Source organism: Moschus berezovskii, chromosome X (genome assembly GCF_049115385.1).
Source record: "Moschus berezovskii isolate FMDL1 chromosome X, NW_MosBer_1.0, whole genome shotgun sequence".
Classification (NCBI taxonomy): Eukaryota; Metazoa; Chordata; class Mammalia; order Artiodactyla; family Moschidae; genus Moschus; species Moschus berezovskii.
The window spans coordinates 51965669-52037757 of NC_142488.1; the positions used below are offsets into that span (position 1 = coordinate 51965669).

The 72089-nt window shown below is 42.5% G+C and overlaps 1 long non-coding RNA gene across 1 annotated transcript; it reads right to left on the bottom strand.

Annotated features, from left to right (window-relative positions):
* Nucleotides 1–14928: 14928 nt before the first annotated feature.
* LOC148773310 (uncharacterized) lies at nucleotides 14929–51800 on the bottom strand. The gene is made up of 5 exons (XR_016036896.1): nucleotides 51683–51800; nucleotides 51094–51200; nucleotides 35513–35576; nucleotides 19760–19831; nucleotides 14929–17746 (listed from the first exon to the last, which is right to left on the bottom strand). It is a non-coding gene; the product is annotated as an uncharacterized LOC148773310 (long non-coding RNA).
* Nucleotides 51801–72089: the final 20289 nt, after the last annotated feature.

A 72089-nucleotide genomic window follows, 5' to 3' on the forward strand; every position in this document is an offset into this window, starting at 1 on the left:
GTCTAGGATGGTCATAGCTTTTCTTCCAAGGAGCAAGCGTCTAATTTCATGACTGCAGTCACCATCTGCAGTGATTCTGGAGCCCCAAGAAATAAAGTCTCTCACTGTTTCCATTGTGAGGTAAAGAAGATTACAAGGAAGGACACTACATAATGATCAATGGATCAATCCAAGAGGAAGACATAACAATTGTAAATATCTATGCTCCCAACATAGGAGAACCTCAATAACATAAGACAAACACTGCTGCTGCTGCTGCTAAGTCACTTCAGTCGTGTCCGACTCTGTGTGACCCCATAGACGGAAGCCTACCAGGCTCCCCCTTCCCTGGGATTCTCCAGGCAAGAACACTGGAGTGGGTTGCCATTTCCTTCTCCAATGTGTGAAAGTGAAAAGTGAAAGTGAAGTCGCTCAGTCGTGTCCGACCCTTAGCGACCCCACAGACTGCAGCCCACCAGGCTCCTCCATCCGTGGGATTTTCTAGGCAAGAGTACTGGAGTGGCTTGCCATTGCCTTCTCCGAAGACAAACACTAACAGACATAAAAGGAGAAATTGTCAGTAACACAATACTAGTAGGCCTAGAGCAAACATTATTCTCAATGGTGAAAAACTGAAAGCATTCCCTCTAAGATCAGGAACAAGACAAGGGTGTCCACTTTCCCCACTATTATTCAACATAGTTCTGGAAGTTGTAGCTATAGCAACCAGAGAAGGACAAGAAATAAAAGGAATCCAGAATAGAAAAGAAGAAGTAAACCTCTCACTGTTTGCAGATGACATGATACTGTACATAGAAAACCCTAAAGATAGTATCAGAAAATTACTAGATCTAATCAGTGAATTTAGCAAAGTTGCAGGATACAAAATCAATACACAGAAATCACTTGCATTTCTATATACTAACAAAGAAAAATCAGAAAGAGAATTAAGGAATCAATCCCATTCACCATTGCAACAAAAAGAGTTAGTTATGTAGGAATAAACTTACCTAAGGAGAGCTTCCCTGGTGGCTCAGAGGTTAAAGCGTCTGCCTCCAATGTGGGAGACCCGGGTTCGATCCCTGGGTCGGGAAGATCCCCTGGAGAAGGAAACGGTAATCCACTCCAGTATTCTTGCCTGGAGAATCCCATGGATGGAGAAGCCTGGTAGGCTACAGTCCACGGGGTCGCAAAGAGTCGGACACGATTGAGCGACAGAATGGAACGGAACAGAACGGAAGGAGACAAAAGAACTGTACACCAAAAATTATAAGACACTAATGAAAGAAATCAAAGATGACATAAACAGATGAAGAGATATTCCATGTTCTGGGTAGGAAGAATCAATATTGTGAAAATGAATATACTACCAAACGCAATCTACAGATTCAATGCAACCCCTATCAAATTAACAATGCCATTTTTTTCATAGAACTAGAACTAAAAATTTCACAATTCATATGGAAACACAAAAGATCCAGAATAGCCAAAGCAGTCTTGAGAAAGAATGGAATTGGAAGAATCAAGCTTCCTGACTTCAGATTATATTACAAAGTTATGGTCATCAAGACAGTATTGTACTGACACAAAAACGTAAATATAGACCAATGGAACAAGACAGAAAGTCCTGAAATAAACCAATGCACATATGGGTACCTTATTTTTGACAAAGGAGGCAACAATATTCAATGGGGTCAAAGACAGCCTCTTCAATAAATGGTGCTGGGAAACCTGGACAGCCACATGTAAGAGAATGACATTAGAATGCTTCCTAACACCATACACAAAGATAAACTCAAAATGGATTAAAGACCTAAATGTAAGACAAGAAACTATAAAACTCTTAGAGGAAAACATAGGCAGAACACTCAATGACTTAAATCAAAGGATGTTCCTTTATGACCCACCTCCTAAAGTAAAGGAAATAAAAACAAAAGTAAGCAGGTGGGACCTGATTAAACTTAAAAGCTTTTGCAGAGCAAAGGAAAATAGAAGCAAGATGAAAAGACAACCCTCAGAATGGGAGAAAATAATAGCAAATGAAATAACTGACAAAGAATTAATCTCTAAAATATAAAAGCAGCTCGTACAACTCAATACCAGAAAAGTGAACAACCAGATAAAAAGTGGGCAAGAGACCTAAACAGACATTTCTCCAAAGAAGACATACAGATATCTAACAAACACATGAAAAGATGCTCAACATCGCTCATTATCAGAGACATGCAAATCAAAACTACAGTAAGATATCATGTCACGCTAGTCATAATGGACATTATCAAAAAGTCTACAAGCAATAAATGCTGGAGAGGGTGTGGAGAAAAGGGAACACTCTTGCACTGTTGGTGGGAATGTAAATTGATATAGCCACTATGGAAATGGTATGGAGATTCCTTACAAAAAACTAGGAATAAAACCACTATATGACCCAGAAATCCCACTCTTATGCATATACCCTGAGGAAACTAAAATTGAAAAAGACACATGTATCCCATTGTCATGGTAGCACTATTTACAAAAGCAACCTAGATGTCCATTGACAGATGAATGGATAAAGTAGTTGTGCTACATATACACAATGGAATATTACTCAGCCATAAAAAGAAACACATTTGAGTCAGTTCTAATGAGGTGGATGAACCTAGAACCTATTATACAGAGTGAAGTAAGTCAGAAAGAGAAATATAAATGTATTCTAATGTATATATACAGATTCTAGAAAAATGATACTGAAGAATTTATTTACAGGGCAGCAATGGAGAAACAGACATAGAGAATAGACTTATGGACATGGGGAGAAGGTGAGATGTATGAAAAGAGTAACATGGAAGCTTACATTACCATATGTAATATAGACAGCCAATGGGAATTTGCTCTATGGCTCAGGAAACTCAAACAGGCGCTCTGCATCAATCTAGAGGGGTGGGCTGGAGAGGGAGATGGGAGGGAGGTTCAAAAGAGAGGGGATACATGTATACCTATGGCTGATTCATGTTGAGGTTTGACAGAAAACAACAAAATTCTGTAAAGCAATTATCCTTCAATTAATAAACAAATAAAGACCTAGTTTGTCAGATCATATTATGTATGCTAAAAAAATCTCACCTTAAATAGGTTCCGTTCCGTTCCGTAGCTCAGTCGTGTCCGACTCTTCGCGACCCCGTGGACTGTAGCCTACCAGGCTTCTCCGTCTATGGGATTCTCCAGGCAAGAATACTGGAGTGGGTTACCATTTCCTTCTCCAGGGGATCTTCCCGACCCAGGGATCGAACCCCGGTCACCCGCATTGGAGGCAGATGCTTTAACCTCTTTAACCAGGGAAGCTTAAAATTAAATGGATGGAAATATTTGCACCTCCAAATCCCAAATCAAATGAAAGCTGGATAGGCTGAATTAATATCATAATAGTATACTTCAGAATGAGGATTTTAACCGAAGATAAAGAAAGACAGTACATAATGATAGAGAATTCATTTCACTGAGAAGACACAGCATTCATGAATATGTATGCGATTTCAAAATATAGGAGCCAAAAGCTGATAGAATGAAAAGGAGAAACACAAATCCACAGTTGTAGTTGAAGATGTTTAACTTTTCACTCCCAGCCATTAATACAGTAAATGAGCAACACAATGAAAAAATATATAGAAGACTTGAATAATGCTATTAACCAACTAGACCTAATTGATATTTATAAAATGTACTCAGTTGTGTCCAACTCTTTGAGACCCCATGGACTGTAGCCTGACAGGCTCCTCTGTCCATGGAATTTTTCAGGGAAGAATACTGGAGTGTGTTGCCATTTCTTACTCCAGGGGAACTTCCAGACTCAGAGATTGAACCGGTGTCTCTTGCCTCTCATGCACTGGCAGGAAGATTCTTTACAACTGCACCACCTGGAAGGCCATTTATTGAACAATAGCAACCAAATACATATTCTTCTAAAGTGAATATGGAAGTTCAACAAAATATTCCATTTAAAAATTTAATAAGTTCAAAGGAGAAGGCAATGGCAACCCACTCCAGTGTTCTTGCCGGGAGAATCCCATGGAGAGAGGAGCCTGGTAGCTGCCGTCTGTGGGGTTGCACAGAGTCGGACACGACTGAAGTGATTGAGCAGCAGCAGCAGCAGTATTGATAAACTGAATGTGGCACTGATACTTACGTTAACACTTTGATTTCTTCTACAATGAAACTGATGTACTGGCATTTCTTCTACTTTTTGATAATGCTTAAAAAACAGTTACACTTTACTATAGACTACTGAAGAAAATATATTGCAAAACTATCTGCATATAGTATGTATAACATTATTCATCTCCAATATGCAACTTAACTCCAAGTATTTTTCAATCCCTGTGAGTGATGACATATATAACACTATGATGATTTGGTATATCTAAAAAAAAAAAAGTCATACTAGGACCACCTTTATTTGCTGCCCTGATCAAATTACAATGTGTATTCAAACTAATACAGATATATTTTCTTAAAAAAATTTTAATAAGTTCAAAAGGACTGAGATCATACAAAATATATTTCCTGGCCAAAAATAACTAAAATAAAGATTAGCTATGGAAAGTTAGCTGGAAAATTACAAACTGTTTGTAAATTGAACAAAACTTCAAATTAATGCAAGGATCAAGGGAGAAACAGAATACAATATATAAAAATTTATGAGGTGATGCCAAAGCTTCACAGAGGAATATTTATAGCATTAAATGTTTGTATTAGAAAGGGGAAAAGGCCAGTGATCATTTGAAGATCAATAATCTTCTTTAAGGAACTAGAAAAATACAGTAAAATCTAATCCAAAACTAGTAAAAGAAAAGGATAACAAACATCTCAGCAGAAATCAATTAAATAGAAAACAGAAAATCAGTGTACCAAAAAATTCAGTGAAATCAATGGTTGATACCGTGAATAGATTAATATAATAATAAACCTATAGCCTGATTGATTAAAAAAAAAGAGAAAGAAGGAGGAGTGACACTAATTACCAATTTCAGTAATGCCATAGGGGATATCAATACAGAGCTTTCAGATATTAAATGCACAATGAAGGAAGATTTTTAAAATGTTATTCAAAATTTATTGCATGGTTAGGCATATCAGACTCTTTGTGACCCTTTGGACTGTAGCCGGCCAGGCTCCTCTCTCCATCGGATCTTCCAAGCAAGAATACAGGAATGGGTTGCCATTTCCACTTCCAGGGGGTCTCCTGATCCAGGGATTGAACCTGCATCTCTTATGTCTCCTGGATTGGCAGATGGATTCTTTACCACTTAGCCATGTGGTGTGCTTAGCCACTCAGTCGTGTCCGACTCTTGCAACCCCATAAGCTACAGTCTGCCAGGCTCCTCTGTTCATGGGATTCTCCAGGCAAGAATACTGCCCCAAAATTTGTTGAATGTAAATCTACTATTGTGTTCTCACTACACACATACACAATTTAACAAAAAACAAAAAAACGGGACACAAAAATTTTAGGAGGTGTTGGATATGTCTTTTCCATTGAGTCAACTTTTCGCATCAGGTGGCCAAAGTATTGGAGCTTCAGCTTCAGCATCAGTCCTTCCAATGAATGTTCAGGACTGATTTCCTTTAGCATTGACTGCTTTGATCTCCTTTCATGCCAAGTGACTCTCAAGAGTCTTCTCCAATGCCACAGTTCAAAAGCATCAGTTCTTCAGTGCTCAGCTTTCTTTAGAGTCCAACTCTCACATCCATACATGACTACTGGAAAAACAATAGCTCTGACTAGATGGACCTTTGTCAGCAAAGTAATGCCCCTACTTTTTAATATGCTGTTTAGGTTGGTCTTAGCTTTTCTTCCAAAGAGCAAGCATCTTTTAATTTCATGGCTGTAGTCACCATCTGCAGTGATTTTGGAGCCCTTCTTGGAAGGAAAGCCATGACAAACGTAGACAGCATATTAAATAGCAGAGAGATCACTTTGCTGACCAAGGTCCATCTACTCAAAGCTATGGTTTTTCCAGTAGTCATGTACGGATGTGAGAGTTGGACCTAAAGAAGGTTGAATGCCGACAAACTGACACTTTTGAACTGTGGTGCTGCAGATGACTCTTGAGATTCCTTTGGAATACAAGGAGATCAACGCACTCAACCCTAAATGAAATCAACCCAGAATATTTGTTGGAAGGACTGATGCTGAACCTGAAGCTGCAATTCTTTGGCCACATGATGTGAAGAACTGACTCATTGGGAAAGATCCATATGCTGTGAAAAATTAAAGGTAAAAGAAGGGTGCCAAGAGGTTGAGATGGTTAGATATCATTCGTGACTGAATGGACATGAATGTGAGCAAACTCTAGGAGAAAGTGAAGGACAGGGGAACCTGGTGTGCTGCAGTCCATGGGTTGTCAAGGAGTGGGACACAGATTATCAATTGAACAACAACCACCTAACAACTCACCTGATATCAACTCACAGTGATGTCTGTGCCCTGGTCTGTAAACTAAAAGAACAGCATAGAGGACTTCCCTGTAGTCCAGGGGTTGGGAGTCTGCCTTCCAATTCAGGGGACATGGGTTCTACCCCTACTCTTGGAAAATTCCAAACACCGTGGGGCAACTAAACCCGTGTGCCGCACCTACTGAGGCCCACATGCACTGGAGCCTGTGCTTTGCAATAAGAGAAGCCTCCAACTTGCTGCACAGCACAGACAAAACAAACTAAAAAAAGAAAGAACAGCATAGCTATGGCACTTACTCCCTCCACTCTAGCACTCTGGCTCTGCACTGAAACTGGCTGCGGTGGGGATGTGAGAGAGTTGCACTGGTCTGTAGCACTTGCTGGCTAATTTTTGTGGTGTAAATACTGTTACCGTTGCTAATGTTGAGCAGCTAACAATCTACAAGTCGGTTTGTAAAACCCCTGGAAATTTAGGGATGAGCAGGTAAACGATTCTTGTGTGATCTGACTCTAGCACACTGCTGAGTGCAGTGAAACTAAACGAAATTTTTGAGAATCCTGGCAGGCTTTCCCTCCTCAGTGATGAGCATTCATGGGTCTGAGGTTTATGACATCTTCTGAACCATAACCACACTGTTTGCATCTTGCATTTCCCAAGCTGAGGGATGGGGGGAAGAAGAGGAAGGGTTGGGCTTCAGGGCGTCATCCTCACGGAATGTATGGAAAATGAGGTGATATGATCAAGTCTCTGACATGAGTTCAAAACATGCCTATGCCTCTCATATCTCCTACCCCTCAAATGTACACCATGAAACCCAGGCAGCCAGAACCACAGCAACTTGTCTAAGGTCACCCATGCAGTAAGTGATGGAGTTGGGATTCTACTTCAGATATGCCTTTCCCCAAAGTCAGAGTCAGTTTTCACTCCAATGGAATGGAATGGAATCGAAAAGGTCAGTTTTCATTATAATCCCAAAGAAAGGCAATGCCAAAGGATGTTCAAACTACCACACAATTGCGCTCATCTCACATGCTAGCAACAGTGATCCTCAATGTTCTCCAAGCGAGGCTTCAACAGTACGTGAACTGAGAATTTCCAGATGTTCAAACTGGACTTAGAAAAGGCAGAGGAACCAGAGATCAAATTGCCAATACCCATTGGCTCATAGAAAAAGCAAGAGAATTAAAAAAAAATCTACTTTTGCTTCATTGACTACACTCAGGCCTTTGACAGTGTGGATGACAACAAAATGTGGAAAATTCTTAAAGAGATGGAATACCTGACCACCTTACCTGCCTCCTGAAAGATCTGTATGCAGGTCAGGAAGTAACAGTTAGAACCAGACATGGATCAACGGAGTGGCTCCAAATTGGGAAAGGAGTACGTCAAGGCTGTATGTTGTCACCCTGTTTATTTAACCTCTATGCAGAGTACATCATGAGAAATGCTGGGCTGGATGGAGCACAAGCTGGAATCAAGATTGCCGGGAGAAATATCAATAACCTCAGATATGCAGATGACACTACCCTTATGGCAGAAAGTGAAGGGAAACTAAAGAGCCTCTTGATGAAAGTGAAAGAGGAGAGTGAAAAACCTGATGTATCTACTACTGGGGGCAGGAATCCCTTAGAAGAAATGGCGTAGCCATCATGGTCAACAAAAGAGTCTGAAATGCAGTACTTGGATGCAATCTTAAAAACGACAGAATGATTTCTGTTCATTTCCAAGGCAAACCATTCAATTTTACAGTAATCCAGGCCTATGCCCCAACCAGTAACGCTGAAGAAGCTGAAGTTGAACGGTTCTATGAAGACCTACAAGACCTTTTAGAACTAACACCCAAAAAAGATGTCCTTTTCATTATAGGGGACTGGAATGCAAAAGTAGGAAGTCAAGAAACACCTGGAGTAAGGGGGAAATTTGGCCTTGGAGCACGGAATGAAGCAGGGCAAAGGCTAATAGAGTTTTGTCAAGAGAACGCACTGGTCATAGCAAACACCCTCTTCCAACAACACAAGAGAAGACTCTACACATGGACATCACCAGATGGTCAACACTGAAATCAGATTGATCATATTCTTTGCAGCCAAAGATGGAGAAGCTCTAAACAGTTAGCAAAAACAAGACCAGGAGCTGACTGTGGCTCAGATCATGAACTCCTTATTGCCAAATTCAGACTTAAATTGAAGAAAGTGGGGAAAACCACTAGACCATTCAGATATGACCTAAATCAAATCCCTTATGATTCTACAGTGGAAGTGAGGAATAGATTTAAGGGACTAGATCTGATAGATAGAGTGCCTGATGAACTCTGGACGGAGGTTCATGACATTGTACAGGAGACAGGGACCAAGACCATCCCCATGGAAAAGAAATGCAAACAAGCAAAATGGCTGTCTGAGGAGGCCTTACAAATAGCTGTGAAAAGAAGAGAAGCAAAAAGCAAAGGAGAAAAGGAAAGATATAAGCATCTGAATGCAGAGTTCCAAAGAATACCAAGGAGAGATAAGAAAGCCTTCCTCAGTGATCAATGCAAAGAAATAGAGGAAAACAACAGAATAGGAAAAACAAAAGATCTCTTCAAGAAAATTAGAGATAGCAAGGGAACATTTCATGCAAAGATGGGCTCGATAAAGGACAGATATGGTATGGACCTAACAGAAGCAGAAGATATTAAGAAGAGGTAGCAAGAATACACAGAAGAACTGTACAAAAAAGATCTTCACGACCAAGATAGTCACGATAATGTGATCACTGACCTAGAGCCAGAGATCTTGGAATGTGAAGTCAAGTGGGCCTTAGAAAGCATCACTACGAACAAAGCTAGTAGAGGTGCTGGAATTCCAGTTGAGTTATTACAAATATTAAAAGATGATGCTGTGAAAGTGCTGCACTCAATATGCCAGCAAATTTGGAAAACTCAGCAGTGGCCACAGGACTGGAAAAGGTCAGTCTTCATTCCAATCCCAAAGAAAGGCAATGCCAAAGAATGCTCAAACTACAACACAATTGCACTCATCTCACACGCTAGTAAAGTCATGCTCAAAATTCTCCAAGCCAGGCTTCAGCAATATGTGAACCGTGAACTCCCAGATGTTCAAGCAGGTTTTAGAAAAGGCAGAGGAACCAGAGATCAAATTGCCAACATCTGCTGGATCATGGAGAAGGCAAGAGAGTTCCAGAGGAGCATCTATTTCTGCTTCATTGACTATGCCAAAGCCTTTGACTGTGTGGATCACAATAAACTGTGGAAAATTCTGAAAGAGATGGGAATACCAGACCACCTGACCTGCCTCTTGAGAAACCTGTATGCAGGTCAGGAAGCAACAGTCAGAACTGTACATGGAACAACAGACTGGTTCCAAATAGGAAAAGGTGTACGTCAAGGTTGTATATTGTCACCTTGCTTATCTAACTTATATGCAGAATACATCATGAGGAATGCTGGGCTGGAAGAAGCACAAGTTGGAATCAAGATTGCTGGGAGAAATATCAATAACCTCAGATATGCAGATAACCCTACCCTTATAGCAGAAAGTGAAGAGGAACTCAAAAGCCTCTTGATGAAAGTGAAAGAGGAGAGTGAAAAGTTTGGCTTGAAGCTCAACATTCAGAAAACAAAGATCATGGCATCTGGTCCCATCACTTCATGGGAAATAGATGGAAAAACAGTGGAAACAGTGTCAGACTTTATTATTTTGGGCTCCAAAATCACTGCAGATGCTGACTGCAGCCATGAAATTAAAAGACGCTTACTCCTTGGAAGGAAAGTTATGACCAACCTTGATAATATATTAAAAAGCAGAGACATTACTTTGCCAACCAAGGTTCGCCTAGTCAAGGCTATGGTTTTTCCCGTGGTCATGTATGGATGTGAGATTTGGACTGTGAAGAAAGCTGATCGCCAAAGAATTGATGCTTTTGAACTGTGGTGTTGGAGAAGACTCTTGAGAGTCCCTTGTACCGCAAGGAGATCCAGCCAGTCCATTCTAAGGGAGATCGATCCTGGATGTTCACTGGAGGGACTGATGCTGAAGCTGAAACTGCAATACTTTGGCCACCTCATGCGACGAGATGACTCACTGGAAAAGACTCTGATGCTGGGAAAGGTTGGGGGCGGGAGGAGAAGGGGACGACCGAGAATGAGATGGCTGGATGGCATCACCGACTCTGTGGACATGAGTTTGAGTGAACTCCGGGAGTTGGTGATGGACAGGGAGGCCTGGCGTGCTGTGATTCATGGGGTTGCGGAGAGTCGGACACGACTGAGTGACTGAACTGAATTGAACTGAACTGAACAGTCAAGAAAATTAGATCATGGAATCCGGTCCCATCACTTCATGGCAAATGGAGGGGAAAAAATGGAAACGATGACAGATTTTATTTTCTTGGGCTCCAAAATCACTGCGGATGGTGACTGCAGTCATGAAATGAAAAGTACCTTCCTTGGAAGAAAAACAATGACAAACCTAGACAGTGTATTAAAATGCAGAGACATTACTTTTCTGACACAGGTCTGTATGGTCAAAGCTATGGTTTTTCCAGTAGTCATGTACAGATGTGAGAGTTGGAAAATAAAAAACGCTGAGCATCGAAGAATTGAAGCCTTTGAACTGTGGTGGTGGCTCTTGAGAGTCCCTTAGAGGGCAACGATATCAAATCAGTCAATCCTAAATGAAGTCAACCCTGAATATTTATTTGAAGGACTGATGCTGAAGCTGAAGCTCCAATACTTTGGCCACCTGATTCGAAGTGCCGGCTCATTGGAAAAGACCCTGATGCTGAGAAAGATTGAAGGTAGGAGGATAAGGAGCTGACAGAGGATTAAGTGTTTGGATAGCATCACCGAGTCAATGGACAAGAATTTGAACAAACTTCAGGAGATGGTGAAGGACAGGGAAGCCTGGTGTGCTGCAGTCCATGCATTTGAAAGAGTTGGACCTGACTAAGCAACTAAGCACAGCACAGCCTGTAGCCTGCCAGGCACCTCTGTCCATGGGGATTCTCCAGATAAGAATACTGGAGTGGGTTGCAATTTCCTTCTCCGGGGGATCTTCCCAACCCAGGGATCAAACCCAAGTCTCCTGCATTGCAGGGGGATTCTTTACCATCTGAGCCACCAGGGAATCCCATTTGATTGAATTTGTTGTTCAGTCGCTCAGTCATGTCTGACTCTTTTTGACCTCATCGACTGGAGCACGCCAGGACTCCCTGACCTTTACTATGTCCCGGAGCCTGCTCAAACTCATGTACATTGAATCAGTGATGCTATCCAACCATCTTGTCCTAATAAAGCTGCCTAATTCCATACATGGGGTTATATGCATTTAAAACTGCTAGTATGCCTTGAAATCTTCAGGTCACACTCACTAAAACACGGGGCCTATGTACGGAAAGCGTTAACATCACAAAGAGCATACCTCCCTATACTCCAATATTTGGAGTGAGGGTTGGAGTATTGTACATATGCTTTTTGTCTTAGTCCAGACCCATCAAGGAGCTGATGCTAAAACGGAATTCAAAATGCAAGAAATTTATTTAATAGGAGAAGTAACTGTGTGAGAAAGTGAGACTTCAGGGGACATTGGGAGAGGCACTGGATTCGGATTCTGGTGTGAACCCCAGTGAAAGAGAGACAAGGACTAAAGCCTGGGTGGAAGCATCTTAAAGGGTGCAGCACTTCTCAGTACAGTTTGCAAGGTCACTGGGGAGTCTTTCAGTCAACATTGGCCATCAACTTCTGCTTCTTGCCAACACTGCCTAACTAGTGATAATGTCCCACTTGGGACAACCAAAACCCACACTACATATATGAAACAATGGTTGGTGAATCAGGGGAATGGTTGTACATCAGGCAATGTGAAGGACAGTGATCCCTGAGAGAGAAGAAACAAAAGAGGTGCCAACAGTGACTGCCCCAGCTTACTGCCTAGAGTTTTCAGTCTGCTGCTGCACATGGAGGGGAACCTAGATGGAGCCAATGGAGACCTGACTTCAGAACAGAGCTGAGGTCTGAGGAGATGAAGGTAACTAGAGGTCAATGGGTTCCAGACAGGAGAAAGCTACAAAGCGAGAGAACCCCAGGGATCGTCAAAGTGTCATGTACTCAGCCCATGCATGTAAGGCCAGGGAAAGTACATCTGAAAGGAGTAGAGAGAACACTGCCTATGCTTCAACTCTGATGGTCATAGTGTCTTTCTGAGTCAACCAGAGTGGAAAATCTTAGGATTCATGGGATACTAGGTTAGGACTCAGAATGGTCTTTGCTCAGTAGTGGGAGTTTAGTTCACTTCAGTCACTCAGTCATGTCCAACTCTTTGCAAGCCCATGGACAGCAGCACACTAGGCCTCCCTGTTCATCACCCAACTCCTGGAGGCTGGTCAAACTCATGTTCATCAAGTCAGTGATGCCATCCAACCATCTCATCCTCCGTCGTCCCTTACTTCTCCTGCCTTCAATCTTTCCCAGCATCAGGGTCTTTTCCAATGAGTCAGTCCTTTGCATCAGGTTTTGGAGCTTCAGTTTCAGCATCAGTCCTTCCAATGAATATTCAGGACTGATTTTCTTTAGCATTGGCTGGTTTGATCTCAAAGGGACACTCAAGAGTCTTTTCCAACATCACAGTTCAAAAGCATCAATTCTTCAGCACTCAGTTTTTTTTATGATCCAACTCTCATATCCATACATGACTACTGGAAAAACCATAGCTTTGACTACACAGACCTTTGTCAGTAAAGTAGTATCTCTGCTTTTTAAAACACTGTCTAGTTGGTCATTGCTTTTCTTCCTGGGAGCAAACATCTTTTAATTTCATGGCTGCAGTCACCATCTGTAGTGAGTTTGGAGCCTAAGATAATAAAGTCTGTCACTATTTCCATGATTCCCCATCTATTTGCCATGAAGTGATGGGACAGGATGCCATGATCTTAGTTTTTTGAATGCCGAGCTTTAAGCCAGCTTTTTCACTCTCTTTTTTCACTTTCATCAAGTGGTACTAGAGGTTTCATCAAGTGATGAAACTACTTCACAAAGTGGGAGTAATGAGTCCAGTTGTGAGCACTGCTCCAGCTTTACCTAACAAATAATGTTGAACATAAAAATGAATAATTGAATCATCAAACAGACAAAGAAGCAAATAAGTAAGTGAATAAGTAAGTAATACTGGAGAAGAGGGATAATGCTTACTTTCACACAATTCTGGTATCAGCTGGAAGCCAGGCTAGGAATATGCATCAAGATTTAAATATAAACTCTATAGGATCTGTCGGACCTTAGGAGGGTCCCCACAACACCTGGATGTGAGGCCACTTACCAAGTCCAGAGAAAACCATGTGAAATGATGAGAGAAGAGAATACTGAGTGTTTGCTCAGGTATGAGACTACTTCCCCAAATGCCAGGTTGGAAAACTTTAGTATTCATGGGCTGTTGGGTAGAGTATTCAGAAGAGTCTTTTCTTGGTCATGGAGAATAAGGAGTCATCAACTGATCAGTGTTCCAGTCCTACCAAAGAAACCATAAAAAGATGACCCCAAAAGATCAAAGTGTTTCCAAGTAATCTAACTTCATTTTAGAAACGCACAAGTCCATTATTCAACATGGTAACACTCAAAATCAGACATCCAATCAAAACTTAGGTCGAATGCAAATAAGCAGAAAAATGATCACCTCATAATGAGTCGTTAAATGAATCAACTGAAACTCCCCCAGACCTGAAGCACTAAAACAGATGTTAACAATAGCAGACAAGGACATTGAAACAGTCATTGTAACTGTATTCCAGATGTTCAAAACTTAAGACATGTAAAACGTAAAGAAGACACAAATGATCTCTAGATGAAAAGTCCAATGTGAAAGATGAAGGATACACTGGGTGGGATGAATGGCAGCGTAGATATTGCAGAACAAAAGTACTGGATTTGAAGATAGCAGTATAACTGATCCCAAATTAAACATGGGGAGAAAAGAAATACTTTGCAGAAATAAAATAGCATCCATTAGCTGTGGGATCACTTCAAGCAGCCTGAGAAAGTTACAGTTGGGGGTCTCTGGAGGAGTGGACCAAGAGGTGGGGACAGATAAAACATTTGAAGAATTAATGCCCCAATTCTTCCAGATTTACTAAAAACTATAATCCCATAGATGCAAGAAGCCCATTAAAGTACAAATAACATGAAAAAACTACACTAAGGCAAATAATAATCAAACTGCTTAAAACCAGTGATAAAGAGAAAATATTAGAGCAACCAGAGAAACAAATCATTTTAATTACAGAAAGGAATTTTTTCCTCAGAGACAATCTAAAGTGATGACAGTGTACCAAGATCTTTAAAATAGTGAAAGAAAAAAAAATACCTCTAAACCTGGAATTCTATACTCAGTGAACATATTTTTCGTAAACTGAGCAGGACCATGTTGGACCTTCGTGGGGACAGTGAAACAGTGCGGAACCATATGGTCCTTGCCTAGCACCATGCCCACCCTCTCCCCGCCCTGTCCCCACTTCCACTATGTCCTCTATAAGTCTTCTGCTTGTGAAAAGCTTTAGTCAAAAATAAGTTTAATCAGAGAAGTGAGAGATGTGGAAATGAAGGAAAAGAGTCTAAGGAGAATAAATAATAATAATGGAGTCATTAAGCATAGCCAAGGCCATTTAATTCTTTCTCAAGAGCTATAGATAATATTCTTTTTTTTTTTTTGGAAGGATTTATGTTTATTAGTAACAAACTTATTAATACTTGGCCATTTCTCAATCTATTAAAGTGGTATTGGCGCCACCTGGTGGTATTTTCGAGCTCTGACTTCAACGTCAATGGAGACCACTGGGATTCCGAACACTAGTGAGTCCAAAGTGTAAAGGAGTAGTTACGGAGTCCAAAGTGTAAAGGAAGTAATTTCTTGTTTAGTCCTGTTAATTGGAGACTTGCCATATCTGTGATTTCATCACTTGTGAAAATTTATATGTGATTTGAAATTTTTGAAAAAGTCTGCTGATCTTTTGATGACAACCTGCTCAGAAAGTCTTCATGTTCTGAGTTCCAAAAAGCAAATCCGAGCAGTTGCTAATCAAGGGAGGAGCAGCCACGAAACCACCTGAGGCCAGCTTAAAGGGACCAGAGAGACTCATCAAGGTTAGGAGATGGACCACCTGAGACCCTCATTTTCCCAATCTGAAACATGTTATCATCTCTGCTGCTGCTGCTCTGCTTGGAGGATGACAGCGCTCTGGAAGTTTCACCAGTTTTTTGCTTCTTTACAGGTTTTTCTGGAGCAACTTGCTTTTTCCTCTTTAGCTTTTTGTCAACTTCACTGTCAGAATCGCTACCATAAGAGCTTGAAGAAACAAGTTCCTTTGACTTAGGCATTGCTCCGCTCCAGTAGCCGAACTGCCTCCCGCTCGCTCACTAGCGACTGCTGCTCGCTCACTAGCGACTGCTAGGCTTTTTAAGTTGGAAATGAAGACCAATGTTACATTGCAATATGCCAATTACAAATATTACTTCAAATAGCAAATACTACAATTTGTCCCAAACTTTAAAAACTATTCATGAACTCAACACTGAACTATTGATGGCTATGAGAATTGTTTCCTAGCCTTTTTGAAAATTTCAACCCATTTACGTTTAAGGTAATTATTGATAAGTATGATCCCGTATCCATTTTCTTTATTGCTTTGGGTTCAAGTTTATATACTCTTTCTGTGTTTCCCGTCTAGAGAAGATCCTTTAGCATTTGTTGGAGAGCTGGTTTGGTGAGGCTGAATTCCCTCAGCTTTTGCTTGTCTGTAAACCTTTTGATTTCTCCTTCATATTTGAATGAGATCCTTGCTGGGTATAGTAATCTGGGCTGTAGGGTATTTTCTTTCATCACTTTAAGTATGTCTTGCCACTCCCTTCTGGCCTGAAGAGTTTCTGTTGAAAGATCAGCTGTTATCCTTATGGGAATCCCCTTATATGTTATTTGCTGCTTTTCCCTTGCTGCTTTTAATATTTGTTCTTTGTGTTTGATCTTTGTTAATTTGATTAATATGTGTCTTGGAGTATTTCGCCTTGGGTTTATCCTGTTGGGGACTCTCTGGGTTTCTTGGACTTGGGTGATTATTTCTTTCCCTATTTTAGGGAAGTTTTCAACTATTATCTCCTCAAGTATTCTCTCATGGTCTTTCTTTTTGTCTTCTTCTTCTGGGACTCCTATGATTCGAATGTTGGAGCGTTTAATATTGTCCCAGAGGGCTCTAATATTGTCCTCATTTCTTTTAATTCGTTTTTCTTTTTTCCTCTCTGTTTCATTTATTTCTACAATTCTATCTTCTAGTTCGTTTATCCTGTCTTCTGCCTCTGTTATTCTATTGTTTGTTCCCTCCAGAGTGTTTCTGATCTCATCTATTGCATTATTCATTGTATATTGACTCTTTTTTATTTCTTCTAAGTCCTTATTAAATCTTTCTTCCATCTTCTCAATCCTTTTCTCCAGGTTATTCATCTGTTACTCCATTTTGCTTTCAAGATTTTGAATCATTTTCACCATCAAAATTTGAAATTCTTTATCAGGCAAATTCCCTATATCTTCTTCTTTTGTTTGTGTTGGTGGGCAATTATCTTGTTCCTTTACTTGCTGGGTATTTCTCTGCCTCTTCATCTTGCTTATATTGCTTTGCTTGGGGTGGCCTTTCCCTCTTCCGGCAGTTTGTGGAGTTCTCTTTATTATGTAGTTTCTTCGCTGTGTGTGGGGTTGGACGGGTGACTTGTCCAGGTTCCCTGGTTAGGGAAGCATGTGTTGGTATTCTGGTGGGTGGAGCTGGATTTCTTCTCTCTCCTTTAGAAGACAATGGGCTGCTTTTCTGGGAGCCTGATGTCCTCTGCCAGTATTCAGAAGTTGTTTTGTGGACATTACTCCGCGTTCAAATGCTCTTTTGATGAATTTGTGGGGGAGAGAGTGGTCTCGCCATCTTATCCCTCCGCCATCTTGTTCCTTCCTCCCCAGAAGACTGGATTCTTATATTCCATTTGGTCGTGGAGTATCTCTTCCCAACTGCTCCAGCAAGGTGCAGCCGCTGTACCTTACCTTGGACGAGGGGGTATCTCCTCAAGGCCGCCCCTCCTGCTTTGAATGTGGATCCGCTCCTCTCGGCCCTCCGGTGCCCAAGCAGCCACCGCCTCCTGGACGTGGTACAGCTCCTCTCGGCCACCGAACTAACCCTGGGCGCGGGGCAGCTCCTCTCAGCCACGATTCTGCACGTGGTCGGTTGCGCCGGAGCCGGGCGTCTCTCACGTCTGCGCCGCCGGAGCCGGGCGTCTCTCGCGTCTCTATAGATAATATTCTGAACCATATCCTGTGAGACGCCAAAACACCAGGTGGAAAAGTTAACTATGTGATGACAAAGTGTACCTAGGACTTGAGCTGCCACATTTCAGAGAACTGACTGCAAAGAAGTGGGAACAAGTGCACCCCAAAACTATAGATTAACTGTACCTAAAACAACCAAGATGATGCTAGTCAGACCACTGATGACCAATTTGAATATGACTGTTAGAGATGCTTATGCTGTTTCTGCATGTATTCCCCCCCGCCCCTCTCCTCCCGTCTATAAATGGTCTTACACCCTGCTTGTTGAGGTATTGGGGGGGGCAGTTGGCCTTTGGGCAGATGTCCGCCACACTTCCCCCCAGTTGCCAGCATGTGAAATAAAGCAAACTTTCCTTTCCACTAACCTGGCTTGATACTGAATTTTGAGTGGCGACCAACTGGACCCCTCCCCACCACGCATCAGTTCAGTTCAGTCGCTCAGTCGTGTCTGACTCTTTGCGACCCCATGAATCACAGCACGCTAGGCCTCCCTGTCCATCACCAACTCCTGGAGTTCACTCAAGCTCATGTCCATCGAGTCGGTGATGCCATCCAGCCATCTCACTCTCCGTCGTCCCCTTCTCCTCCTGCCCCCAATCCTTCCCAGCATCAGAGTCTTTTCCAGTGAGTCAACTCTTCGCCTGAGGTGGCCAAAGTATTGGAGTTTCAGCCACTATGCATACCTTTCAGTAATTGATTTTGGTGCCCAATATGGGGCTGGCTACTGCTGGCTCCTCTGCCTTCCTGGCACCTGGCTCTCCTGGGTCTTCCAGGGGAGAGCTGTGGCCATGACAGTGTATCATCCTGTTGTTCGTGGCTAGCTAGCCCCGAGTAGGGGATTTGGGGACGTTCCTAGAGGCTTCCAAAACCATTTGTTTTGAGGATGCTCCCCTGTTTCTCCCCTGCTCGGCACTGGCTGCCAACTTACCCTTTTTTCTTGGTGGAATGGAAACGTGCATTTGGGACAAGCTGACGAACTCCAAGACTGGGTAAGTCCACCAGTGAGCACACAGGCAACCTTCCCATTTGTGAGTGCTAGTGGTATTTGGGCATTCTCGCCAGTTGTTTCTGACATGTGTCTGATATTGAGGATCATTTATGAGCACTGACTGCTCTGAGGGCATTTTTGCTCATTGGTTCTGATGTCTGTCTGCCATCGAGAACTGTTTGTGAGCATGAAGTGCTTTGGGGCATTCTTGCCAATTGGTTCTGACACCTGACTACCACTGAGGACCATTTGTGTTGGGGAAGTGTTTGTTTGGGACTCCGTATGGGTCACCCTTGGAGAGGGTTTATGACAGATCTGCCACTTGGTGTGTGAGCGTGTATTTCATTTGTATGATTGGTGCTCTTGTTGCCTTATGCTTATGCAAAATGGGAATTCAGGTTCAACTCATTAAGAAAAATTTTAGCTGTGAATTTATGACTGAAAAAGAGAGATGATTTTTTTTTTTTGGATAGTGTACAGCTATGGTATTCTTCAGACTCCAGAGAAGATTGGTTAAGACGAAACTCTTGAAATTCAAAAAAACTGGTTCTTTTTGCATATGCAGTTAGGGAAAGCTAGCTTGATTAAAAGAAAAAAAAACTGTCATAATTTGCTTCCTATTTTCTGGCAGTTGTAACTCTTCTCTTCTGATAGCCATTGGTTAGAGCTTTCGAATGACATGGAGAAGTGATGGTGAGTGATTAAAATGCTTTTTGTCTTGCTCTTTCAAATATGATTAAATTGAAGTGAAGAACATCAGGTTAATGAAAGAGCTTTCTCTTCCTAACTTATTAAGAGTTTAAAAATGAAGAATGAATGTTAAATTATATAAAATATTTTTAAAACCACCAGTTGATTTCTTTATTTGAATTTTACTAATGTGAATTACCCTATTGTAAATTTCTTAAAATTAAAGAATTTTATTTCTGAAAAAAAAAAAAGAAAAAAAAACATCTTTTTTCAGACCCTGAGGAAAAAAAATGTCTAAAAGAAAACTTGAAGTTAACTTACCATGTCCTTGAAATACAAACACAGTCCACATTGCCTGGAACTCCAGCCTTGGGTTAACTGTAAAACTTCAAGCTAAGGGGAGAAAAAGGAGAGAAGCCTTTTAAAATTGAGTGTGTAATTTGGCTATTCTGATTATTATCCATAAACTGATATGCTTAACTGCAACTCCTAATTCCTAAAATGTAAAAAGATGAAACAATGAGATCTCTGTTTGTACATCTCAATATGTGTTTTTGTCTTTGTATAATATCTATGAGGTTCATTTGTAAAGGAACTCTATTTAATTGGCCTTAAAAAATAGAAGTACTTACAAATCAAACAAACCTAAATTTACCTACTCTTGTCTCCTTGTAAGACCAAGAGGGAAACTAATGATGTTTGGCTTTATTAAACATACATGTTGTACCACTGAAGAAAAATTATGCTATAAAAATATATGTTTTTTGAGGTTATGAAAAATATTCTTATGTTTGCCAATCAAAAAATGCTGGTGTGACATTTCAATCACTTGTTTCTTGGTTTTGTTAAAACTTTCAAGGATTAAAAATCGTGGTATGTAAAAATGATAAGCAAAACATTTTGGTATGTAGAGTAGTAGGATACATGTAGTCAACAAAGAGAAGTTATAAAGAATGGAGCTGTTTTTGTTAAGGAAAAATGATGATAATAATCTTGTCCTACAGTTGTTTGTTCTGGATGAAGAAATGCAGGACAAACTTGTTTGGGTCTAGAAAGTGACAAAAAGTTTGTGAAAAAGGAATTTTGAAAAAAAAAAGAATTGCATACATTGTGAGGATTAATATTAGTCTAAATGTAATTAGGTATATGAATTTTACTATCAGTAAACTGATGCAAGACTGAAGTTTGTTTTCTCTCTGTTAAGAAAAACAAATTCTCCTGGAATGTTGATCTGATTTAGTAACAGAGACTTCTAATGAAAAGCAATTGTTTTGCTTCTAATCATACTTTTGACCACAATGTTCAGGATGGAAAAATTGCCCAGTAAAGTTGTCACAGAGTATAACTGCTCATGATGTGTGACACTGCTGGCTTTGCACTTAAAACACATGAACAATGTTTGTGTGACAATTGGGTATGAGTGATAAAATGTATGGCCTATAAAGCATTTCCTTATTAATGTACTTCTGAGCCTGATCACGATATTTATTAGTTTTTCCTCAACGTGGACAACTAGGCAAATATATAAATAAAATGGAGGCCTAGCACTGAGGGACATGGATGGACCCAGAGGAGGAAAATGAGTCACTCTGGCAACATTGGGAAAATATATTGATTATCAGTGCTCTCCACAGAAAGAGTTATAACTTAAAAGGGGAAAATGATGAAATTAGTATTCACATATTGAGGTATGGGGAAGCCATTCTGGCATATACATGATTTAATTTAAACTTTAGGCCAACCAAAACAGCCTGTTTGTGGCCTATTAAACATACATTGTACATCTGCTTTAATCATTAATACAATAAATAGTACAAAGGTACATTTTTATTATTATCCTCATTGTAGTATGTCTAGTAAGTTTCAAATGTTTGTCCAGGTACCATGAAAATTTATTGCCTTTCTTGTTTTGTACCTGTCTTTCCTCAAGATTGAGGAATATTAAAGAAAAGGGAGGGATTGAAACTGAGCAGGACGATATGGTCCTTGCCCCCCACCATGTCCTGTGCATGCCTTTTGCCTGTGGAAAATTTTAGTCAAAGAATAATTTTAATCAGAGAAGTGAGGAATGTGGAAACAAAGGAAAACAATCAAAGGAGACTAAATAATAATAATGTAGTCATTAAGCATAGTCAAGGCCGTTTAGTTCTTTCTCAAGGGCTATAGATAATATTCTGAGCCATATCCTGTGAACTGTCTTATACATAACAAAACACCAGGTGGAAAAGTTAACTACAAGATGACCAGACTGTACCCAGGACATGAGCTGCCACAATTCTAAGAACTGACTACAAAGAAATGGTAACAAGTGTATCCCAGAACTAAAGACTAACTGTACCTGAAACAACCAAGTTGATGCTAGTCAGACCACTGATGAACAGTTGAAGATGACTGTTAGAGATGACCATGCTCTTCCTGTATGTAACCACCCCTCACCCCCCGCCGACTATAAATGGTCTCACCCCCTGCTTGTCAGGGGGAAGTGGGGAAGTCGGTCTTTGGACCATCTGCCACCCTCCCCGACAGTTGCTGGCATCTGAAATAAAGCCAACTTTCCTTTCCACCAACCTCACCTGTTTATTGGCTTTTGAGCAGTGAGCAGCTGGACCGCCCGCCCCCTTCCCATGCATACTTTTTGGTAAAAATAGACCTCCTGCTCTCATGTCCGCTGTCACTTGTGTGTAGAAAAGCCTTTGTCTCCTAAGCCTTTCCCCACTTCCAAAGAGCAATTTAATCAGAGAGGTGACAACACGCAGAAATAAAGGAAAACAAGTCAAAATAAAGTCAAAGAAGACAAAACAAACATAGTTTAGCCATAAAACAAAGTCAAGGGCCTTTAGTTAGTCTTCAAGGGCCATAGATAATATTCTGAACTGTATGCTTGAGCCATTTTGCATATACTAAAACCTCTAGCAGGTGGACGAAGTTAAATGCATTCTGATGACCAGCACATAGACCCCAGAGCAGTTGGAACCCAGATGGTTAATGACTGAGATTCCCAAAATATCATCCTGCTACCTTACCTTCAACCAACCAGAGAATTTAGCATGAACTGATCATGCACCCCATGACCCTCTTCTTCACCTTGCCTTTAAAAATCTTTCCTTGAAATCCTTCCAGAAGTTAAGGTCGTTTTAAAAACATTATTTATTTTTAATTGGAGGATAATTGCTTTGTAATATCGTGTTGGTTTCTGCCACATGCCAACGTGTGTCAGGCATAGGTATATGTATGTCCCTTCCCTCTAGAACCTCCCTCCCACCTCCCATCCCATCCCAGCCCTCCAGGTTGTCACAGAGCATTTGAGCTATGTCAAGTGTAGCATTAGATAGCCAATCTTCAGGTCTTTTAAGCAAGAGCTTCCTGTCCTCCTTGCTTGGCCCTGTGTTGAACACCTTACACTAAATGCTGTACTTTGTGTTCATTGTTCAGTCGCGTCTGACTCTTTGCAAGCCTATGGCCTGTAGTCTGCCAGGCTCCTCTGTCAATGGGATTTTCCCTGGCAAGAATACTGGAGTAGATGGACATGCCCTCCTCCAGGGGATCTTCCCAATCCAGGGATCAAATCCTGGTTACCCGCATATCCTGCACTGCAGATGAATTCTCTACCCCTGAGCCACCAGAGACCCCAAATGCTGTACTAACACCACAAATCAGTGTTCAGTTCAGTTCAGTTCAGTTCAGTCGCTCAGTCGTGTCCGACTCTCCGCGACCCCATGAATCACAGCACGCCAGGCCTCCCTGTCCATCACCAACTCCCGGAGTACATCCAAACTCATGTCCACAGAGTTGGTGATGCCATCCAGCCATCTCATTCTCCGTCGTCCCCTTCTCCTCCCGCCCCCAACCTTTCCCAGCATCAGAGTCTTTTCCAGTGAGTCAACTCGTCTCATGAGGTGGCCAAAGTATTGGAGTTTCAGCTTCAGCATCAGTCCCTCCAATGAACATCCAGGATTGATCTCCTTTAGAATGGACTGGTTGGATCTCCTTGCAGTATAAGGGACTCTCAAGAGTCTTCTCCAACACCACAGTTCAAAAGCATCGATTCTTCGGCGATCAGCTTTCTTCACAGTCCAACTCTCACATCCATACATGACCACGGGAAAAACCATTGCCTTGACTAGACGGACCTTGGTCGGCAAAGTAATGTCTCTGCTTTTTAATATACTATCAAGGTTCGTCATAACTTTCCTTCCAAGGAGCAAGCGTCTTTTAATTTCATGGCTGCAATCAGCATCTGCAGTGATTTTGGAGCCCAAAAAAACAAAGTCTGACACTGTTTCCACTGTTTTTCCATCTATTTCCCATGAAGTGATGGGACCAGATGCCATGATCTTTGTTTTCTGAATGTTGAGTTTCAAGCCAACCTTTTCACTCTCCTCTTTCACTTTCATCAAGAGGCTTTTGAGTTCCTCTTCACTTTCTGCCATAAGGGTAGTGTCATCTGCATATCTGAGGTTATTGATATTTCTCCCAGCAATCTTGATTCCAGCTTGTGCTTCTTCCAGCCCAGCATTCCTCATGATGTACTCTGCATATAAGTTAAATAAGCAAGGTGACAATACACAACCTTGACGTACACCTTTTCCTATTTGGAACCAGTCTGTTGTTCCATGTCCAGTTCTAACTGTTGCTTCCTGACCTGCATACAGGTTTCTCAAGAGGCAGGTCAGGTGGTCTGGGATTCCCATCTCTTTCAGAATGTTCCACAGTTTATTGTGATCCACACAGTCAAAGGCTTTGGCATAGTCAATGAAGCAGAAATAGATGTTTTTCTGAAACTCTCTTGCTTTCTCCATGATCCAGCGGATGTTGGCAATTTGATCTCTGGTGCCTCTGCCTTTTCTAAAACCTGCTTGAACATCTGGGAGTTCACGGTTTACATACTGCTGAAGCCTGGCTTGGAGAATTTTGAGCATGACTTTACTAGCGTGTGAGATGAGTGCAATTGTGCGGTAGTTTGAGCATTCTTTGGCATTGCCTTTCTTTGGGATTGGAATGAAGACTGACCTCTTCCAGTCCTGTGGCCACTGCTGAGTTTTCCAAATCTGCTGGCATATTGAGTGCAGCACTTTCACAGCATCATCTTTCAAGACTTGAAATAGCTCAACTGGAATTCCATCACCTCCACTAGCTTTGTTCGTAGTGATTCTTTCTAAGGCCCACTTGACTTCACATTCCAAGATGTCTGGCTCTAGGTCAGTGATCACATTATCGTGACTATCTTGGTCGTGAAGATCTTTTTTGTACAGTTCTTCTGTGTATTCCTGCCACCTCTTCTTAATATCTTCTGCTTCTGTTAGGTCCATACCATTTCTGTCCTTTATCGAGCCCATCTTTGCATGAAATGTTCCCTTAGAATCTCTAATTTTCTTGAAGAGATCTCTTGTTTTTCCTATTCTGTTGTTTTCCTCTATTTCTTTGCATTGATCACTGAGGAAGGCTTTCTTATCTCTCCTTGCTATTCTTTGGAACTCTGCATTCAGATGCTTATATCTTTCCTTTTCTCCTTTGCTTTTCGCCTCTCTTCTTTTTACAGCTATTTGTAAGGCCTCCTCAGACAGCCATTTCGCTCTTTTGCATTTCTTTTCCATGGGGATGGTCTTGGTCCCTGTCTCCTGTACAATGTCACGAACCTCCGTCCAGAGTTCATCAGGCACTCTATCAATCAGATCTAGTCCCTTAAATCTATTTCTCACTTCCACTGCATAATCATAAGGGATTTGATTGAGGTCATATCTGAATGGTCTAGTGGTTTTCCCTACTTTCTTCAATTTAAGTCTGAATTTGGCAATAAGGAGTTCATGATCTGAGCCACAGTCAGCTCCTGGTCTTGTTTTCGCTAACTGTATACAGCTTCTCCATCTTTGGTTGCAAAGAATATAATCAATCTGATTTCGGTGTTGACCATCTGGTGATGTCCATGTGTAGAGTCTTCTCTTGTGTTGTTGGAAGAGGGTGTTTGCTATGACCAGTGCATTCTCTTGACAAAACTCTATTAGCCTTTGCCCTGCTTCATTCCGTGCTCCAAGGCCAAATTTGCCAGTTACTCCAGGTGTTTCTTGACTTCCTACTTTTGCATTCCAGTCCCCTAGAATGAAAAGGACATCTTTTTTGGGTGTTAGTTCTAAAAGGTCTTGTAGGTCTTCATAGAACCGATTAACTTCGGCTTCTTCAGCATTACTGGGGGCACCAGAGGGCAGACAAACTGAAATCATAATCACAGGAAACTAGCTGATCTAATCACACGGACCACAGCCGAATGTGGTCCCCTGGAGAAGGGAATGGCAAACCACTTCAGTATACTTGCCTTGAGAACCCCATGAACAGTAACAAAGGGCAAAATGATAGGATACTGAATGAGGAATTCCCCAGGTCGGTAGGTGCCCAGTATGCTGCTGGAGCTCAGTGGAGAAATAACTATAGAAGGAATAAAGGGATGGAGCAAAAGCAAAACCAATACCCAGTTGTGGATGTGACCAATGATAGAAACAAGGTCCAGTGCTGTAAAGAGCAATATTGCATAGGAACCTGGAATGTTAGGTCCATGAATCAAGGCAAATTGGAAGTGGTCAAACAGGAGATGGCAAGAGTGAACGTCGACATTCTAGGAATCAGTGAATTAAAATGGACTGGAATGGGTGAATTTAACTCGGATGACCATTATATCTACTACTGTGGGCAGGAATCCCTTAGAAGAAATGGAGTAGCCATCATGGTGAACAAAAGAGTCCGAAATGCAGTACTTGGATGCAATCTTAAAAATGACAGGATGATTTCTGTTCGTTTCCAAGGCAAACCATTCAAATCAGTGTTAGCAGTTTCAATTCACAACAGTCTTGTGAAAGGACCCAAGTTGGGTTTGGTAGCATTTAAAAAACAGTGGCAAAATAAAGTCTTTTTCAGACACACAAAATCTAAGAGGATCCATTATCAGCACCAGAGCGCTACAAAAAATGTTAAGGCAAGTCCTTCAGGAGGAAGGAAAATAATAGCAAATGGAAATATAGCTCTACACAAAAGAGTGGAGAAGACCTGAAATAGTAACTGCATGGGCAAAGGTATGAGATTTTTTCTTACTATTCAAACTTTCTCAAAGATATTTGATTGGTTATGAAAAAACCCCAATGCAGTGTAGGGATTTGAACACACTATGTGAAAGTAAAATGTATGAAAATACCTCTCAAAGGTTGACAGCAGAGAAATGGAATATTACTGAAATATTCTGAAGTGTAATTTAGCTAAATGAAAATATTGTTACCTTACAGCAGTAGATTTTTAAGTAATAAAGCGAAAATGTTAGTTTCTCAGTAGTGCCGTGTCCGACTCTTTTGCAACCATATGGACTGTAGCTTGTCAGGCTCCTCTGTCCATGGGATTCTCCAGGCAAGAATACTGGAGTGTGTTGCCATTCCCTTCTCAAGGGGAACTTTCTGACCCAGGAACTGAACCCAGATCTCCTGCATTATGGGCAGATTCTTTACCATCTGAGCCACTAGGGAAGCTTAAGTAATAAAAGTATATATGATACGTTCAAGATCAAAAACTAACAAAACAAAATTTATTGTTGATAACTCTACAAAGGAGAAAAATAAGTCACACACACACAGAGTACCAAAAAAGGAAGGAAAAGGCACAAAGGAAACAGGGCAGATGGAAGAGACATAAAACGAACCTCCCAGCAACAGTCCTGCCTTACTATTTCTCTCACCTTCCATTATAGGCTGAAAGCAGCCTGAGGGGAGGTTGGTCTAGTAAAAATGTGGAGACAAATTTCAGAATGCAGCAGCTGGTGCCCTCAGACAATTAAGCTAAGCTCCCTGCCCTCAGATTCCTGAGATGCATTTCCCAGTGGCACTCACACTGTTACTTCTGCAGAGAAAACTCTTCCCCCCATCTTAGTTAACTTCTATTCCTTCTGCTCTGAGATGCCTGGCACTTCAGGTTAGTTCCCCTGACTTCCTTAAAAAGACAAATGTGGACAAAGTCCCCTCATTCCCTGTAAACCAGGTAGTGCTTCCAAGTTTGTTGTAACTATTTGTAGAAATGTCCATCTGTCTCAAGCCCACGGGAGTGTGATTTCAGCATTGTAACTCCAGTGCCTTGGACTGCAAGGAGATCAAACCTGTCAATTCTAAAGAAAATCAGCCCTGAGTATTCATTGGAAAGACTGTTGCTGAAACTGAATCACCAAAACTTTGGCCACCAGATGTGAAGAGCTGACTCACTGGAAAAGACCCTGATGCTAGGAAAGATTGAGGGCAAAAGGAAAGAGCATGCAGAGGATGAGATGGTTAGATAGCATCACTGACTCAATGGACATGAATTTGAGCAAACTCTGGGAGATAGTGAAAGACAGGGAAGCCTGGTGTGCTGCAGTCCATGGGGTCGCAAAGAACTGGACATGACTTAGCGACTGAACAACAACTCCAGTGCCCATCTCAGTGTTCTGGAATTGCAGCACATCCACCCCCTCTTCACAGGAGTCGAGCTTTGATCCCAATGCCTGCAGCTTTGTTCCTCTAGATATCCCTGTGCCCTGGTCCCTCTCCATCTTCAAGTATCTGACCAGATGTCTCCTTCTCAATGAGGCTGTCCATAAACACCCCATGTAAACTTATATACCCAGCAATCAGCACTGACAGGCCTCCTTTCTTTCACTAGTTTTCTAGTAATAGATTCTGCACCACATCATTTGTTGGTTTATTAAATTCGTTGCTTATTGCTGTCTCCCCCACTAAACTACAAACCAAACAAGGGCAGATTTTATATTGCTTAGTTCACTTAGTGACAGTCACCACTGCTCTCCACAGTTATGAATCTTCCAAGACCCAGCGACATCATGGTACTACTACACAATAATAAAATACTGTTGCCATGGCACACCAAGAGTATTATTTGGGGGAGTTATTAATCAGAATCACATCAGACCATACTTCTTCAATCCTAATATCTCTGTTTGGTGTATATCCAATTGAGGAGTGGGGAACAAAATTATTATAGCATGTGACATGGAGTTGTGGTGTATTCAAGTCCCAAATGCTATTGACAGATATCAGGCATGTGTCTGGATCAGATGATCTGTAAGTTATTAATATTGTGCTCATCCATCAGTGCTCCTGAAGGAAAACAATTTTTGGGGGGACAAATTATGTTTTCTGTTTTGTGAAGTGCTATACCCCACATATCTAGAACATTGTCTGGCACATAGTAGCCACTTGATAAATTGATGTAGATTGAATGGATTAGTCTGGCTCCCCATGAAACTAAGAAAATTTCCAGGGCAGGGACTCTAGTCAACTAATTTTCAGAATTCAGTCATTAAGTATCTCCTTCAGAGTGGTTACTTTCTCTGCAGTCTACTAGTGACAAAATATCAGATACAGAAAGTAAAAATAAATCCTGTTTAAAGCCAAGTAAAAAGAAAAAACTCTAGGAATAAAGTTAACCAATGAAATGAAATTCCTATATGATGAAAAGTATAAAACCCTGATAGAAGAAATTGAAGATGGTTGATAGAAATGGAATCCTGTGCTATCTTTGCTCTTGGATTGGAAGAACTAATATTGTTAAACTGAACACACTCTTGAAAGCAATCTACAGATTTAATGTGATCCGTATCAAAATACTCAGGACATTTTTCACAGAACTAGAACAAATAATCCTAAAATATGTACAGAATAGCAAAAAAACCCAGAATTGTCAAGGTGGTCTTGAGGAAAAAAGAACAAAGGTGGAGATATAACCCCTCCAGGTTTCAGACTATACTACAAAGGTACAGTAATCAAAATAGTATGGCGTTGACACAAAAACTGACATATACATTAATGGTACAGAATCTGAGGGAACTAACGTGAAATAACAACCCAGACTGTGGGACAGCCAGAGAGAGAGAGAGAACTATCCAACGAAAAGCCCAGCAATATGTGAACCGTGAACTTCCAGATGTTCAAGCTGGTTTTAGAAGAGGCAGAGGAACCAGAGATCAAATTGCCCAGAAATAAACACATATACCTACATTCAATCAACCGATGACAAAGGAGTCAAGAATATGCAATGAAAAAAAGAGAGTCTCTTGAACAAGTGGTTCTGGGAAAGCTGGACACCTACATGCAAATAGTGAAATTGGAATACTCCATACACAAATATAAGTGAAATTTTTCAGGGGAAGTGCTAAGATGGTGGAGGAATAGGATGGGGAAGCCACTTCCCCCACCCCTGCCAAAATTCATTGAAAGAACATTTGAACGTTGACAAATTCCACAAAACAACTTCTGAATGCTGGCAGAGGAGGCAGCCCATTGTCTTCGAAAGGAGGTAGGACAAAATATAAAAGATAAAAAGAGAGACAAAAGAGAGAGGGACGGTGATCCGTCCCAGGAAGGGAGTCTTAAAAAAGAGAGAAGTTTCCAAACACCAGGGAACATTCTCACCAGCAGGTCTGTGGTGAGTCTTGGAATCTCAGAGGGCAACATAACTGGGAGGAAAAATAAATAAATAATTAAAACCCACAGATTATGTGCCTAACAGCAACTCCCAGCAGAGAAGCAACCCAGATGCTCACATCCACCACTAGCAAGCTGGGGCTGGACAGGGAGGCGCAGGCTGCATTGCTTAGGGTAAGGACTGGGTCTAAATGCCCTGAGGGCAATCTGAGGGAACTAACGTGAAATAACAACCCAGACTGTGGGATAGTCAGAGAGAGAGAGAGAGAGAGAGAGAAAAGAGAGAGAGAGAGAGAGAGAGAACTATCCAACGAAAAGCCCAGCAATATGTGAACCGTGAACTTCCAGATGTTCAACCTGGTTTTAGAAGAGGCAGAGGAACCAGAGATCAAATTGCCAACATCTGCTGGATCATGGAAAAAGCAAGAGAGTTCCAGAAAAACATCTATTTCTGCTTTATTGACTATGCCAAAGCCTTTGACTGTCTGGATCACAATAAACGATGGAAAATTCTGAGAGAGATGGGAATACCAGACCACCTGACCTGCCTCTTGAGAAACCGATATGCAGGTCAGGAAGCAACAGTTATAACTGGACATGGAACAACAGACTGGTTCCAAATAGGAAAAGGAGTACGTAAGGTTGTATATTGTCACCCTGCTTATTTAACTTATATGCAGAGTACATCATGAGAAACGCTGGGCTGGAGGAAGCACAAGCTGGAATCAAGATTGCTGGGAGAAATATCAATAACCTCAGATATGCAGATGACACCACCCTTATGGCAGAAAGTGAAGAGGAACTAAAAAGTCTCTTGATGAAAGTGAAAGAGGAGAGTGAAAAGTTAGCTTGAAGCTCAACATTCAGAAAATGAAGATCATGGCATCCGGTCCCATCACTTCATGGGAAATAGATGGGGAAACAGTGGAAACAGTGTCAGACTTTATTTTTTGGGGCTCCAAAATCACTGCGGATGCTGACTGCAGCCATGAAATTAAAAGATGCTTATTCCTTGGAAGGAAAGTTATGACCAACCTAGACAGCATATTAAAAAGCAGAGACATTACTTTCCCAACAAAGTTCCGTCTAGTCAAGGTTATGGTTTTTCCAGTGGTCATGTATGGATGTGAGAGTTGGACTGTGAAGAAAGCTGATCGCCGAAGAATTGATGCTTTTGAACTGTGGTGTTGGAGAAGATTGTTGAGAGCCCCTTGGCCTGTGAGGAGATCTAACCAGTCCATTCTAAAGGAGATCAGTCTTGGGTGTTCATTGGAAGGACTGATGCTAAAGCTGAAACTCCAATACTTTGGCCACCTAATGCGAAGAGTTGACTCACTGGAAAAGACTCTGATGCTGGGAGGGATTGGGGGCAGGAGGAGAAGGGGACAAAAGAGAATGAGATGGCTGGATGGCATCACCGATTCGATGCACATGAGTTTGAGTGAACTCCGGGAGTTGGTGACAGACAGGGAGGCCTGGCGTGCTGTGATTCATGGGGTCGCAAAGAGTCGGACACGACTGAGTGACTGAACTGAACTGAACTGATACACACTACTATATATAAAACAGATAATCAATAAGGACTTACTCTGTAGCACAGGATCTCTACTTAATACTCTGTAATAACCAATATGGGGGAAGAATCTGAAAAAAAAATGATATACATACATGTATAACTAGACCACTTTGCAGTCCACCTGAAACTAATACAAATTAACTATATTCCAATATTAAATTAGAATTAAAAACAAATAAGCTACAAAAGTAAGGATGTAAAAGAAATTTTAAAAAGTAATTCTATTGAATTTTTTTTTTTAGATTTCTGATTTTCAAGAGTATTTTAAAAGGCCTTATTCTACTTATTCTTAATAGATGACTAACACATAAACATACACTTATGCAATTAAGGTTTCCTTTTGAGTTCTATACCAATATTGTTACTTCCTTCAAAATAACACAAAATTCATTCTTTCCCTACACAGTGAAAGAGCTGTAAATTGCCAGTAGACTTATAAGCTCTGGCATTCTCCAGCTTTAACAATAAAGTGGATGTCTTTTGAAAAGTAAAAAACAAGGGTGTCCAGTAGCCTGCAGGAATTTGTAGGTTATATCGACTTTGGGTTTAAGTGTTTTCATTGAGCTAAGCTAAACATGGGAGTAAGCTGAAAGACATGGAAAATTAGCTGTTTGCTGTTATGTCCAAGTCACTTCATAACTCTCTTTGATGCAGAAATTTAAGTGAGGAGCTAGTGAAAGGGAAGACAGAAAATGTGGGCAATGGAGAATGGTGGAGAAATATTTTTTCTTCCAGAAAAATGTGTATCTTTGAAGTCTAGTCTGTTTAGACTCCAGTTTACCCATTAATGATGATTGGAAAATTTTTCAACAGATAAGACTTTGTATCAGACACTTTTTTCAGGAGCTAAGCAGCTAGGTCAGAAGCCATGTTGAAGATTGGGGCCAGCCCTCTCAGCCAGGAACCTTGGAAAAGAGACACTCATATCTGGGCATCAGGAGGCTAAGAATTCGGTGATGACAATTACTGAAATTACAAATACTCTGGGAGAAACCAAGAGTAGATTAACTGAAGCAGAACAGATAAGTGAACTGGAAGACAGAATGGTGGAAATAACTGCCAAAGAGCAGAATAAAGGAAAGAGAATGAAAAGAATTGAGGATAGCCTCAGAGACCTCTGGGAAAATAGCAAACTCACAAATATTCGAGTTATAGGGGTTCAGCAGAAGAAGAGACAAAGAAAGGCACTAAGAAAAATTTTGAAGATATTATAGTTGACAATTTCCCCAGCATGGGAAATAGTCAATCAAGTCCAAGAAACACAGAAAGTCCCATACGGGATATATCCAAGACACATACTATTCAAGCTAACAGAGATTAAACAAAAGAAAGAACATTAAAAGCAGCAAGGGAAAAGCAACAAGTAACATACAAGGGAAAACCTGTACCACTGATCTTTCAGTGGAAACTCTGCAGGCCAGAAGGGAATGCAGAGCTATATTTAAAGTACTGAAAGAAAAAAAATCTACCACCAAGATTACTCTACCCAGAAACAATCTCACTCAGAATTGATGGAGAACTGAAAAGCTTTACAGACAAGCAAAAGTTAAAAGAATTCAGCACACCAAGCAAGTTTCACTACAAATACTAAAAGAAACTTATATACACAGTAAACACAAGATAAAGGAAAGATATACAAAAGAAAAACCCAAAACAATTAAGAAAATGCCAACAGGAGCATATATATCAATGATTAAATGTAAATGGATTAAACACTCCAACCAAAAGACACAGACTGGCTGAATGGATACATAAACCAGACCCATACATACACTGTCTATAAGAGACACAGTTCAGACCTAGAGACACATACAGACTGAAAGTAAAAGGATGGAGAAAGATGTTCCATGCAAATGGAAATCTAAAGAAAGCTGGAATGGTATTCTCATTTCAGACAAAATAGACTTTACAATAAAGAATATAAGAGATAAAGAATGATCAAGACATGAAAAAGACAGAAAAATTGTAAATATTTATGCACCCAACAGAAGAGCACCTCAATACATAAGGCAAATACTAACAGACATAAAAGGGGAAATTGACAGCAACACAATAATAGTAGGGGACTTTAACACCCCACTTACACCAATGGACAGATCATCAAAACAGAACATTAATAAGGAAACACAAACCTTAAATGAAACAAGACTAAATGGACCTAACTGATATCTTCAGGACTTTTCATCCAAATGCAGAAGAATACACTTTCTTCTCAAGTGTGCATGAAACAGTCTCCAGGATAGCCGGATAGCCCATGTCTTGGATCAAAAATCATACCTCAGTAAATTAAAAACATTGAAATCTTATCAAGCATCTTTTCTGACCACAATGCTAAAAGACTAGATATCAATTACAGGAAACAAGCTGTAAAAAACAAACATGGATATTAAACAATAGTTTTCTAAATAATGAAGAAGTTACTGAAGAAATCAAGAGAGAAATAAAAAAATTTCTAGAAACAAATGACAATGAAAACATAACAGCTCAAAACCTATGGGATGGAGCAAAAGCAGTTCTAAGAGGGAAGCTTATAGAAATGTAATTCTACCTCAAGAAACAAACAAACAAAAACATTGAATAGAGAACCTAACTTTATACCTAAAACAACTGGAAAAAGAAGAACAAAACAACTCCAAAGTTAGTCAGTCAATTAGTCAGTTCAGTCACTCAGTCGTGTCTGACTCTTTATGACCCCATGAATCGCAGCACGCCAGGCCTCCCTGTCCATCACCAACTCCCGGAATATACACAAACTCATGTCCATAGAGTCAGTGATACCATCCAGCCATCTCATCCTCTGTCGTCCGCTTCTCCTTCTGCCCCCAATCCCTCCCAGCATCAGTCTTTTCCAGTGAGTCAACTCTTCGCATCAGGTGGCCAAAGTATTGGAGTTTCAGCTTGAGCATCAGTCCTTCCAATGAACACCCAGGACTGATCTCCTTTAGGATGGACTGGTTGGATCTCCTTGCAGTCTAAGGGACTCTCAAGAGTCTTCTCCAACACCACAATTCAAAAGCATCAATTCTTCAGTGCTCAGTTTTCTTCACAGTCCAACTCTCACATCCATACATGACCACGGGAAAAACCATAACCTTGACTAGATGGACCTTTGTTGGCAAAGTAATATCTCTGCTTTTTAATATGCTGTCTACGTTGGTCATAACTTTCCTTCCGAGGAGTAATTGTCTTTTAATTTCATGGCTGCAATCACCATCTGCAGTGATTTGGGAGCACCAAAAATAAAGTCTGGCACTGTTTCCACTGTTTGCCCATCTATTTCCCATGAAGTGATGGGACCAGATGCCATGATCTTATTTTTCTGAATGTTGAGCTTTAAGCTATGTTTTTTCCTTCCAGTGCAGTCTTTCTTATGTACCCACAAACTGTGGTGATAGGTAGTCCCAGGTTATCCTTTGTGGAGAATGTGTCTCAGAAAGATATTCTTGATAGAAATAGATATTAAGGTTTTAATACCTATTTTTATACATGCTTTGATGAATCATTTCCTTCTCTGCTTCTGGGATTTCCGTCATGCTTACAATGGCTTTACTCATGTCCATGGAATAAATACATAAATACATACCTGTTTCCTTTTTTTGCTTGGAGCACTGCACATTGAAATCTCTGAACTGGTAACTGAGTTCTCTGAATATATCTGTGGTTCCTATACAGTATTGTTCTTTTAGCATCGGACTTTACTTTGCCCACCAGACTCATCCAGAACTGAGCGTTATTTCCACTTTGGCTTAGCCTTTTCAGTCCTTATAGCTATTTCTTCATTCTTCTCCAGTAACATATTCTTATTTTTATTCTATTATAACTGGAATTTTCATACTTATTAGGACTTTTCACTGCTAGTATAGAAATACTGTTGAGTTTTGTATATTGAAACTGATGATGATTTCATGGGTGTATACACAGCTTTACATGTCACATATACCACAATAAAGTGGTTAGAAAAAACAGAAATGGAAGCAAACTAAAGACATTTTGAAATTAAAACAAACCAAAACAAAAAACTCAGGGAATTTGTTGGAAGAAGAAATGGCTTACAAGAAAAACTAAAGGAAGGTCTTCAGGCTGCCATAAGTGACTTCAGATGTTAATTACAATCCACCTGAAAAAATAAAGAGCACATGTAAATTATACGAAAACAAACATACTTTATGAATACACATTTCCACTCCTTTCTCTTGTATAAAACAATATCGTCTAAATTACTGTTGAGCCAATAACATACATAATGCAATATATTTGCAGTAACAGCACAAAGGAGGTGGTTGGGAGAAAGCTGTATTAGATAAAAAAAACAAGTCTGGATGGTGTCAAATCCACAAGAATATATGAAAAGAATCAGAAATAATGACAATGAACATTAATATAACAGAAGCTATAAATATAAACATGATAACTTGCCTTATAATAGCTTTTCATAGACATGACATCATATATAATGTAATAATGATAAGAGTGTATCAATGGGATGTACCCTTTATAGACCTACTATACATGACAATGAGGAAAAGAGGGAAACAGGAATAGAGTGATATAGGAGTAATGTTTGTATATCTCATTGGAATTAGTACAATTTTCAAGCTGATTGTGATAAAGTAAGATGTTTATAGTAGCCTATAGCAACAATTAAGGAAATAACTTAAAAATAGTGGAAAAATCAGTAAAGAATTTAAGATATTACATTAGGAAAATCCATTTAATTTAAAAAAAGCAGTAAAATGAGGACCATAGAACAAATGACGTAAGACACATAGAAAAATATAATGGCAGATGTAAGTCTGTATCAACATTAAATGTGAATAGATAAAACAATCCAGTGAACAGGCAGACACTGACAGGCTGGTTTAAAAAAAAACAATAAGATCCAACTGTATGTTGTTGACAGAGGAGACTGTTTAAATTCAACGATACATAAATTATTATGAGTGTGTGTGCATGTTCAGTCAGTCATGTCCAACTCTTTGCGGCCCTGTGGACTGTACACACCAGCCCCCCTCCCCCGTCCATGGAATTTTCCAGATGAGAATACTGGAGTAGGTTGCCATTTCTTAATCCAGGGGATCTTCCAGACCCAGGGATTGAACCTGCGTCTCCTGCATTCGCAGGTGGTTTCTTTACCATTAGTGCCACATGGGAAACCTTATATGACCCAGCAAACCTACTCCTAGACAATTTTACCCAACAGAAAGGAAAACATGCTCACACAAAGACCTGTACTCAAATATCCTACTCATGTATTCCTAATAGCCAAATCTTGAAACAGCCCAACTATTCAACAACTGGAATACAGCTGAAAGAAAAACAAAAGAGGATACGCATACAGAAGTATACTACACAGTAATTTTAAAAGGAAGTATTAATGCATGTAACAGCAAGGATGCATCTCAGCTGTGCCAATGAGAGAAGTCAGACACAGAAGGTTATGTATTCTATGATTTCATGTCAATGGATTTCTGGAAATGGCACAACTATAGACAGAGAAATATATCTGTGGTTGCCAGGTTATGGAGGAAGCAGTCTGAATGCAAATAGCTCAAGGGAGCATTTTCGAATGATAGGACGTTTTCCATATTTTTATTGTGGTAGCATTTGCACAATAGTATGCACATATCAAAACTCTACAAACTGTCATGCTTTAAAGTATTAGCTTCTATTGTATATTAATTATATCTCAATACTTCTCACTTTTTTTAAAAGGAAAAGGAACTTTTAAGTATTTAAATATTGGTTATTGTATCCATCTAGACCATGAGCTCATAAACATAAAAACCTTATTTGTAATTTCCCAGACCTGGCCAACTTTCAGGATTCCCCATGACAGTTTTGTACTCTTATGACAGGACACAGAAACTTGGTCTTAACCATGTTTACAATTCCCTCTCCTTCAGCTCAAGTCCATATTCTTGCTGAGTTCTGTCCATTTTACTTCGAAAATGTCTAATGCATCTACTTTTTCCCGTGTCCACCATATCTGCTGTAGTCCAAAGCCTCCCTCCATCTAACTGTCAACCCCCTTCTAACTGGTCTCTCACATCCACTCAGGGTGTGTGTCTCTCACTTCCTGCCCTCTCCCTCCCTCTCTTACAGTTGCAAAACTTTATGATTTTCTAGATAAAATCTACTGTCCTACACAAGAATTTGAAGGTATGGTCGAGCCCTTGCCCAGCTTGCTAACAACATGGAAAGTAGAGAGTCCTTTTCTTGTCTCTCTTATTGGGCTTCCTTCACACCCTCCAGTTTCTTAAGCTTCTCCACTTGGATTGTCCCCTATTTCTGAAGCCTCCTGGTTAGTAAACTCCTTTAAGCTAGGCTTCAACAATATATGGACTGAGAACTTCCAGATATACAAGTTGGATTTTGAAGAGACAGAGAAACAAGAGATCAGATTGCAAGATTCCTTAGATCATGGACAAAGCAAGGGAATTCCAGAAAAACATCTACTTCTGCTTCATTGACTACCTTAAGGCCTCTGACTGTGTGGATCACAACAAACTGTGGAAAATTCTTAGAGATGGGAGTACCAGACTACCTGACCTGTCTCCTGAGAAACCTGTATTTGGGTCAAGAAGCAACAGTTAGAACAAGACATGGAACAATGGACTGGTTCAAAATTGGGAAAGGAGTAAGACAAGGTTGTATATTGTCACTCTGCTTATTCATCTTACATGTAGAGTACATCATGTGAAATGCCAGGCTGGATGACTCACAAGCTGGAATCAAGATTGCTGGCAGAAATATCAACAACCTCAGATATGCAGATCATACCACTCTAAGGGAAAAAACTGAATAAGAACTACAGAACCTCTTGATGAGGGTGAAAGAGGAGAGTAAAATGGGTGGCTTAAAACTCAACATTCAAAAATCTAAGATTATGGCATCTAGTCCTATCATTTCACAGAAAGTAGAAGGGGGAAGTGGATACAGTGACAGATTTAATTTTGGGGGCTCCAAAATTAAGACCCTTGCTTCTTGGAAGACACAGCTCGCACGCATGCATGCTCATTGCTTCAGTCGTGTCTGACTCTACGACCCCATGGACCATAGCCTGACAGATGCATCTGTCCATGGGATTCTCCAGGCAACAATACTTTAGTGGGCTGCCATGCCCCCCTCCAGGGGATTTCCCAACCCAAGGATGAAACCCATGTCTCCTGTGTCCCATGCATTGCAGGTGAATTCTTTTTTGTGTGTGACTTTATTTATTCTTTAATTTAAGGTAATTGCTTTACAGAATTTTGTTGTTTTCTGTCAAACATCAACAAGAATCAGCTATAGGTACACTCATGCAGGCAAATTCTTTACTGCTGAGCGACCAGGGAAGCCCTTGTCAAACCTAGACAGCATTTTATAAAGCAGAGACATCACTTTGCCGACAAAGGCGCGTATATTAAAAACTACGGCTTTTTCAGTAGTCACGTACAGATGTGTGGGTTCTATCATTAAGAAGGCTGAGTGACAAAGAATTTATGCTTTCGGTTTGTGGTGCTGGAGAAGACACTTGAGAATCCCTCGGACAGCAAGGATATCAAAACAGCCAATCCTAAAGGAAAGCAACTCTGAATATTCACTGGAAGGACTGATGCTGAAGCTCCAATACTTTGGCCACCTGATGCGAAGAGCTGACTCATGGGAAAAGACCTTGATGCTGGGAAAGACTGAAGGCAAATGGAGAGGGGGCAGTAGAGGATGAGATGGTTGAATAGCATCACTGACTCAAAAGACATGAAATTGAGCAAACTATGGCAGATAGCGGAGGACAGAGGATCCTGGGGTGCTACAGTCCATGGGGTCACGCGAAAAGTGTCAGACACGACTGAGCAACTGAAGAAGAACAACCACCACCACCCTACCTTTGAGCTTCCCTAAGGTGCCACAGCCCCACTCTCAGAGGGGCTAGGAAGTCTTCTGTGTCTCTCAGTGGGAAAGACTGAGACTTATGTCTTCACACACTCAGCGCCCCCTGCTTAGGGCTGATGGTGGGTCCTTCAAACGCTCATCACTCCCTCCTAGAGCTCAGAGCCTTCTCACAACAGTAATGGAGCACCCTGCCCTGCTACAGAAATGGAGTTGTAGCTGTTTACCCCCTCTTAATATGTTTTCTCCCTTTGCATTGAATTCACTTCCACATTTCTTCCTTGAGTCACTAAATCCAACTCTTCTCATCCCCAACTGGTTACTGTAACAAGCTGCACCTGCATCTCTATCAAGGAAGGCACATGTACCCTCTGTGCTATGTATGTTCTTTCTTCTTTCCCACCCAAATCTGTCGACTCCCAGACAAAACAAAAAGGGCTCCAGATCACCACAAAAGGGGCGGTGCTGCAGGGGAGGCTGTGACTCTCATCCACAGCCTGGGTCAAACTAGGACTGTGTTATAAGTGTCACAGGCTGCCCCACTGCATCATGGGAGTCAAAAGAGCAAAGGTCTGAAAGTCCTTACACAGACGTTTATATACTCATGTTCTATAACTGTCCAGTGACCACTTGAGGAAGTCATTAGACTTCTTTAAAGAGAATATTCACTAATTTTTTTCAAATGAGCACATGATGAAACCTCAATATTTCATTTAAGCTTCCCCATAAGAAGAGGTCAATAATCAGTATGCTTAAAAAAAACAAACCTTCGTCATGCCTCATATACTCCATTCTTGAGGTCCTGAAAGGCTGAAGTGATAGTGCAAGGTCCATGGGGTGAGTCAAAGGTGGTCCTGACATTGTGTCCCTGGAACAATCTCAAGGGAAATGTGGAACAGCAATAATATTAACAACAGTAATGACAACAGCTAGAATTGACTGGGAACGTACCCATGTCTTAACATGGTCAGTGTTCTACACTGCTCTATGAAGTAGCTAAATTTACTCCAAGCTAGTGTTTCCATGTGGCTAATGGAGGAATGAGGCACAGAGACGCTAGGTAACTTGTTCAGTGTCGGCCAGCAGTAAGGGAGCCACAGGTCTGGACGCATTGTGGAAAACTCTTTGTGTTCTGTGTTTTTTCAGTCAAGGGTAAGATCCAACGGCTCCAGCAAAATATGTATTCGACCCCTTCGGGAAAAGCAATAAAACTTGGAGAAAATTTGTATGCTCTGAAAAGCCGCGCAGCCAACGCAGACCCAGGCATAGACATTCACTTCTTTCCCTCAGTAGCAGCTCTGCGATCACAGTGCTGGCCATCAGGCGGGGACCAACCACTGGTCAGAACGCTTCCCTGACGCATACCCAAACCGACAGCCAATCTTCTCGCTCAGCATCCGTCCCCACCTGGAGGTATCAAAATAGAAATGAAGGGGTGGAGTTGGAAAAGAGAGGAAGGAAGTTGCAGCTTAACACCGGTGTCCAACTTGGACTCAAATGCAGCAGGAAGAGGGAGTGGAGCGAATCGGGATGGATCCGGTTGCGCCATGAGTGCCTCCGCTGGGAACTGTAGTCCAATGCCCGGAGCGGTGTAAGGGGGCCCTCACACCCTCTCCCAATGGTACTTTCCAGAGTGGGTGGTCTTACCGCTACCCTGCAGTGGTACATCCCAGGACAGAACTGTTTCATCTCGCGCGCCCCTTGCTGGTGGGATTGGGGAACAGCAGATATAGATGCCTGTGGACCATTCCTGGATTATCCGCAAAGGGCGGAAGGGCAAACTTAGGGTGAAAACCCCACAGATTGCTGCAATCTTGGACTCAGAAAAAAGTCTTTATAAACTGAAGATTGCTTCTCTATAGTGACCAATATCGTAACGGAGAGCACTGGAAGCATTTTATCTATGCTGGGCATTGTGCTTGTTTGTGTTTTCCTGTTTAATACAGAATAGGTCTCATGCGGAAAGCCAGCCACAGTCCCCCAATGAGCAGGACCAAGAAAGCTTCTGACTGGGATCTGAAGGCCTGGCGTGGGAAAGCCCTCTGTCGTTGACTGCGAGTAATATGTGAAAAGGACTACAGGACCTTCCATTCTATTAAAAAGGAGTCAACTCCGAGGGGACCCAAGGACACCGCATAGGTGAGATAAAGACCCCAACTTTGTCACCATTTTGTCATCGCCGAAAATGTTCCCTAGCAGAATCCTCAGCCTGTCTAGCTGTGCCTCTCTCGACAAGTTTAAATTTGTGTATTCATTCCATCATTCATTCATTCATTCTCTCCAAAGTATGTGTCAAGCACAACTCTGTGGGTTAGGAAAGAGAAAATCAACCTTTTCCTCATGGAGCTTACATTCTGTTGGGATCATGTGGTCCCCAAATACAAGTAATTTATCAGGTGTTTGTAACTGCCATGATTAAAATTAAATCGGGATAGTGAAATAGAGGGGATGATATCTAGAAAGAGTGGTCAGGGAAGTTCTAAGATTGTGACATTTGAGTAACAGTCTAGAGGAGATACGCCTATCTGGGAGAAAAGTATCCTAGACAGAGGAAAGGCCAGTGGAAAAACTGGGGAGTAGAACCCTGTGTAGTGTGTATGAAAACAGTGACAATGTGTCACAGGGCAATGTGACAGGCACAGCATGATGGAGGGAGAGCGAGGAGATTGGCTGACAGAAGTGATGAAGGCCAGGACCCTTGGGCCTTCTGGCCATTGGGAGGATTTTGACTAGAACCACAGGAGGGTTCTTATCAGAGAACACCCCAGGCTTCTTTCAGAGGCCCAGATCGCACATGATTGTTGAGGCGCTCTTGGTTTATTTCAAGAAAAACCCTTCCCCACCCTTTCTGCAGCTGAGCATGCCTTTCCTGGAAACCCCTACACTCAAGGGGGAATGCCCCCTACTGCTTTCCATACATCCATGTCGACCAATGATACCCCCAGGAGAGACAGAGCAAGGACCTTCTTGGTGTGAGTGAGGTCACATTCAGTCTTGTGAAGGCAAAGAGGAATGATATAACGTGCACAGAGATGGCAGGGAGAAAGACAAAGATAGAGCATTATACAGGGATGGAGAGACTACTTGTGGCAGCAAAGTGCCCCCACTTAGTTGGCACCCACCTACGGGCCCCCAGCCCTGCTACTGGATGATGTACAGTATATTTTGTCCACAGGAGAAATGAAGCCTCTCGCCAGGGACTGTGTCTAGGGAATGGCTCAGTTGCCATGGCCTGAGCCTTAATCACACTCCCTTGACACACATCAGGGGCCTCTGCCCATCAAGACAAGAATATGTTCCAATCATGGTGAGGCTCATGCTGTACACAAAGTCCCTCAAAACCTGTCTTGCCCAGACTGCCCTCCTGCTGACCTCAGTGCTAATGCCTGTTTAATGGGGGAACGAGAGGCAGGGATCTCTGCATTTGCGGTGGAGCCTCATGCAAATTGGTGAATGTGAGGTATCTACACACCTGCTCAGAGGCTCACCCCTGCACCTTCCCCCACCACTTCCCCAGGGAATGTGAAGATTACATTCCACGCATCAGGTAAGAAGCTGGATGTGTGATGGGGAGACACAGAGACATATCCTGACGGTGAGTCCGTCACAGGGTCCTTGTGGCCTGTGCAAACGCCCCCTCCCCCACTACCTGGCCAGCCTTGTGCTGAGTCTTCCCTGCCTCCTCCAAGGAGCCCAAGCTTACATCCAGTCCCTCCCCTCCTCATGAGCTGAGACCTTCCATCTGCACAGGACCTTGGGTGCCCATCTGCAAATGGTGCCCTCTTTGTTGTGGGTTGGGCAGATTGACCGAGTGAGTATGTGTACACAGATTTTTCACAGGGCCCCTAACAAGGGTGGTAGTCATGTCAGCAAGAGGAAGTATTGTTCTTAACAGGATTATTACCATGGGCTTCTGTGAACTGCCCATTATTACCCTCTCTTAGAATGGGGCCTTTAGCTTTTATCTCTGTAGGGAGGCATGGTAGAAATCATAGCAAATTTGAAGTCACAGGCCTACCTCTAAGACCCTTGAGAGTGGGGTCCATCCAGCCTTCCTCTTAAGACTATTCTCATATGCAGATACATGAACAGCTGAGAGGCCCAACCCTCTGGACAAAGACCCCCCAAATAGCTCAGAGACTTCATGTCCTGGGACAGAGATCTGCAAAGAGTTCAAACTGCTCATCCTGGACTCCAACCCAAAACTGTTCTAATAGGTCACACCTGAAAACAAGACTTCAGCCAGGCAGAAATTCCAGCTATGCCCTCAGATGAATTAGGATCCCTAAGACTAACAACGTTGCTCACAGCCCATTCTACAGGGTTAAGTTATAACCTCTGTGGTTGCTGAATGACACTGCATTCTGAAGGGATTCAAGGTGAAAAACAGGAAGAGGCCCACTGTATTTTGGACTAACTGGCCTTTATTTAGTCACACACCTACCTCAGGAAAAGGTTCAGTGACCCCAGATTCTTGCATCTTCCCACACACAGAAAAGCACAAACACGATTAACTTGCAATATCTGATGTGATCTCTGTGTTTCACAGTAATCTTTTACCAGTATTCATGTTTAATATTTTACCAGTATTCATGCTTGACTGCATGTATTTCCTAGGCAAAAATCAAATTGACTTCACTGCTACCTCCTCAGAGCAGTTTTCTCAGAGCTAATGGAGTAACTGCGTCCTGGGCTATAGGCTCCATAAGACCCCAAATCCAACTTAAACTCACAACTCTTCTAGTCTATGCTTTTCTTTAAGTAGCCACTACCCTAACTAACAGCTCCCCTTTACCTCAGAGGCTTCACCCCCTCCCCCAGAGCCTACACTCTGCACCCTGGGATGCAGAGCCCCTCATCTTTGCCTCTGGGCTACTGAGTGGGCATTTGCGCTGAGTCTCTGTTCAGCCAACCCCAAGGGAGGGAGGCCTCCAGTTTTGCAATTCCTGCAGCCCGCAGTCACCAGCATGTCATCCTGAGGAAGGCAGGTTCATTCCAGGGGCATGGTGTGCCTTAGAGCTGAGGGGTTCTGAAATTGATTTCCCATGTCTGGGTCCTGAGAATGGCCCTAACCCCACCCTGGTCAACTCTGGTCATGGTAACTTTGTAACCTGCCCCATGGGAGGTTCAAAGTGAATGCCAGATCCACAGAAGAAGCCCTGGGGACCTGGTCCTCTCTATCACAGAACACACTCTGGGCTACTGAATTTTGGTGAGAGGAGTTTCCCCCTCACTTTGCCTATGACAACTCCCTTACATCCCTCTAATCACCTCTGTTATTTTCCAGTCTGTCTCCTGGTGACAGCTGCCACAATTCCTCTCTCTCCCCAAATTGCCACCCCTCCCCTCCCCTTCCACCAGGCCTCCCCTCCCACCTCAGGGGCCTCTTTAGCCCCTCCCCCAGCCCTACTCACAGGCCCTCACCCCATTTGTGTCCTCTCACCCAGCACCCACGCTACCTCAGAAGATCCCCTCAAGACCCTGCCTGCTCCCTGCATTCTGCAGGACACCTGTCTCCTGCCCACACACAGGGTCTGTCATAAAGTCCCTGTGAGGGCCGAATTGAAAAATCTGTTCAGGATCCAGATAAAATTCAGACCCAGACCAGGAGCCCAGGGAAGTTCCTGCGGGGCTGGAAGGAAAAGGATAGGGTCTCCAAGAGGAGCATCTGGTCTCAGAGTCCTGCAGGGATGAAAGGGTTTTCTTCAAGGGTCCTAGTGAAGGTGAAGTGAAATGGCACCTTATAAGTGCGTATGCATACATGCCAAGTGTGTGCCAATTCTCTTGAGTCATGACTACCAGGCTCCTCTGTCCATGGCATTCTCCAGGCAGAAATACAGGAATGGGTTGCCATTTCCTCCTCCAGGGGATCTTCCCGATCCAGGGATCAAAGCCCCGTTTTGTGCATTTCTTGCATTGGCAGGTGAGCCACCTGGGGTAGCCCCCAAATTTGTTGAGAGTTAATCTAATACTGTGTTCTCAATACACACACACACACACACACACACACAGAGTCTAACAGAAAACAAGGGACACAAGGAAATTTTAGGAGGTGTTGGATATATCTATTAGTTTGTGGTGATGATATTATCATTGCTTGCATATGTCCAAACTCATCAAATTGTACACATTAAATATACACAATTTGTTGTATATCAATTGTATTTCAATAAATGTATTTTAAAAAAGGGGAACAGAAAAATGTTATCCAAAAATTGATACTTACATAAAATGAGAACATTTCTTGAAAAAATACCAAGAGCAAACTTCACTCAAAAAGTAATAAAGATGAATATCTTTATATATCTATTAAGTAAGTTAATGTGTGTGCATGCTAAGTCACTTTCACCGTGTCTGATTCTTTGCAATCCTATAGATCACAGCTGACCAGGCTCTTCTGTCCATGGGATTCTCCAGGTAAGAATACTGGAGTGGGTTGCCAGGGCCTCCTCCAGGGGATTTTCCTGACCCAGGGATTGAACCCACCTCTCTCATGCACTGGAAGGCAGGTCCTTCACCTCTTGTGCCACCAGAAAAGTCCCAAGGAAGTTAATTCCTTTGCCTCACTTTATGAGGCCGCTGTTACCCGATAACATACAGCCTTTTCGTACTCCTTTCCCAATTTTTAAGCAGTCACTTCTTCCATCTCTGGTTCTAACTTGCTTCTTGACCAGAACAGTTTTCTCAGAAGACAGGTCAAGTAGTCTGGTACTCCCCTCTGTTTAAGAATTTTCTACCATTTGTTGTGATCCACGCAGTCAGAGGTCTTAGCTTAGTCAGTGAAGCAGAAATAGATGTTTTTCTGGAATTCCCTTGCTTTCCCGAAGATCTAACGGAGGTTGGCAATTTGATCTTTGGTTCCTCTGCCTTTTCAAAACCTAAGTTGTACATCTGGAAGTTCTTGGTTCACATGCTGTTGAAGCCTAGCTGGAAGGAGTTTACTAACCAGGAGGCTTCAGAAATTGGGGACAGTCTAAGTGGAGAAGCTTAGGAAATTGGATGGTGTGAAGGAAGCCTGATAAGAGAGACAAGAAAAGGAAGCTCTCCTTTCAATGTTGGTAGCAAAGTGGGCAGAGGTTGGACCATGCCTTCAAGTCCTTGTGTAGGAGAGTAGCCTTTATCTAGAAAGTCATAGACAGATCTGCAACTGTAAGAGAGGGAGGGAGAGGGTGCAGAGAGGGAGACAGACACCCTGAGTGGATATGAGGGACCCGTTAGAAGGGGGTTGGCAATTAAATGGAGGGAGGCTTTGGACTAGAGCAGATGTGGTGGACACGGGAAAAAGTAGACGCATTAGACATTTACGAACTCAGCAAGAATTTGGACATGAGGTGAAGAAGAGGGAATTGTAAACATGGTTTAGACCAAGTTTCTGTGTCCTGTCATAAGAGTACAAAGGTGTCATGGGGAATCCTGGTAGTTAGTCAGGTCTGGGAAGAATTCCAAAACAAGATTTTTATGTTTTTGAGTTCATGGTCTAGATGGATACAATAACCAATATTTAAATACTTCAAAATTACTTTTCCTTTAAGAAAAAATATTGAGGTATAATTTATATACATTAAGAGCCAACACTTTAAAGCATTACAATTTGTAGTTTTTACAAATGTATACCGTGGTATAAATGCTACCACAATAAAAATGTAGAAAAACTCCAATTGTTTGAAAATGCTCCCTTGGGCTATTTGCCATCAGACTCTTTCCTCCACTCCTATACCCTGGCAACCACAGATATATCTCTGTGTATAGTTGTGCCTTTTCCAGAAATCCATTGACATGAAATCATAGAATATGTAGCCTTCTGTGTCTGGTTTCTCTCTTTTGCACAGCTGAGACGCATCCTTGCTGTTGCATTAGTAGTCTCCCCCTTTTTATTTTACCATGTAGTATTCCTTTATGCGGGTATACTCTTTTGTTTTACTTTCATCTGTATACCGGTTGTTGAATAGTTGGGTTGTGTCTAAGTTTGGCTATTAGGAAAACATGCGTGGAATATCTGAGTACAGGTCACTGTGTGAGCATGTTTCCATTTCTCTTGGGTAAAACTGTCTAGGAGTAGAATTGCTGGGTCATATACTCTATTTTGGGGGGGCTCCAAAATCACTGCCAATGGTGATTGCAGCCATGAAATTAAAAGACACTTGCACCTTGGAAGAAAAGCTATGATCAACCTAGACAGCTTATTAAAAAGCAGAGACATTACTTGCCAACAAAGGTCCATCTAGTTAAAGCTATGTTTCTTCCAGTAGTCATGTATGGATGTGAGAGTTGGACTATAAAGAAAGCCGAGCACCAAAGAATTGATGCTTTTGGACTGTGGTGTTGGAGAAGACTCTTGAGAGTCCCTTGGACTGCAAGGAGATCCAACCAGTCCATCCTAAAAGAAATCAGTCCTGAATACTCATTGGAAGGACTGATGCTGGAGCTGAAACTCCAATAACTTGGCCACCTGATGAGAAGAACTGACTCATCTGAAAAGACCCTGATGCTGGGAAAGATCGAAGGCTGAAGGAGAAGAGGATGACAGAGGATAAAATGGTTGAATGGCATCACCGACTCAATGGACGTGAGTTTGAGTAAACTCCAGGAGTTGGTGATGGATAGGGAGGCCTGGCATGCTGCAGTCCATGGGTTTCCAAAGAGTCGGACACAACTGAGCAACTGAACTGAATGGATAAGGCTTCCCAGGTGACGCTAATAGTAAAGAACCCCATGCCAATGCAGGAGATTGAGGTCGGATCCCTGGGTCTGAAAGACTTGATTAGGAAATGGCAACCCGGTCAGGTACTCTCATCTGGAAAATTCCATGGAGAGGAGTCCTGGTGGGTAAAGTCCATGGGGCCACAAAGAGTTGGATACGACTGAGCAACTGAACACACACACACATACACACACACACACACGGTAATTTATGTATCTTAGAATCTATACTGTGTCCTCTGAAGACAACATACAGTTGGAGCTTGTTTTTATTTTTAAACTTGTCTCTCAATGTCTGCCTTTTGGTTGTATTGTTTTATCTATTCACATTTAAAGTTGATGCAGACTTAACATCTGCCAATATATTTTTCTGTCTCATGTCATTCTCTTCTATGGTCATTTCACTGCTTTCTTTTGCATTAAATGGGTATTTTCTAATGTAGCATTTTAAATTCTTTACTGATTTTTAGACTATTTTTAAGTTATTTCCTTAGATATAGGCTACCATAAACATCTTCAGTTCAGTTCTGTCACTCAGTCGTGTACAACTATTTGGGACCCCACAGACTGCAGCATGCCAGGCCTCCCTGTCCATCACCAGCTCCCGGAGCTTGCTCAAACTCATGTCCATCGAGTCGGTGATGCCATCCAACCATCTCATCCTCTGTTGTCCCCTTCTCCTCCTGCCTTCAATCTTTCCCAGCATCAGGGTCTTTTCCAAGGAGTCCATTCTTCAAATCAGATTGCCAAAGTATTGCAGCTTCAATTTCAGCATCAGCCCTTCCAATGAATATTCAGGACTGATTTCCTTTAGGATTGACAGGTTTGATTCCTTGCAGGCCAAGGGACTCTCAAGAGTCTTCTTCAACACCACAGTTCGAAAGAATCAATTCTTCGGTGCTCGGCTTTCTTTATGATCCAACTCTCATATCCATACTTGACTACTGGAAAAATCATAGATTTGTCTAGATGGCCCTTTGTCAACAAAGTAATGTCTCTGCTTTTTAATATGCTGTCCAGGTTTATCATAGGTTTACTTTCAAGGAGCAAGCATCTTTTAATTTCATGGATGCAGCCACCATCTGCAGTGATTTTGGAGCCCAAGAAAATAAAGTCTGCCACTGTTTCGGTTGTTTCCCCATCTAATTGCCATGAAGTGATGGGACCGGATGCCATGATACTATTTGATGCCATGATACTATTTGATGCCATGATACTATTTGATGCCATGATACTGTTTGAATGTTGAGTTTCAAGCCAGCTTTTTCACTCTCCTCTTTTACCTGGATGGAGAGGCTCTTTAGATCCTCTTCACTTTCTGCCATAAGGGTGGTGTCATCTGCATATCTGAGGTTACTGGTATTTCTAAAAGCAATCTTGATTCCAGATTGAGCTTCATCCAGGCCAGCATTTTGCATGATGCACTCTGCATATAAGTTAAATAAGCAGAGTGACAATATACAGCCTTGATGCACTCCTTTCCAAATTTTGAACCAGTCTGTAGTTCCATGTCTGGTGATGCTTCTTGGTCTGCATACAGCTCTCAGGAGGCAGGTAAGGTGATCTGGTAGTCCCATCTCTTTAAGAATTTCCCACAGTTTGTTGTGATCCACACAGTCAAAGGCTTTATCGTAGTCAGTGAAGCAGATGTTTTTCTGGAATTCCCTTGCTTTTTCTATGATCTAACAGATGTTGGCAATTTGATCTCTGGTTCCTCTGCTTTTTCCAAATCCATGTTGCACATCTGGTACTCCTCCATCCACGTACTGTTGAATCCTAGCTTCATGGATTTTGAGAATGACCTTGCTAGCCTCTGAAATGCAGTGTCAACCAAAAAATGACCAGCAGTCTGTTCTCAATATATATCTGTGGACCAAAGGGAAAAGTACCTAATTTGTTCCAGGTGCTTTACTTTATACTGGTATAATGGATGAATCATTTTCTATGTGGAAAACCCCTTTTCAATTAGCATCTTATTATAACAATTATGCTATTACACATTTTAAAAAGTTTCACAGGCTGTTTTACACTCATTTTGGCTTCCCTGGTGGCTCAAACTGTAAAGAACCTGCCTGTATTGTGGGAGACCTGGGTGCAATCCCTGTGAGACCCAGGGTCAATCCCAGGGTCGGGAAGATCCCCTGGAGAAAGGAATGACAACCGACTCCAATATTCTTTCCTGGAGAATCTCCATGGACAGGGGAGCATCGCGAGCTACAGTCCAGGGGTTCACAAAGAGTCCAACAGGACTGAGCAACTAACACTTTCACTTTCCCCTCATCCCCAGTATTTCATTCCCCTATCCTGCAAAACAGTGTGCAAACTACAATCTGACCGACTTTAGACTTGAACGCAGGAACACTCTCAGAGGAACCCGGTGAACCTGAACAGCTGACTCTTCCTCTGTGTGACACAGTTCCCCAAAGCATAAAATAAGAGCAGTAATAGCATCTGTTTCCTGGCTGGTATCCAGTATCAATTACTCAGCAGGATATTAGCTTGGTAATTGTCCCTGTCACGTTATTATTGTAGGTGGCTCAGATGGTAAGGAGTGAGCCTGCAATGCAGGAGACCCGGATTCTATCCCTAGGTCAGGAAGATCCACTGGAGAAGGAAATGTCAACCCACTCCAATATTCTTGCCTGGAGACTCCATGGAGAGAGAAGCCTGGTCGGCTACAGTCCAGGGGTTCTCAAAGAGTGGGACAGGACTGAGCGACTAACACTTCCACTTTCCCCTCATTCCCAGTATTTCATTCTCCTATTGGAAATAGGAAAGCATCCTGCAAACCCATATGCAAACTACAATCTGACAGACTTGAGACCTGCATATAGGGACACTCTCAGAGGAACCCTGAGAACCTGGACAGCTAGCTGACTCTTCCTCTGTGACACAGTTCCCAAAAGCATAAAATAAGGACAGTAATAGCATCTGTTTCATGGGTGGTGTCCAGCATCATATACCAATAGGATCTCAGCTTGGCAACTGTCCCTGTCATGTTGTTATTGTAGGTGGCTCAGATGGTAAGGAGTGAGCCTGCAGTGCAGGAGACCGGGGTTCCATACCTGGTTAGGTAAGATCCGCTGGAGAAGGAAATGGCAACCCACTCCAATATTCTTGCCTGGAGAATCCCATGGACAGAAGATCCTGGCAGGCTACAGTGCAAGGGGTCCTAAAGAACAAGACATGACTGAGCGACTTTCACTTCCACTTAAGGTAAAGATTTTCAAGTCAAAACTCAATGACACAATACAGTTCTCCTTCAACATACAGCATTTCCTCTATACAGGGGCAAGGCAAGGGTGGCCACTGCCTCCACTATTATTCAATATATCAGCTTATATTACTTTATCGTAATTTTAACTGGCAACGTACTTGGTCAAAGTGTTCACAAAGGGCCCTCAGAGGGGTCAGATGCAGTTTGAACCAGCTAATTGGCAGAAGCACAGAAAAAACATCCGCCGCTTTTTGCCTCAAAAGGCTTCGCGGCAATTTTTTTCAAGCGCCAAGGGCGGGGGAGAAACCGGCCGAGCACCTCCGCAGTGCAACACTGCCATCTGCAGGCCACAGAAATCAAAAAGCCGCAAGAAAATGCATCGTTTCTGCTGGGTTTTCGCCCGCGAAATGCGTGAATGCGAAAGTTAAGGCGGATACCTCTAACGACCAACGGAAGGAATGAAACCTCTCGGAAAAAGCCGGCCAAGCCCCCTTCGACCGCGGGCTCCACTCGAGGCGTCCGCGCAACCGAAACAACACGGGCAGGAAGTCAGGGTGTCCGGGCAGATCCGGAGCTTGGTGGGCGGGGCTGCACTCCGATTGGCTGGCTCTGGGCCTGCGCGCAGCAACTCAGTGAGGCCCGCGCCAGTCTCCTGGCCAGGGTTGGCTGGGAGTTTTTTCCCCCGACACTGTTCGAGCTCTCCACTGAGAAACCCGACCCGTAATCCGAGTCTTGTCGCCCACTGCCCCAACCCGCCACGTGCGGGAGCGGTACAAGTCCCCTGTCCGTTCTCCCGCCCCCGGCCTGTGAAGGCGCTCCTCCCGTGGTACACTCACTCTTCTGATCCGTCCTCAGTGCCCACGAGGCTCACCCGGTCACCCCGGAGACTCTCCGTCCTCAGCCATGCTCCCTTCCTCCCCACCCGAGCATCCCTCTGCCCACGGTCCCGCCCCGGACATCAGGAAAGACCGCGTCCCTCATGGTGTCCTGTTTCCAGCCTTCCTCCCTGTCATCACCCTCAACATGACATCCTGTCCTCCAGCTCCTTCGCTCTAGTGCCATTGCTCTGATACCACAACCTCCTGGAGACCCAGCTCACCGACCACGCGTCCTTTCACACCATGCGCCAGGCCCCTCCTCACTCGGCTGAGCCAGGGCTGGACGCTGTCCCCCAGAAACACACCTGCTTGCACCCTCCTGCCTATCCGCTCCCTGCCTGTGTCTGAGCACCTGCGCCTTGAGGAGAAAACTTTTACAACTTTACAGAAGTGTTCTATCTTAGATCCATGACCTGGGGAGAACTGCTGTTCATTTTCATTGTCACTTACCTACACTCCTACACTACACAGTAGTAACCTCCCTCCATCCTAATGACCACCAGCCCAACCCGCCCATAATTCGTGGAGAATACGGAAGCAATCCCGTGGGATTTCTCAAGCTTACCAGTCCCAATCTGCGTGTTTCTGCCCTGGCGCTCTACTGCCCCTCTGCACGCGTGCCCCTCACCTCTGCCTGGGATCCCATGCCTTGCACCTTCTCAGGGATTTTGCACCTGCAGTTATCACTCCTCTGTCCTGAACCAGCACCTGCTCCATCTACATCGCAGCATTCCTCAGCACAGGGAAGACCCACTGTCTTCCACCACCCTATTCTGCTGCTACTGGCACATTACCGGTTGCCCTTCAAAGCAAAACTGCTTCAAATTCTGCTGACATATTCTCTCCTCAGCCTCCTTCCATGGAGTTTTTTTCCCAGTCACTCCACTGTAACTAGTCTTGTCATGGCCATCATTAATATCCATACTTCCTGATCCCACAGACACTCTTCAGTGCTCGTCTTAGCCAACATCTCAGGCACCTTTAGCATATTTGACTCCTGTGTTCTTTATCTTTCTGTTTTTTATATTTCAGGGGCGTGGGGCTTATGTGACAACAGCGTCTCCTAGATGTACTCGACAAGGTACACATTCTACACTATGCCCCCTTTGACCTGGATATTGTATGGGAAGTCTTGGTCAAATGAAAGACAAGCCAAAGAAAAGAGCGTCCCAGTCACAGCGCGGGGACGGCCCACAGAGGCAGTGGCAGGCAGAGGTGAGAGAGCTCAGACAAGGGAGGTGTGACAAGAAATGAAGAGGAACGCCAGGGAAAGGAGGATTCCACCCCATTCACACTTGCGACTCACAGGGGCACACTGTACAGTGGCCCAGTGATGTCTTTGGGCAGAAGGGTGGCTGCAGTTTAGGAATTTTGCTTTCTTGAGGTGATCCTGGTTCCTGCTGCGGTGCAGGTGAGATCCAAGGGGGGATCTGCATCACCTGAGGGAGAAATGTGAAAAGGGACTGAATCTAGATGAAGCCTAAGCAGGCAATGGCCTAGGGGACCTTGCAACTGAGGCTGAGGAGTGGACATCCCTGCCCCGGGGGTGGGCTGGACAATGAGACCCAGATTCAGAGGGGTCTTCAGATGTCAGCAGGGTGGCTGAGGCTCAGTCAGCCAGGAAGCATCAGGTCCACAGCAAGAGGAAGGAGACAAAAATGCAAGTTTCACCACCCCCACCTGTGGGTGGTGTAGGTCAGCATCACCATGTGGAGCCAGGAGAGAAGAGTCATCTTTCTCTAAGGGACCACTGTAGCCGCCATGAGGAACAAAGGTGTGCCATTTTATAGACTCCCGGTCCCACATTACCTCGAGTCTGGTAAGTGACTCATACCCCTGCTCCATCACCGGAAGAAGTAGAGAGCATTTCAGCAGTACAGACTGAACAGTTGTATCTGTGGACATTCAGTTGGTTGCATTCAACCACACTTTTCAGGTTAGACGTGAATTCAGTGGTGGTCTTCCCCTTATTAATCGTATGAAGGGTGCGCACTCATGAGGAAGATCAGATCAGCCAGGGAGAACAAATACACCAAAGTGCCCATGGAGTCTGAGGAGCAAACATTGAGACTGTGATCTCAGCAACCCGCGCTCCGCCCCCCGCCACCCCAGGTCTTCCTGTGCCCGTGGGTGGCAGAAGCAGAGTGGGGCCCAGAGCGATAGGAAGGAGGTCTTCCTGGAACTCCACTGCCTCTTTGAAACCACCACACTCCCCCCTCCTCAATTGGAAGACTCATCTGTGAGGATCATTCCAATTCTCCACTCTGTTATCTAGTCAACAGTCCTGATGATTCTTAGTAATTTTTGGAACTTGCATTCTGGTCTTTTAAGTTTGGGAAACAGAAAATAGCATACCCTGCAAGCACACAGCCCTCTACTTCCAGTAGTCTGCATCTTTGCTTCCATTCAAGCTATGCTTCTTCAAAGTGTAGACTCCAGGAGCATCCTCACGTGGTTACCTCTCAATTCCTCCTCCATGTGCCCATCCACCAAACATCCCCTTGCTAACATCTCCCAACATCTCCAAGGGCCAAACCATAGTACCCAGTGATGTATTGGCCACAGACACATGCTGTTTTCAAAATCAGTTTCCTTGGTCAGAGACTGGGACAGCAGCCCACCCTGGCTTTCCTCTTACCTTTCAGTCCATTACTTCTAAGTCTCCTTGTCTGTCCATTTACTTTGATCCCCTCCTAAATTTTGGTTTTGTTTTCCTCTGGTTTTCAACATATGCCCCATGTGCTTCCATTCTATACATGATCTTGGGTGACCACTTCACCCTCCAGAGCTTTTACCCATCTGACTTGTTTTCATCAGTATCCCCCTGTATGCTGATGGCTTTTCCTATCACCAAATCTACCTAGGACATCTCAACTGGTCCCTGGATCCCCCACAAGCCAAGACGTATGGGGATCAGCACTCAGACAGCCCATAAGCCCTGCAGACCTGTTAGTAGCCCCCAGGGCAACGTTCCCTGTCTCATGGATGGGCACTGCCATCCACCCAATTCCTTAAATCACAATCCCAGGCATGCTGCTGGGTGTGATCTTCAACGTGCCATGACTCCCCTGGAGCTGCTCTGGAAAAGGCTGACCTGAGATCTTCCTGTTGCCACAGGTGGGGATCCGTTCCTCTGAGAGGACTTGTTCCTGCAGACACGCTCTGAAGGTGTCCTGAGCACAGGCCATTACCCAGTCTTGGATGTCCGAGATAACCCAGGCACTGTAATACACGTGAGAGGTCGAAAGTCCTGTTTTTAACAAGATGATGAGTCAGGACACAGCAGCGTAAGCCCACCATTGGGGAAAGTGCCAAAGATCCAGAGGAGATCCCTAAAGGAGAACCTTTCCGGAGGTGGGTCTTCATGGGTGTGCACCAAACAAGGGATTGCTTACCCGTATTTTTCCCAATAAACATCCTGTTCCTATTTCGTCTTCATCTGAGCATAGGAGTTAATTTGATAACACAGGAAACAGTTTAAAACTGCAACTGAGCACAGGCAGCCAATACGCTGACAGCCGATCCTTCCACATCAACATCAACAGCTACAGTTCTCAGCCATCTTTAATCTTCAAAGCACTATGCTGATCTGTCGAATGAAGTTATCTCCTCGGTGTTTTAGAAATGTATTCAGCTAACTAGACACAAGGGATCCTGACAAGAACTAAAACATACTGAGTTTCACTCACAACAGCAGGGTTTTAACTGTAAAACTTTGGATTCAGGAACATGGAGCAGAGCAAGCACCAGGTCAGTTTTCAAACAAGTGTTAATTTGGGCAAGTGGTCCCTTTCCTCAGCCTAAGATAGCCGTCAAGCATAGCGGGTCATGATGAAAATCTGCTTTCCTTGTAGAGAGGAGTCGCAAATTTTCGATGTTCCATTTCCTCCTGTAAGAATGGGATCTGTTTTCACAGCTGCAAGCTCGGCTTTCAAAAGAGAACTTGTTCAGATGATGCTCAGGCCGGGGCCACGTTCCAGACCTACTACTTCAGACTCTCTGGGGATGTCCTGCCAGCATCAACTCTTCTATAGCCTCTCCAGGGGAGATCTGATGCACAGTTTAGGTTGAGAAGCACATCGCATAGTGTCCTGGTTTTATGTAGAATCCTGAACTGAGGAGCCATGTTTGCTACCAATGAAATTTTTTTTAAAAAAATTAATTACGTGTCTTCCCTTCTGAGAGGTATTTTTGACTATTTATTCACAGTCATATATAGAACAATTTCAATAGCTCAGTTGTGTCTTATGCCCCCCAGTCCACTTCCTCACTGGGCACTGAGATGGAGGGGAGGGAAGGCACCTCAATCCTGGTGGCAGAAGGAGGATGGATGGAATTCCACTGTCTTGGTTACTGCTCTGCTGAGCATCCTTCCTGGGTTGCTGACCTCAGGCAGGGGGCCTCACACCAGGCTATGACCAGTGGTTCCTGTGACCAGAGATTGGAGCTAAGGGTGCAGATCTGTTACCAGGGAAATGAAAGCTGGACCCATGTGATTTGAGAAGAATGGAAAAAGAGCTAAGTAGAATTTTCAGATGCAGTGTGGGTTCTGGGAGCCTGCCCAGAGCCATTGACTTGTGGTCACACAACGAGCGCCTATACATGAACACAGAGACACACTCGATGTGTGCGCTCACTGGGGATTGTGTCCTGACCTGCACAGCGACTGTTTCTGGAGGGAGCATCTAGCACATGTGGAGGAGGCCGGATCCAGAACGTGGGAGGAGCAGGACACTCCTTGTTGTTACAAAAGGAGTGTTATCTTTTCCCACATGTCTCACTTGGACATCTGCATTACCTACCTAAACTGCTTTCAGTTCAGTTCAGTCACTCAGTCGTGTCCAACTCTTGGGGACCCCATGAACCGCAGCACACCAGGCCTCCCTGTCCATCACCAACTCCCGGAGTCCACCGAAACCCATGTCCATTGTGTCGGTGATGCCATCCAACCATCTCATCCTCTGTGTCTCCTTGTCCTCCTGCCCTCAATCTTTCCCAGCATCAGGGTCTTTCCAGTGAGTCAGCTCTTCGCATGAGGTGGCCAAAGTATTGGAGCTTCAGCTTTAGCATCAGTCCTTCCAATGAACACCCAGGATTGATCTCCTTTAGAATGGACTGGTTGGATCTCCTTGCAATCCAAGGGACTCTCAAGAGTCTTCTTCAACACCACAGTTCAAAAGCATCAATTCTTCGGTGCTCAGCTTTCTTCACAGTCCAACTCTCACATCCATACATGACCACTCGAAAAACCATAGCCTTGACTAGATGGACCTTTGTTGGCAAAGTAATGTCTCTGTTTCTTAATATGCTATCTAGGTTGGTCATAACTTTCCTTCCAAGGAGTAAGCGTCTTTTAATTTCATGGCTGCAATCAGCATCTGCAGTGATTTTGGAGCCCCCCAAAAATAAAGTCTGACACTGTTTCCACTGTTTTTCCATCTATTTCCCATGAAGTGATGGGACCAGATGCCATGATCTTTGTTTTCTGAATGTTGAGCTTCAAGCCAACTTTTTCACTCTCCTCTTTCACTTTCATCAAGAGGCCTTTGAGTTCCTCTTCACTTTCTGCCATAAGGGTGGTGTCATCTGCATATCTGAGGTTATTGATGTTTCTCCCGGCAATCCTAATTCCAGCTTGTGCTTCTTCCAGCCCAGCGTTCCTCATGATGTACTCTGTATATAAGTTAAAAAAACAGGGTGACAATATGCAACCTTGACGTACTCCTTTTCCTATTTGGAACCAGTCTGTTGTTCCATGTCCAGTTCTAACTGTTGCTTCCTGACCTGCATACAGGTTTCTCAAGAGGCAGGTCAGGTGGCCTGGTATTCCAATCTCTTTCAGAATTTTCCACAATTTATTGTGATCCACACAGTCAAAGGCTTTGGCATAGTCAATGAAGCAGAAATAGATGTTTTTCTGAAACTCTCTTGCTTTCTCCATGATCCAGCGGATGTTGGCAATTTGATCTCTGGTGCCTCTGCCTTTTCTAAAACCTGCTTGAACATCTGGAAGTTCACGGTTCATGTATTGCTGAAGCCTGGCTTGGAGAATTTTGAGCATGACTTTACTAGCGTGTGAGATGAGTGCAATTGTGCGGTAGTTTGAGCATTCTTTGGCATTCCCTTTCTTTGGGATTGGAATGAAGACTGACCTTTTCCAGTCCTGTGGCCATTGCTGAATTTTCCAAATTTTGCTGGCATATCAAACAAATACCCAGTTGTGGATGTGACTGATGATAGAGGCAAGGTCCGATGCTGTAAAGAGCAATATTGCATAGGAATCTGGAATGTTAGGTCCATGAATCAAGGCAAATTGGAAGTGGTCAAACAGGAGATGGCATGAGCGAACGTCGACATTCTAGGAATCAGTGAACTAAAATGGACTGGAATGGCTAATTTAACTCAGATGACCATTATTTCTACTACTGTGGGCAGGAATCCCTTAGAAGAAATGGAGTAGCCATCATGGTCAACAAAGGAGTCCGAAATGCAGTACTTGGATTCAATCTTAAAAATGACAGAATGATTTCTGTTAATTTCCAAGGCAAACCATTCAATATTACAGTAATCCAAGTCTATGCCCCAACCAATAATGCTGAAGAAGCTGAATTTGAACAGTTCTATGAAGACCTACAAGACCTTTTAGAACTAACACCCAAAAAAGATGTCCTTTTCATTATAGGGGTCTGGAATGCAAAAGTAGGAAGTCAAGAAATTTGCCTGAAGTAACAGGCAAATTTGGCCTTGGAGCACGGAACGAAGCAGGGCAAAAGCTCATAGAGTTTTGCCAAGAGAACGCACTGGTCATAGCAAACACCCTCTTCCAACAACACAAGAGAAGACTCTACACATGGACATCACCAGATGGTCAACACTGAAATCAGATTGATCATATTCTTTGCAGCCAAAGATGGAGAAGCTCTATACAGTTAGCAAAAACAAGACCAGGAGCTGACTGTGGCTCAGATCATGAACTCCTTATTGCCAAATTCAGACTTAAGTTGAAGAAAGGAGGGAAAACCACTAGACCATTCAGATATGACCTAAATCAAATCCCTTATGATTATACAGTGGAAGTAAGTAATAGATTTAAGGGTCTAGATCTGATAGATAGAGTGCCTGATGAACTCTGGACAGAGGTTCGTGACATTGTACAGGAGACAGGGACCAAGACCATCCCCATGGAAAAGAAATGCAAACAAGCAAAATGGCTGTCTGAGGAGGCCTTACAAATAGCTGTGAAAAGAAGAGAAGCGAAAAGCAAAGGAGAAAAGGAAAGATATAAGCATCTGAATGCAGAGTTCCAAAGAATACCAAGGAGAGATAAGAAAGCCTCCCTCAGCGATCAATGCAAAGAAATAGAGGAAAACAACAGAATAGGAAAAACAAGAGATCTTTTCAAGAAAATTAGAGATAGCAAGGGAACATTTCATGCAAAGATGGGCTCGATAAAGGACAGAAATGGTATGGATCTAACAGAAGCAGAAGATATTAAGAAGAGGTGGCAAGAATACACAGAAGAACTGTACAGAAAAGATCTTCACAACCAAGATAATCACGATGGTGTGATCACTCACCTGGAACCAGACATCTTGGAATGTGAGGTCAAGTGGGCCTTAGAGAGCATCACGATGAACAAAGCTAGTGGAGGTGATGGAATTCCAATTGAGCTATTTCAAATCCTGAAGGATGATGCTGTGAAAGTGCTGCACTCGATATGCCAGCAAATTTGGAAAACTCAGCAATGGCCACAGGACTGGAAGAGGTCAGTCTTCATTCCAATCCCAAAGAAAGGGAATGCCAAAGAATGCTCAAACTACCGCACAATTGCACTCATCTCACACGCTAGTAACGTCATGCTCAAAATTCTCCAAGCCAGGCTTCAGCAATACATGAACCGTGAACAAATAACAGTTGGAATAAGTTAAATTTAAAAGGGCTTCTTCCCTCCCTCTCCCTCTCCATCCTCAGTCTCAAGAATTAGAGATGGTCTAGATAAGCATTCCTGAGAGCCTTGGCAGAACATTTATATCTCAAGGCACATGGAGAGAAAAGGAAGTTCTTCTAGAAGGACTCATTCCCTTAGGGTCAGAATTCAAAAAGATGTTTATCAAGCCAGCTTTCTCAAACTTAACAACATATGCAATAAAAGAGTCCCATTTTAGCCATTTTCAGGTCTAGATTTCCTTTAATTCCCAAGTTAAGTAAGTACTTGTAATTATATGTCTTGTAAGTACATAAACCTGGCTGGGGTGTTCACTGGAGGCTGGCTTTCTGACACTGTTCATTTCTCTATTTTCCATTTTAAAGAGGGCATGTTCCATTTTAAAATTGGGTTTGTTAGATATAAAATTTATTTATGAAATGGTGTAGTGGGCCGATCTGCTGCTTGTGAGCTTAACTCCACTAGGTGTCACCCTAGAATAATTTCAGCTCTTTAACATGTCTTGATTTCTCCTTCAGGCCATCTAAAACCACCATGGGTCCTTGGATCATTTAATGGGTCAATTTTTATACATGATCCATGGATGAACAAGTCTTTAATTAATGAGTGGGTTTCCCTGTGGGACCACTGAATGATATGAAGATTCTGTCTCCATCACTCCTGCAAATTTCTCAGTTGCCTGAGAAAATCACAAAGTTCACATGTAATATCTTCTCTTTCATCCTGACAAATTCTGTTAAGGCAGCCAAATTGAGGAAACTAGCCAGGTCAGCCTCTTTCCCAACCATTCAGCCCAGACATCTCAGTGTCTTTCAAATGAGCAAATTCCACTGTCTTTCAACCTGATTCCTTCAGTATCTTCCAACTGAGGGTACCAGATAAGATAGGATAGGGGCAGGGCACAAACATGCCTGAGACTTGGGACATGACCATTTTCTTGTGCCACACTCTCTTTCCTGCAACATCATTCCATAATGCTATAGTTCTAGTTATCTTAAATTTTATGTCACATCTTCATTCATTACACTGTAATCAGATGTTTAACTATGCCTTTTAAGTCTTTTGTCATTTATAGTCAGTTATTTTTGTACTCTTCGGCTTCACAGAATATAATCAGTCTGATTTCAGTACTGACCATCTGGTGATGTCCATGTGTAGAGTCGTGTCCTGGGTTGTTGGAAGAGGGTATTTGCTATGACCAGTGTGTTCTCATGACAAAACTCTGTTAGCCTTTGCCCTGCATCATTTTGTACTCCAAGGCCAAACTTGTTACTCTAGATATCTCTTGACTTCTTACTTTTGCATTCCAATCCCCTGTGATGAAAAAGACATATTTTTCGGATGTTAGTTCTAGAAGGTCTTCATAGAACTGGTCAACTTCAGTTTCTTCAGAGTGAGTTATTGGGGCATAGACTTGGATTACTATGATGTTGAATGGTTTTCCCTTGATAATGAATTGAGATCATTCTGTTGTTTTTGAGATTGCATCCAAATACTGCATTTCAGACTCTTTTGTTGACTATGAGGGGTATTTCATTTCTTCTAAGGGATTCTTACCCACAGTAGTAGATGTAATGGTCATCTGAATTATTAATAGATTCTCCCCATCTCATCCATTTCAGTTCACTTATTTCTAAGATGCCAATGTTCACTCTTGCCATCTCCTGCTTGACCATGTCCAATTTACCTTGATTCATGGACCTAACATTCCAGGTTACTATGCAATATTGTTCTTTACAACATTGGACTTTACATTCACTACCAGACACATCCACCACTGAGCAACATTTCTGCTTTGACCCAGCCACTTCTTCCTTTCTGGAGCTATTAGTAATTGCCCTCCACTCTTTCCTAGCAGGATATTGGACATCTTCTGACCTGGAGGTCTCATCTTCCAGTATCAACTTTTTGCCTTTTCATACTGTTCATGGAGTTTTTGTGGCAAGATTACTGGAGGGATTTACCATTCCTTCCTCCAGTGGACCACGTTTTGTCAGAACTCTTCATTATTACCCATCTGTCTTGGGTGACCTTGCACAGTATGGTTCCTAGCATCAATGAATTCTACACGCCCCTTTGCTACAACAAGGCTGTGATCCATGAAGGGGAGAAGCTCTATGCAGTCAGCAAAAACAAGAATTGGAGCTGACTGTCACTCAGATCATGAGCTCCTTATTGCAAAATTCATGCTTAAATGGAAGAAAGTAGGGAAAACCACTAGGCTACTCAGGTATGACCTAAATCAAATCCCTTATGATTATACAGTGGAGGTGATGAACAGATTCAAGGGGCTAGACCTGGCAGACAGAGTGCCTAGAGAATTATGAATGGAAATTCACATCATTGTACAGGAGGCAGTGATCAGAATCACCCCAAGAAAAAGAAATGCAAGAAGCAAAGTGGTTGTCTGAGGAGACTTTACAAACAGCTGAGGAAAGAAGTGAACAGCAAGAAAGAAAGGGAAAGATATACCCAGCTGAATGTAGAGCTCCAGACAATAGCAAGGAGAGATAAGAAAGCCTGCTTCAATGAAGAGTGCAAAGAAATAGAGGAAAGCAATATAATTAGAAAGACTAGAATCTCTTAAAAAATTGGTGATATCAAGGGAACAGTTCTTGCAAAGATGGGCATGATAAAGACATAAATGGTAAGGACCTAACAAAAATAGAAAAGATGAAGAACAGGTGACAAGAATACACAGACAAACTATATTAAAATGGTCTTAATGAGTTCCATACCACAGTGGTGTGGTCACTCACTTAGAGTGAGATATCCTGGTGTGTGAAGTCAAGTGGGACTTAGGAAGCATTACTAGGAACAAAGCTAGTGAAGGTGATGGAGTTTCAGCTGAGCTATTTCAAATTCTAAAAGATGATGTTGTTAAAGTGCTGTACTCAATATGTCAGCAAATTTGGAAAACTCAGCAGAGGCCACAAGGCTGGAGAACATCAGTTTTCATTCTAATCCAAAGGAAGGACAATGACAAAGAATGTTCAAACTACCATACAACTGTGCTCATTTCACATGATAGCAAGGTTATGCTCAAAATCCTTCAAGCTAGGCTTCAGCAGTACGTGAACTGAGATATTCCACATGTATCAGTTCAGATCAGTCACTCAGTCGTGTCCAACTTTTTGTAACCCCATGGACTGCTGCACACCAGGCTTCCCAATCCTTCACCAACTTGCAGAGCTTGCTCAAACTCATATCCATCAAGTCGGTGATGCCATCCAACCATCTCATCCTCTGTCATCCCCTTCTTCTCCTGCCTTCAATCTTTTCCAGCATCAGGGTCTTTTCAAATGAGTCAGCTCTTCACATCAGGTGGCCAGAGTATTGGAGTTTCATCTTCAGCATCAGTCTTTCCAATGAATATTCACGGTTGATTTCCTTTAGGATTGAATGGTTGGAACTCCTTGCAGTCCAAGGGACTCTCAAGCATCTTCTCCAACACCACAGTTCAAAAGCATCAATTCTTCGGTGCTCAGCTTTCTTTATAGTCCAACTGTCACATCTATACATGACTAATGGAAAAACCATAGCTTTGAATAGATGGACCTTTGTTAGAAAAGTAATGTCTCTGCTTTTTAATATGCTGTACTAAGTGGGCCATAGCTTTTCTTCCAAGGAGCAAGCATCTTTTAATTTCATGGCTGCAGTCACCATCTGTAGTGATTTTGGAGCCCCCCAAAATAAAATCTGTCTTGGTTTCCATTGTTTCCCCATCTAGTTGCCATGAAGTGATTGGACCGGATGTCATGATCTTAGTTTTTTGAATGTTGAGCTTTAAGCCAGCTTTTCACTCTCCTCTTTCACTTTCATCAAGAGGCTCTTTAGTTCTTCTTCACCTTTTGCCTTAAGAGTGGTGTCATCTGCATATCTGAGGTTATTGATATTTTCCTGGTAATCTTGATTCCAGCTTGTGCTTCATTCAGCCCGGCATTTCACATGATATACTCTGCATATAAGCTAAATAAGCAGGGTGACAATATACAACCTTGACGTACTCCTTTCCCGATTTGGAACCCATCTGTTTTTCCATATCCAGTTTTAACTGTTGCTTCTTGATCTGTACACAGGTTTTTCAGGAAGCAGGTAAGGTGGTCTGTTTTTCCCATCTCTTTAAGAATATTCCACAGTTTGTTGTGATCCACACAGTCAAAGGCTTTGGCATAGTCAATAAAGCAGATGTAGATGTTTTTCTGGAACTCTCTTGCTTTTTCTATGATTCAACAGATGTTGGCAATTTGACCTATGGTTCCTCTGCCTTTTCTAAATCCAGCTTGAACATCTGGAAGTTCACGGTTCATGTTCTGTTTAAGCCTAGCTTGGAGAATTTTGAGCTTTACTTTGTTAGCATTTAAGATGAGTTCAATAGTGCAGTAGTTTGAATATTCTTTGGGATTGCCTTCCTTTGGGATTTGAATGAAAACTGACCTTTTCTAGTCCTGTGGCCACTGCTGAGTTTTCCAAATTTGCAGGCATACTGAGTGCAGCGCTTTCACAGCATCATCTTTTAAGAGTTGAAATAGCTCAACTGTAATTCCATCTCTTCCACTAGGTTTGTTTGTAGTGATACTTCCTAAGGCCCACTTGAGTTTGCATTCCAGGATGTCTGGCCCTAGATGATAACACCATCATAGTATCTGGGTCACGAGGATCTTTTTTTTATAGTTCTTCTGTGTATTCTTGCCACCTCTTCTTAATATCTTCTGCTTCTGTTAGGTCCATACCATTTCTGTCCTTTATTGTGCCCATCTTTGCATGAAATGTTCCCTTTGTATCTCAAATTTTCTTGAAGAGATCTCTAGTCTTAACCGTTCTATTGTTTTCCTCTATTTCTTTGCATTGATCACTGAGGAAGGCTTTTTTGTTATCTCTCCTTGCTGTTCTTTGGAACTCTGCATTCAAATGGGTATATCTTTCCTTTTCTCCTTTGCCTTTAGCTTCTCTTCTTTTCTCAGCTATTTGTAAGACCTTCTCAGACAACCATTTTACCATTTTGTATTTCTTTTTCTTGGGGATGGTCTTGATCACTGCCTCCTGTACAATGTCACGAACCTCTGTCCATGGTTCTTCAGGCACTCTGTCTGTCAGATCTAATCCCTTGATTCTATTTCTCACTTCCACTGTATAATTGTAAGGGATTTGATTTTGTCATACCTGAATGTTCTAGTGGTTTCCCCTACTTTCTTCAATTTAAGTCTGAATTTGGCAATAAGGAGTTCATGATCTGAGCCACACTCAGCTCCCTGTCTTGTTTTTGCTGACTGTATAGAGCTTCTCTATCTTTGGCTTCAAAGAATATAATCAATCTGATTTTGGTTGACCATCTGGTGATGTCCATGTGTAGAGTCTTCTCTTGTGTTGTTGGAAGAAGATGTTTGCTGTGACCAGTGTATTTTCTTGGCAAAACTCTGTTAGGCTTTTCCCTGCTTCATTTTGTACTCCAAGGCCAAATTTGCCTGTTACTCCAGGTATGTCTTGGAGTCCATATGCCTTGGTTATGTCTTCCTATTTTTTCGTTCCAGTCCCCTATAATGAAAAGGACATCTTTTTTGAGTGTTAGTTCTAGAAGGTCTTGTAGGTCTTCATTAAAGTGAAAGTGAAATCGCTCAGTCATGTCTGACTCTCTGCAACCCCATGGACTGTAGCCTACCAGGCTCCTCCATCCATGAGATTTTCCAGGCAAGAGTACTGGAGTGGGTTGCCATTTCCTTCACCAAGGTCTTCATAGAACCATTCAAATTCAGCTTCTTTAGCATTACTTTTGGGGCATAGACTTGGATTACTGTGATATTGAATGTTTTGCCTTGGAAATGAACAGAGATCATTCTTTCATTTTTGAGATTGCACCCAAGTACTACATTTTGTACTCTTTTGTTGATTATGCTGGCTACTCCATTTCTTCTAAGGGATTCTTGCCCACAGTAGTAGATATAATGGTCATCTGAGCTAAATTTGCCCATTCCAGTCCATTTTAGTTCACTGCTTTCTAAAATGTTGATATTCACTCTTGCCATCTCCTGTTTGACCACTTCCAATTTACCTTGACTCATGGACCTAATATTCCAGGTTCCTATGTAATATTGTTCTTTGCAGCATGATACTTTACTTCCATCACCAGTTACATCCACAACTGGGTGTTATTTTCAGAGACCTGTGGAGAAATAACACCTCCAGATGTATAGGCTGGGTTTAGTAAAGGCAGAAGAACCAGAGATCAAATTGCCAACATTCGTTTTGTCATAGAGAAAGCAAGGGAACTCCAGAAAAACATCTGCTTCATTGACTATGCTAAAGTCTGACTGTGTGGTTCACAACAAACTGTGGAAAATTCTTAAAGAGATGGGATTACCAGACCACCTTGCCTGTATCCTGAGCAACCTGTATGCAGGGCAAGAAGTAACTGTTAGAACTGAACATAGAATCACGGACTGGTTCAAAACTGGAAAAGCAGTATGACACGGCTGTATATTGTCACCCTGCTTATTTAACTGATAAGCAGAGTACATCATGTGAAATGCTGGGCTGCATGAAGCACAGCTAGAATCAAGATTGCTGGGAGAAATCTCAAGTCTCAGATATGCAAATGATACCACTCTAATGGCAGAAAGCAAAGAGGAACTAAAAAGCCTCTTGACGAGGCTGAAAGAGGAGAGTGAAAAGCTGGATTAAAACTCAACATCCAAAAAGTAAGATCATGGCATTTGGTCCCATCCCTTAAAAGCAAATAGAAGGGGATAAAGTGGAAACAGTGACAGATTTTCTTTCTTTGGGCTCCAAAATCACTGCAGATGGTAACTGCAACCTTGAAATTAAAAGACACTTACTCCTTGGAAGAAAAGTTATGACAAACTTAGACACTGTATGTATTAAAAAGCCGAGACATCACTTTGCTGACAAAGGTCCATATAGTCAAAGCTATGGTTTTTCCAGTAGTCGCGTATGAATGTAAGGGTTGGGCTGTAAAGAAGGCTGAGTGCTGAACAATTGATGCTTTCAAATTGTGTTTGTGGAGGAGACTCTTTTGTGTGCCTTGGACTCGAAGGAGATCAAACCAGTCAATCCTAAAGAAAATCAACCCTGAATATTCATTGGAAGGACTGATGCTGAAATTGCAGCTCCAATACTTTGGCTACCTGATTTGGAGAGCTGACTCTTTGGAAAATACCCTGATGCTGGGAAACACTGAAGGCAAAAAGTAGAAGTGGGTGGCAAAGGTCCAATGTTTAGATAGCATCACCAACTCAATAGACATGAATTTGAGCAAACTCCAGGAGACAGTGAAGGACAGGGAAACCTGGCGTGCTGTAGTTCATGTGGTTGCAAAGAGTTGGACATGATTTAGTGACTGAAAACAACAGCAACACCTGTGGTACTCTGATACAAAAGAGCTTCATCTTCAAGAAGATGCAGTAGAAGGCTACAGAAGCAGTTACAACAGTTGCACATCAAGATAATGGCTATGGGATGGTTCCAGGATTCTAACCCATACCAACTAAAACAAGGCACTGTCATGCCCTTGGAGCCTTTAGATCAGGAATCCAGAGATTTTAACTCCCTGACAGGCAGAGTTGATGGCCCCTTTTAGCCCTGAAGCAGCTATAGAAGACAGACCATCCCCCCTCTGCTTCCAATAAGACTATAGGAGTAAAATCTCTGAGGGGAAAATGAGATAGGAAGAAGGCAATGACACAAACACTAAAAGAATGACATAGCCCAAGAACATGACATAAATTGGTTAGAATAAGCTATGTCCAAGATGGTGGATGAGTCAGCTTCCTCTAGACCTTGAGCCTTAGTATATGTTCATTGTAACACATCAGCAAGCTAAATGAGATACCCACAAGCACCATGACAGTTCTAAGACCAACCATAAAGTGTCAAAAAGTGAGTTGTGACCTAATTTCTGGAAAAACCAACCCCTCCTATCTCACAGGTGCCTGTCAGTGCATGTGTATTCAGTTACTCAGTCATGTCCAACTCTTTGCCACCCCATGGACTGTAGCCCACCAGGTTCCTCTGTCCATGGAAATTTCCAAGCAGGAATACTGGAGTTCGTGGCCATTTTTTCCTCCAGGGGATCTGTCATAGACCACCAAATAAAACTCAGGATCATCAACCAAGAATTGGGAGATCCAAGAACCAGGAGAGACTCACCAAACTTTGCCTGGACTCTCCAGGGAGATGGACAGGCACACGAGACTTCTGTTGGTCCCAAGTTTCTAGATCCTTACAGAGTTCAGGCAAAAGAGGGGTCTGCTCTGACTCCCCTCTTTGGTTGTCGAAACTGTCAACTGAGAAAAAAAAGGAAAGGTGAAAGCTGTGAGTTCAGTTTTATTTGGGGACCTACTGAGGACTATAGCCAGGAGATACCCTCAGGTTTAGTAATTCTTCAAATGGAGTCACAAAACTCAGACAAACTATAATACCAATAGTTATGGCTTATTATAGCAAAATAATAGTTAAAAGTGGCACATACAGCAGAGTTCAGGAGAGACCAGGCACAAAATTCCAGTTGTCTGCTTCCAATGGATTTGTGCAAACAGTGCTTAGTTCCCCCAGCAAGGAAGTGTGACAACATGCATAGAGTATTGCCAGCCAGGAAAATTCACCTGGATCTTGGTGTCCAGGATATTTAATTGGGAGTAGGTCACATAGGCACATCTCATAGTGTGCATGACTGACCTGAGTCTCCATCCCTTCCATAGGTTATGCTTATACCATGTGACCCAAGGCCTCCGCCATAAAGCATATTGTTGCTGCTGCTGCTGCTGCTAAGTCACTTCAGTCGTGTCCGATTCTGTGTGACCCCATAGACGGAAGCCCACCAGGCTCCCTCATCCCTGGGATTCTCCAGGCAAGAACACTGGAGTGGGTTGCCATTTCCTTCTCCAATGTGTGAAAGTGAAAAGTGAAAGTGAAGTCGCTCAGTCGTGTCCGACCCTTAGCAACCCCACAGACTGCAGCCTACCAGGCTCCTCCATCCATGGGATTTTCTAGGCAAGAGTACTGGAGTGGCTTGCCATTGCCTTCTCCAAAAGCATATTGTTAGCATAGATTATCTGGTGTGACCCAACACTCCTATGTAAACAAAGACACTCTTATCAGGTAGTATATTCTAAGGTCTTAGAGGGTACTACCTAGGAAAAGGGGAGGGCCAAACTTTCTTTGGAGTTTGTGAGTATGGACAAACCAGCCTTGCTAAGTTAATCCTATACTGTATACTTATCAAATGTTTAAGATGAAACAAGGGTAATTTTGACCTTACCAGGTGGTGCAACAGTAAATAATCTGCCTGCCAATGCAGGAGACACAGGAGTCACAGGTTTGACCCCTGGGTAGGGAAGATCCTCTCGAGGAGGAAATGGAAACCCACTCCAGTATTCTTGCCTGAAAAACCTCATGGAGCCTGGCAGGCTACAGTCCATGGAGTGGCAAAGAACTGGACATGACTGAGCGACTAAGCATGCACAAAAGAGTTCTTTTGCATAATTTCTTCAAGAAAATAGAAGACAGGGAACACTTCCCAAGTCATTTTATTAGGCCAGCATTATCTTAATACCAAAGTGAGTTAAGAACAGTACAGGGAAATAAAACTATGACCTAACACTGTGTTGGGGCCAATAGATTAAATATAGTTAAGATTTTAATTGTCCCCAAGTAGATCTATTGACTTAACGCAATTTCAATAAAAATCCGAGCAAAAGTTTTTGTAGGTACAGATTAATTAATGATAAATTTAAGTTGAAAGGTAAAGGAGCTAGAATAGCCAAGATAATTTTGATAAAGGAAAAAATCAGAGGAAAAACATGGATTTTAATAATTGCTATAATAATTCTAGAGTAATACTTTTGCCACCTGATGCAAAGAACTGACTCATTTGAAAAGACCCTAATGCTGGGAAAGATTGAAGGAGGGAGGAGAAGGGGATGACAGAGGATGAGATGGTTGGATGGCATCACTGACTCAATGGACATGAGTTTGGGTAAACTCCAGGAGTTGGTGATGGACAGGGAGGCCTGGTGTGCTGCAGTCCATGGGGTCGCAAAGAGTCAGACACGACTGAGCAACTGAACTGAACTGAACTAAATCTTGACAGTGTGGTATATAGCCAAGAGCTAAACACACAGAGGGATAGACACAACTTTGTAAAATATAAATTTACCATATTCATGAGGGCAATTCAACAGGGGAAAGAATAATCTTTTCAATAAATAATGTTAGAAAAATTGGACGTGCCCTAGAGATATGAAAGTGTATGATCACACAGACACAAATGTTTATTGCAGCTCTATTTGTAATCATCAGAACTGGAAAGGACACAAATGTCCTTCAGTGAATGAATGAATAAACAAACTGTGCCACATCCATATAATGAAATATTACTCAGCAATTAAAAATGAATTTAACAACTTGCATGAAACTCAAAGGCATTATGGTGAGTTGAAGAAGCCAGTCACAAAATATTATAGGATGTATTACTCCATTTACATGACATTCTTGAAAAGACAAAAGTGTAGTGATGGAGATCAGATGGATGGTTTCAGGGGCATAGGAATGGGAAGAGGGTGTGAGTATAAAGTGGCAGCAAAAGGGAGTAATTTAGATTAATGGAACAGTTCTGTGCGAACTGGTGGTAGTTACACAAATCAATGCATGTGTTAAAATCCATAGAACTGTATACCCTAAAATGTCAATTTCAGTGTATGATGACTAAAATTATTTGCTAAGTTTTCCAATCAGGTGATAAGCCTTCCTTTCTGTAAAACTTTAACACAAGTGTGAGCAGGCTCTTCTGTCCATGGGATTCTTCAGGCAAGAACACTGAAGTGGGTTGTCATTACCCTCTCCAGGGAAGTGTGTGTATGCCTAAGCATTAGTTTTGTTTGTTTTTAACCCATATAAAGACTTATGTCACATGTACTCTTATATCTGATTTCTTTTATTTAACATAACATCTCTATGTTAGTTCTTTATTTCTCATAGCTATGTATTTTCCAAGGTATGAATATGAACTATTTATTCATTTGCCTGTTGATGTATAATTGGCTTGTTTCTAGATTTTTTACCATTAAGAATAGTTTTACTACATGAACATTCTTGCATCTCTCCCAGGTTTACATGTATATGCAAGAATGCTCACCCCAGTCAGTATAAGATGAAAGTGAAAGTGTAAGCCGCTCAGTCATGTCCAACTCTTTGTGACCCCATGGACTATACAGTCCATGGAATCTCCAGGCCAGTATATGGAGTGGGAAGCCTTTCCCTTTTCCAGGGGATCTTCCCAACCCAGAGATTTAACCCAGGTATCTCACATTGCAGCCGGATTCTTTACTAGCTGAGCCACAAGTGAAGCCCAAGAATACTGGAGTGGGTAGCCTATCCCTTCTCCAGCAGATTTTCCCAACCCAGAAATCGAACCAGGGTCTCCTGCATGGCAGGCAGATTCTTTACCAACTGAGCTATTAGGGAAGCCCAGTATAAGATGAAAAAACAGTAAATCAAACACTACCTAACCATCCAATAGAGAATGACTGAATACACTCTGGCTCTCATAAATGATGGCACACAGTCAAAATCACTTCAAAACCTGTGAGCCACTGTTTGGTAAGTTACAAGAGTGTTCCTCATGGGCTGTGACTCATGTCCCTAATGACTGCAGATGGGTCCCAGTAACTTTTGGGGCAGGGAGCTCCCTGAGTCTTGGCACTCCAGAGGGCAGAGATGAGGAAGGAGCCTGTGACACAGGTGACTGGCTGCCCCAGAGCACTCCAGGGAGGGCCTTACCAGGTCCTGGCCTGGGGTTTTGATATCAGAGCTTCCCTATCTTCCTGTCTGAGCTTCCAGGAAGGCAGTCCCAGGCCAGGCCTGAGGTGGCCGTGTTGGTCCTTCCCCACCAGCTCTGACCCTCTTCTCCTCCTTTTGGGCAAATCTTCTGTCTCATTTCTTCAGATTCCCCTCCTTCCATGAACACCGCCTGCATGCTGGGAGTGTATTAATAACTGTGCCCACTGT